Here is a 72,089-nt window from a genome sequence, read left to right as displayed (position 1 = left end):
TAAATAACTTAATTCTACGCGTCATGCCAAAGCTGACTTAGAATTAGGTGAAATATGGATCTTAGCCCACTAAAATATTATTATTATTTTGAGGGTTGTATTTTAGTGGGAGATTATTATCACCTCAATATTAATTTACTAAATTGATTATGTTTGCATATTTTTGTAGATAATTATGGCTACTAATAACAATTCCACCTTATCACTGCGATCTATCCTTGAGAAGGATAAACTGAAAGATAATGGGCCTGACGGACGAGGCAAGCCTAAATGGCAATCCAAGGCAAAAGTTCCTAAGGAAATAGTTTCTAAGGAAGGAATCTGCTTCCATTGCAAGGAACCAAGGCATTAGAAGAGAAATTGCAAACTCTATTTGGATGAGTGCAAGAAGAAGAAGAGTAGTGAGACTACGACTTCAGGTATTTATGTTATAGATATTAATTTATCTATTTCTACTTCATGGGTATTAGATACCGGATGTGGTTCTCACATTTGTACAAATGTGAAGGGTCTAAAAAGGAGTAGAAAACTGAAAAAGGGCGATGTGGACCTACATGTAGGCAATGGAGCAAGAGTTGCTGCCATATCTGTAGGGACATATGAACATGTGTTGTTCAATGGGCTTTTGTTAGTTCTGAACAATTGCTTTTATGTTCCTACTTTGAGTAGGAATATTATTTCAGTTTCTGTTTTGGACGATGAAGGTTTTTCATTTCTTATTAAGAATAAGATGTAATACCCGGCTAGACTCCGGTATCGAAATTCCTACCGTCCGGTGGAAACTCGGATGTCGGAGACCTCTAGAAGGGTAAAACCATGTTTTCATGACATGTTTTAATGTTTTGACGATTTTAAGTAAAGAGGAAATGAGTTTTTGAATAAAAACAACCTTGGAGGAAAGCTCAGGTTCGGCCGCCGAAACTTAAAGTTCGGCCGCTGAACATGCATGCATTTCGGGTGTGCCTTAGGCCTCCGAAGGCGTAAGTGAGGGAAGTCCAGGTTCGGCCGCCGAACCTCAAGTTCGGCCGCCGAACCTCAAGTTCGGCCGCCGAACATGGCATGCATGCAGAGGCACATTCGACCCCCGAACGGGGCCTGGACAGCCACTATAAAAGGGTCCCTTAGCCAAAAACGGGCGAGCTTTTTCCCCATTTTCGGCCAAGGTGAGCTCTCCGCCGTCCCTCACCGATCTTTGATGTTTTTCCTCTAGATCTTTCAAGTTTTTCATTTGTTTTGACTTTGTTTTGAAGATTTGAGCTTTTGAGCAAAGTTTTGGAGCTTGGAGGTTCAAGAACCCAATCTCTCCCACCTCCGAGTTTTAGGTCGTCTCTCTCTCGATCTTCAAGAGGTAAGAGCCGATCTTAAGCTCATTGTATGTTTTAAGTAAGTTTTAAGTAGATCTATGGGGGTAGAATGCATGTTTAGGTTATAGTTATGTTTATGGGTATAAATGTATGCTCATGAACAATGTGGATGCTTGATGTGTTGTAGATGGGGTTTATGATGATTGTGGCCCCTAGGAACATGTATGCTTGTGTTTGTGTGTTGTAGAATAGGTTTGATGCATGTTTGGAAGGTTTGGAGGCGAAATGTGCAAAAGGAGCCAAGTTTCTGCCCTTTGGCAGAAACCAGGTTCGGCAGCCGAAGGACTTTCGGCCGCCGAACATGGCTGGGGAGGCAAGCCTTTCGGCTGCCGAAGCCTGCCCCCGAAAGGAGACTTTCATCTCTGTCTGGCAGTTTCGACCGCCGAAAGTGCCGCCGAACATGCATGAGTTTCGTCTCTGTCTAGGAGTTTCGGCCGCCGAAGGTGCCGCCGAACCTGCCTGACTTTCGGCTCTGGAGGGACTTTCGGCCGCCGAACCTGCCGCCGAAAGTGCCCTGTCCAGGCCTCCTTTGCATGTTCTTCTATGGTTGTTTCATGATGTTTTAGGGGGTTTTTGGGGGATGTTTTTAGAGTTATGTTCTAGTTGTTTGGTCCCTCATTTGAGTCCACCTGTGTAGGTTCGGACCCGAAGAACCGAGGACCCCAGCAGTGAGTCAGTTGCTTCAGTCAGTGTCAGAGCTAGCCAGAGGTGAGTAGAATAACTCTTTATGTTTCAAGTAAATAAATCAGTTTTGAGCATGTTCATGCATCACGAATGCCATGTGATATTTTAGGTTGTTTGCATTAGAGATCACGAATATGTTGCATTGCATAATATGTTGTTGATGTGGATGAATGTTGAATGATCCATTAGCCCTCATATGTCATGACGTGATGATATGATATGGAAGTCCAGGTGTGGCCTGCACTATGCCCCTGGCACTATGTAAGAGAAAGACCGGACGTGGCCTGCACTACGCCCCCGGCACTATGGATTATGTATGTTATGTTATGTATAAGAGAAAGACCAGGTGTGGCCTGCACTACGCCCCTGGCATGATTGGAATATGTAGAGGGCTAAATGGTGACAAGTTCATCCTTGATATGATTAATTGTGATGTGATACATTCCATGATAGCATGTGTTTTAAATGCTTTATGATTCTGCTCACTGGGCTCTAGTAGTTCACCCCTCTCCCAAATTCCCCAGGTTTGCAGGTACGGGATAGATAGAGAAGTCAAGAAGAGTAATGAAGTCTTATGTATGTAATAGTTAGAATGTGGACATGACAGATTGTATAATGATGTATAGATACATAATGTAATGATATTAAGGTTAGAAGTGTGCTTGACCATAGTATATTGTAATCCCTTTTTATACATGATCTTAATGTTTATTGATGACTATGTTTAGCCAACTCAACACTTGTCATGCCACCCATTGGGGGGGGGGGCATTGATGAGATCCCACAGAGGGGTCAAGTTTATGATTATGGCTATGTTCAGTGCATGCACAGGTTGAGTTTGGTTTATGATAGAATGTATGAAAGAAAAGTTTTAAATTTTTATGTATGATTGTTGATCATGTATGGGATTAAACAGGTTTACAGGTTACATGTAAGGCTTGCTACGGGTCCCGGCAGCCTTAAGCCGATCTGGATCCTAGCGCCGGTAGCGGTCCGATTTTCGGGTCGTTACAGAATGGTATCAGAGCCCTAGGTTCATATGGTCGGACCTAGAGTGTCGGGCTCATAGATGTTATAGAAGGTCAAGCACAATAGGAAGATCATGTCCACTAGGATAGGATGTGGAGTCTTGTCTTACATGATGATGTGAAATGCCATTATTATATGCATGTGCATTAATGATATGCTATGATGTGTGATGCGGGTTCATGTGTGCCCACATGAACCATATGATGCTAATGCTTATGTGATGTGTACTATTTTTCAGAAAACAGGATGAGAGGAACTCGTCGATCAGCAAGATTGACTGGAGTACCACCTGAGGATGAGGGCACGAGTGCCCGTCCTCCAGCATTGCCTAGGGCAATGTCTAGTAGGTCTAGCAGAGAAAGAGCAGTAAGAGACCCTAGAAGGTCTTTGGATCTGGGTAGAAGCAGATCAGTCAGAGGAACAGTTCAGGGAGGAGCGTCAGAGGACATGGGGGATGATATGGATGTAGAGCAGAGGAGGGATGGCAGTCTGGGAGTTAGCATGTCAGAAGAGGGAATGGGAGAATCCCAAGGAGGCACTCAGGCCTCGGGATTTGTTCAGCCACCTTACTACCCACCCTTCTCACAGAACCCTGGGTATTCGATGGGAGGCACATCGAACTACCATAGTTTTAGCCCTTATCCCACACAGATGCCATACCCACCTTATTATCCACCATACCCACAGTACCCAATGTATCCACCTCCACCTTACTATCCAAATCCAGCAAACCCTACCTCAGAAAATGTTGCACCACCTCCACCACCTACAGGACCAGCAGCCCCAGTTGCTCAACCTTCTAGACCTAACTCAGCCAGTGGGAGCAAGGTCAAGATGACCGACTACATGAAGTTGGGTGCTCCCCAGTATGAAAAAGGGGATGACCCGTTTGTGTATCTTGAGAGGGTCAAGGTGATCACAGATGAGATTGGGGTTGATGATAGTAGAGCCATTCAAATGGCTGGGTTCACACTTAAGTGCAAGAAGGCACGATAGTGGTTCAAGAATTACGTGAACCCGAAAGTGGATAGCATGTCTTGGGAGGAGTTTGCAAATGAGTTTGCAGGATGGGCTTTCCCAGATAGTTCAAGGGAGCTGAAGATGTTAGAGTTTGAGCAGTTGAGGCAGACTGATGAGATGGGTGTAGAGGAGTTCACAGACAAATTTTTGGAGTTGTTGCCATTTGCAGGGCAAAACCTTGATTCAGACCAGAAAAGGTTAAGGAGGTATATCATGAAACTCCACTCCAGATATTCCTCCTTGATCCAGTCAGCAGATAGGGAGAGCTTCCATGCCATAGTGGATATGGCCCGGAAAATGGAGGCCAGTGCCATCGTTCAGGGGACAGTTAAACAGTCAGTGGCACAGCCTTCTGGTTCTAAGACCCCAGGCTCTTCTTCAATGAGTGCAGCAGCTTCAGGTAGCAAGAAGTGGGACAGAGGTCCCAGGAAGTCTAAGAAGAACAAGTACCCTTTGCCAAGGATCGACGATCTATTCGACCAGCTAGCAGGAGCGGGTTGTTTCTCCAAAATAGATCTTAGATCTGGGTACCATCAGCTGAGGATCAGAGATGAGGATGTGCCAAAGACGGCTTTCAGGACCAGATATGGGCATTTTGAGTTCCTTGTGATGTCGTTCGGGTTAAGTAACGCCCCTACAGCATTCATGGACCTCATGAACAGAGTGTTTAGCCAGTACCTGGATCACTTTATTATTGTCTTCATAGATGATATCTTGGTGTATTCCAGGAATGCAGAGGAGCATGCCCATCATCTGCGGTTGGTTTTGCAGAACTTGAGGGAACATGGCTTGTATGCCAAGTTCTCTAAGTATGAGTTCTGGCTGAGGAGCATTTCGTTCTTGGGGCATGTAGTGTCAGAGAATGGGATAGAGGTGGACCCCAAGTAGACAGAAACTGTGGCTAATTGGCCTAGACCCACTTCAGTGACGGAGATTAGGAGTTTCTTGGGTTTGGCAGGTTACTACAGGAGGTTCATTCAGGACTTCTCGAAAATAGCAGCTCCTCTGACCAGACTAACCAGGAAGAATCAGAAGTTTCTGTGGACCGACCAGTGCGAAGAGAGTTTTGAAGAGCTTAAGAAGAGGTTGACTTCAGCACCAGTTTTAGCTCTGCCATCTAGTGATGAGGACTTTACAGTCTTTTGTGATGCGTCCCGTGTGGGACTGGTTGTGTACTGATGCAGAATGAGAGGGTGATTGCTTATGCTTCTAGGCAGCTAAAGAAGCATGAGTTGAATTACCCCACACATGATCTTGAGATGGCAGTAGTAATCTTTGCACTCAAGATGTGGAGGCACTACCTCTATGGGGTAAAATGTGAGATCTTCACAGATCATAAAAACCTGCAGTACATCCTGAGTCAAAGAGATTTGAACTTGAGACAGAGGAGATGGGTGGAGCTGCTGAGTGACTATGATTGCAAGATTCAGTATCATCCGGGTAAGGCGAATGTCATCGCAGACGCCCTAAGCCGGAAGTCACTAGGCAGCCTATCCCACGTCACGGCAGAGAGGAGACCAGTGGTGAAGGAGTTTTACAAGCTCATTGATGAAGGTCTACAGTTGGAGTTGTCTGGTACCGGTGCTTTAGTGGCCCAGATGAGAGTGACACCTGTGTTTCTGGAGCAAGTGGCTCAGAAACAGCATGAGGACCCAGAGTTAGTGAAGATTGCCAGGACTGTTCAGTCAGGCAAAGACAGTGAGTTCAGATTTGACAGTAAGGGGATCCTCCGCTATGGGTGTCGATTGTGTGTACCAGATGACATAGGGCTAAAAGGAGACATTATGAGGGAGGCTCATAATGCAAGATACAGCGTTCACCCCGGAGCCACCAAGATGTATCAAGACTTGAAGAAAGTTTATTGGTGGCCAGCGATGAAGAAAGAAGTGGCACAGTTTGTGTCAGCCTGCGAAGTGTGTCAGAGGGTGAAGCTGGAACATCAGAAGCCGGCTGGAATGCTTAACCCGCTACCTATTCCAGAGTGGAAATGGGAAAATATAGCTATGGACTTCGTAGTGGGGTTACCGGCGGTGTCCAACAGATTGGACTCCATATGGGTGATTGTGGACAGACTCACCAAATCTGCTCACTTCATCCCTGTCAGGAGTGGCTACTCTGTGGACAAGTTGGCGCAGGTATATGTGGATGAGATCGTCAGGCTGCATGGGGTTCCTGTTTCGATAGTGTCGGATAGAGGGCCCCAGTTCACCTCCAGGTTTTGGCGGAGTCTGCAGAATGCCATGGGTACTAGATTGGACTTCAGTACTGCCTTCCACCCTAGACAGACAGACAGTCCAAAAGGACCATCCAGACTATTGAGGATATGCTTAGAATGTGTGTGCTGGACTTTGGCGGTTCTTGGAGGCAGCATCTACCTTTGGTGGAGTTTGCCTACAATAACAGCCATCATGCTAGCATCGGGATGGCTCCATATGAAGCTTTATATGGGAGGAAGTGCAGGTCACCTGTTTGCTGGGAGGAAGTTGGAGAAAAGGCCTTAGCAGGGCCTGAGCTAGTAGAGATCACCAGCAGGGTGGTACCCATAATCAGAGAGAGAATCAAGACTGCTGCAAGCAGACAGAAGAGTTATGCAGACGTCCGCAGAAGATAGGTAGAGTTTCAGGAGGGGGATCTGGTATTGCTCAAGGTGTCTCCAATGAAAGGAGTGGTTCGCTTTGGGAAGAAGGGTAAACTAGCCCCACGATACATCGGACCCTTTGAAGTCTTGCAGAAGATTGGCAATGTGTCGTACAAGCTAGATTTGCCTGCTTCAATGGAAAGAATCCATCCGGTTTTCCATGTTTCAATGTTGAGAAAGTTTGTGTCAGATCCGGGCAAGGTTCTTAGTGAGCCTGATGTGGAGATCCAAAAGGATCTCACCTATGTTGAGCAGTCAGTGCGGATCATAGACACCCAGATCAGAAAGCTGAGAAACAAGGAAATCCAGATGGTGAAAGTCTTGTGGAACCACCACAATATGGAAGAGTGCACCTGGGAGACACGGGAGTCCATGATCCAGCAATACCCTTATCTTTTCTAAGGTTAGTTCCCTGTGAGTTTTATGTGCTTTGCATGTATGTTATGTGTATGCCATGCTATGTGTTAGTTGAGGAACATTCGGGGACGAATGTTCTTAAGGGGGGGAGAATGTAATACCCGGCTAGACTCCGGTATCGGAATTCCTACCGTCCGGTGGAATCTCGGATGTTGAAGACCTCTAGAAGGGTAAAACCATGTTTTCATGAAATGTTTTAATGTTTTGACGCTTTTAAGTAAAGAGGAAATGAGTTTTTGAATAAAAACAACCTTGGAGGAAAGCTCAGGTTCGGCCGCCGAAACTCAAAGTTCGGCCGCCGAACATGCATGCATTTCGGGTGTGCCTTAGGCCCCCGAAGGCGTAAGTGAGGGAAGTCCAGGTTCGGTCGCCGAACCTCAAGTTCGGCCGCCGAACATGGCATGCATGCGGAGGCACATTCGGCCCCCGAACGTGGCCTGGACAGCCACTATAAAAGGGTCTCTTAGCCGAAAACGGGCGAGCTTTTTCCCCATTTTCGGCCAAGGTGAGCTCTCCGCCGTCCCTCACCGATCTTTGATGTTTTTCCTCTAGATCTTTCAAGTTTTTCATTTGTTTTGACTTTGTTTTGAAGATTTGAGCTTTTGAGCAAAGTTTTGGAGCTTGGAGGTTCAAGAACCCAATCTCTCCCACCTCCGAGTTTTATGTCGTCTCTCTCTCGATCTTCAAGAGGTAAGAGCCGATCTTAAGCTCATTGTATGTTTTAAGTAAGTTTTAAGTAGATCTATGGGGGTAGAATGCATGTTTAGGTTATAGTTATGTTTATGGGTATAAATGTATGCTCATGAACAATGTGGATGCTTGATGTGTTGTGGATGCTTGATGGGGTTTATGATGATTGTGGCCCCTAGGAACATGTATGCTTGTGTTTGTGTGTTGTAGAATAGGTTTGATGCATGTTTGGAAGGTTTGGAGGCGAAATGTGCAAAAGGAGCCAAGTTTCTGCCCTTTGGCAGAAACCAGGTTCGGCAGCCGAAGGACTTTCGGCCACCGAACATGGCTGGGGAGGCAAGCCTTTCGGCTGCCGAACCCTGCCCCCGAAAGGAGACTTTCATCTCTGTCTGGCAGTTTTGGCCGCCGAAAGTGCCGCCGAACATGCATGTGTTTCGTCTCTGTCTGGGAGTTTCGGCCGCCGAAGGTGCCGCCGAACCTGCCTGACTTTCAGCTCTGGAGGGACTTTCGGCCGCCGAACCTGCCGCCGAAAGTGCCCTGTCCGGGCCTCCTTTGCATGTTCTTCTATGGTTGTTTCATGATGTTTTAGGGGGTTTTTGGGGGATGTTTTTAGAGTTATGTTCTAGTTGTTTGGTCCCTCATTTGAGTCCACCTGTGTAGGTTCGGACCCGAAGAACCGAGGACCCCAGCAGTGAGTCAGTTGCTTCAGTCAGTGTCAGAGCTAGCCAGAGGTGAGTAGAATAACTCTTTATGTTTCAAGTAAATAAATCAGTTTTGAGCATGTTCATGCATCACGGATGCCATGTGATATTTTAGGTTGTTTGCATTAGAGATCACGAATATGTTGCATTGCATAATATGTTGTTGATGTGGATGAATGTTGAATGATCCATTAGCCCTCCTATGTCATGACGTGATGATATGATATGGAAGTCCAGGTGTGGCCTGCACTACGCCCCTGGCACTATGTAAGAGAAAGACCGGACGTGGCCTGCACTACGCCCCCGGCACCATGGATTATGTATGTTATGTTATGTATAAGAGAAAGACCAGGTGTGGCCTGCACTACGCCCCTGGCATGATTGGAATATGTAGAGGGCTAAATGGTGACAAGTTCATCCTTGATATGATTAATTGTGATGTGATGCATTCCATGATAGCATGTGTTTTAAATGCTTTATGATTCTGCTCACTGGGCTCTAGTAGCTCACCCCTCTCCCAAATTCCCCAGGTTTGCAGGTACGGGATAGATAGAGAAGTCAAGAAGAGTAATGAAGTCTTGTGTATGTAATAGTTAGAATGTGGACATGACAGATTGTATAATGATGTATAGATACGTAATGTAATGATATTAAGGTTAGAAGTGTGCATGACCATAGTATATTGTAATCCCTTTTTATACATGATCTTAATGTTTATTGATGACTATGTTTAGCCAACTCAACACTTGTCATGCCACCCATTGGGGGGGGGGGCATTGATGAGATCCCACAGAGGGGTCAAGTTTATGATTATGGCTATGTTCAGTGCATGCACAGGTTGAGTTTGGTGTATGATAGAATGTATGAAAGAAAAGTTTTAAATTTTTATGCATGATTGTTGATCATGTATGGGATTAAATAGGTTTACAGGTTACATGTAAGGCTTGCTACGGGTCCCGGCGGCCTTAAGCCGATCTGGATCCTAGCGCCGGTAGCGGTCCGATTTTCGGGTCGTTACATAAGAAATGCTCCATTAATAAAGATGATTTGCTTTATTGTATTGCAAATTCATATGATGGCCTTTATGTCCTTTATATAGATGATTCTAGAGACAACAATATCTATAATATAACTTCTAAGAAAACTAAGCCAAATGAGTTAAACCCAATATATTTATGGCACTGTCGTCTTAGCCATATGAATGAGAATCGCATATCTAAGCTCTATAAAGATGGTTTATTAGATTCATTTGATTTTGAATCATTTGAAAATTGTGAATCTTGTTTGCTTGGTAAGATGACAAAGGACCCTTTTACTGGACAAGGTCAAAGGGCTTCAGACTTATTGGGCTTAATACATACAGATGTATGTGGCCCACTAAGCATTAGTGCCAGGGGAGGTTATCAGTACTTCATTACATTCACTGATGATTTCAGTAGATATGACTATGCCTACCTAATGAAACATAAGCATGAATCTTTTGAAATGTTTAGAACTTTTCAAAATGAAGTACAAAATCAACTTGGTAGAACTATTAAAATGCTTCGATCTGATCGAGGTGGTGAATATTTGAGCCAAGAGTTTGATGAACATCTTAAAAACTGTGGAATTATTTCACAATTAACTCCATCAGGAACTCCACAATGGAATGGTGTTTCTGAAAGGAGAAATCAAACTTTATTAGATATGGTTCAATCTATGATGAGTCAAACAAATCTCCCTTTATCATTTTGGGGTTATGCCTTGGAAACAGCTGCATTTATTCTAAACAGAGTACCATCAAAAGCGGTTGAAAAGACACCATATGAGTTATGAACTGGAAAAATGCCCAGTTTGTCTTTCCTTAAGATTTGGGGTTGTGAGGCTTATGTGAAACGCCCAATTTCATATAAGCTAGCTCCAAAATCTATCAAGTGCAATTTTGTGGGGTATCCGAAGGAAACCAAAGGATACTATTTCTATATTCCCTCAGAGAACAAAGTGTTTGTTGCTTGAAATGGTACCTTTTTAGAAAAGGAATTTATCTCTCAGAGATTCAGTGGGAGTACAGTGCGATTTGAGGAAACTCAAGAATCACAAGAGAGCATTGAACCACTGGTAGAACCACTTCCAGAACCACAAACAGTTGTGGAAACTGAAATGGTGACACAAGTCCCATGCAGATATGATAGGACACGTCATCAGCCTGAGAGATATGGATTTCTCATGACTGATAGTCGTGATCTTTTGCTCATTGACCAAGATGAGCCTACTACCTATCAAGAGGCTGTGGCAGGTCCAGATTCCGAGAAATGGCTTTTTGCCATGAAATCTGAAATGCAATCCATGTATGACAATCAAGTTTGGTCATTAATTGATCCCCCTGAGGGTGTTAAGACTATTGGTTGCAAATGGGTTTTCAAGAAGAAAACTGACATGGATGGAAATGTGCATACTTACAAAGCAAGGCTTGTTGCAAAAGGTTTCAAGCAAACTCATGGTATAGACTATCATGAGACCTTTTCGCTAGTAGCAATGCTTAAGTCAGTTAGAATTCTCATTGCCATTGCTGCGTTCTATGATTACGAAATATGGCAAATGGATGTCAAAACAGCTTTCCTTAATGGAAACTTGCTCGAGGATGTGTACATGACACAACCTGAGGGTTTTGTAATCCCTGAGAATTCTGGAAAGATTTGCAAGCTTCAGAGATCCATTTATGGATTGAAGCAAGCTTCTCGGAGCTGGAATCTTCGTTTTGATGAGACTGTAATACCCGGCTAGACTCCGGTATTAGAATTCCTACCGTCCGGTGGAATCTCGGATGTCGGAAACCTCTAGAAGGGTAAAATCATGTTTTTATAAAATGTTTTAGTGTATTTTATGGTTTGAAGCAAGAAAGAAATTAAGTTTTGAATGAAAATAGTCTTGAGAGGAAGACTCAAGTTCGGCCGCCGAACCTCAAGTTTGGCCGCCGAACATGCATGCGCTTCGGGAGCGCTTTAGGCCCCCGAAGGCATAAGTGAGGGAAGTCCAGGTTCGGCTGCCGAACCTTAAGTTTGGCCACCGAACATGGCATGCATGCGGAGGCACGTTAGGCCCCCGAAAGTGTCCTGGCCAGCCACCTATAAATGGGTCCCTTGTCCGAAATACGCGAGCTTTTCTCCCCATTTTCGGCCAAGGTGAGCTCTCCGCCGTCCCTTGTTTATTTTAAGCTTCTTCCTTCGAGTTTTCATGATTTCTTATGGATTTTAACTTGGTTTTTGAAGATTTCGAGCTTAGATCGAAGTTGTGAAGCTTGGAGACCTCAGGAACCCATCTTCCCCAAATCTCCAAGTTAGGTCACACTCTCTCTCGATCTTCAAGAGGTAAGGGTCGATCTTGAGCTCATTATATGTTTAAGCAAGTTTTAAGTTGATTCATGGGGTAGAAATGCATGTATAGTTTTATGTTGAGTTTAAGGGTTTATGTTGAGTTTAAGGGTTTATGTTGAGTCCTTGTGCAATGTGGGTTGTTTATGTGTGTTTGATGTGTTGTAGTTGGGGTTTAGGATAGTTTGAAGCCCCTAGGAGCTATTGTATGTGTTTATACATGTTTTGGTTGAGTTGTGAAGTTTGGGAGGCATTTGTGCATGTTAGAGGCTAAGTTTCTACCCTTTGGAAAGAACTCAGGTTCGGCAGCCGAAGGGACTTTCGGCCGCCGAACCTGCCTGTGGAGGCCAACTTTCGGCTGCTAAACCCTGCCCCCGAAAGTGGACTTTCAGCTCTGGAAGGGAGTTTCGGCCGCCGAAGGTGCCGCCGAACATGCATGAGTTTCGTCTCTGGAGGGAACCTTCGGCCGCCGAAAGTGCCGCCGAAGGTGCATGACTTTCGACTCTGGAGAGACTTTCGGCCTCCGAACCTGCCGCCGAAAGTGCCCTGTGCAGCCTTCCTTTGCATGATTTTTGTGATTGTTTTAAGGTGTTTTAGGGGGGGTTTTTGGGGAGTATTTTAGAGTCATGTTCATGTATGTTTGGTCCCTCATTTGAGTCCACCTGTGTAGGTTCAGACCCGAGGAACCGAGGACCCCAGCAGTGAGTCAGCTGCTTCAGTGTCTTATCAGAGCTAGCCAAAGGTGAGTGGAATAACTCTCTATGTTTTCAAAGTGAATAATGAAAGTTTAGCATGATTCACGCATGATGAATGCCATGAGTTATATAGGGTGCTTGCATTAGAATTCACGAATATGTTGCATTGCATATTATGTTGTTGATGTGGATGAATGTTGAATGATCCATTAGCCCTCACACGTTATGACATGATGTTATGATATGGAAGTCCAGGCGTGCCTGCACTATGCCCCTAGCACTATGTAAGAGAAAATCCGGGCGAGCCTGCACTACGCCCCCGGCACTATTGGATATGTATGTTATGCTATGGAAGTCCAGGCGTGCCTGCACTACGCCCCTGGCATGATTAGACTGTATGGAGGGTTAAATGGTGACAAGTTCATCCTTGATGTGATTTGTTTGTGCTGTGATGCATTCCATGTTATCATATGTTTTAAATACTATGTTTTATTATTCTGCTCACTGGGCTCTAGTAGCTCACCCCACTCCCTTATTTCCCCAGGTTTGCAAGTACGAGTTAGGCCAGGAGGTCAGCTAGAGTAAAGTTGTGGTCATATAGTAGCTAGTTGTGGACATGATAATTGTTGAAATATAATGAATAGTATTGAATAATCATGTAATGTAATGATGTTATTGAGGATTAGAGTGGTGCTTGACCCTAGTATGTGGTTTATCCCTTTTAATACATAATCTTTCAAATGTAATGGTTTAATGATATTTTATGAAAACCAAACTTAATGTATGAATGAATGTTTCCCATTGGAGCATTGTTGAGGACTCCAATGAGGGGAATGATGTTTATGAGTTGTGCATGCACAGGTTGAGTTTGGTAATTGAATGATAAAAGTTCAAATTTTTATGTATGTGTTGATCATGTATGGGATTTATCAAGTTTACAGGTTTTATGTTGGGCTTGCTACGGGTCCCGGCAGCCTTAAGCCGACCCGGATCCTAGCGCCGGTAGCGGTCCGATTTTTGGGTCGTTACAGAGACAGTCAAGGACTTTGGATTCATCAAGAATGAAGATGAACCTTGTGTTTACAAGATGGTTAGTGGGAGTGCAGTTGTATTTCTAGTCCTATTACTCATTGGAAATGATATCCCTACCTTGCAAAAGGTTAAGACTTGGTTAGGAAATTCTTTTTCAATGAAGGACTTAGGTGAGGCCGCATATATCCTTGGTATTAAGATCTATAGGGATAGATCCAAGAGGATAATCGGTCTGAGTCAAAGTACTTATATTGACAAGGTGCTGAAAAGGTTCAGTGACTGTGCGGTTGTCGAAGCCGGTAAAAAATAACCTTCTTGGTTATCAACAATTTACAACTGCAGATAGTGGTGAAGGATCGAATACACAGAGAATTGATTACCTATTTATTTTTCTCAATCAATACCAAGAGAACCAATTGAAAACACAATTGAAAGCAAGTTATTGAAAGTTGAATGAAAGTAAAGTGCAATAAAAGTAAAAAGGGGGGTTTTGAGATTGATTTGTCTAATAACTATTGAAAGCAATTAAAACATCAAGTAATCAAAATAAAAGAGGAAATCAATATGAGAAAAGTCTAGTTGAAGATATGGATCCACTTTGGTTGCTTAGGTTGATCATTGAAACTTAGGTTTTCTTGATTGATTCAATAGATTAGTTATGGGGATGGAAGACGCTTCTCACCACCATGTCTCTCCTTATGATTAAATTAATTAGGGAACGTCCTCTAATCAATTACTAATTAACAAATTGCCAAGGAACGTCCTTGGGCCTTAGGCATCAAAACAATTGTCAATTGCATAAAGAATGAGAGAGATCTAACCCTAGCTACTCAAACGCATGAGATGTTGCTAGATCATGCAATTCTCTAGTTTTTACACCAAGTGTTCTTAGGTCAGAATATTTCCAGCAATTACGGACTAACAAATATCCCAACTAACAATCAATTAACTTTGCAATCAAGAATCAAGTGGCCAATTTGATCAAAACAACAAAGCAATCTTAGAATTAAGCACAATTGCATGAATATTGAATAAATCAAAAGCAAACACTTTATGTTCAGATCTCACAACCTTTTAAACAACCTTAGTTTCAACCAAACTTCAACTAGAATAAGGGTTTCAGCCACTCATGGCTGAACCAAAACAGAAAATAAAAGAAAAGAAAGCAAGAAGATGAAGAACTAAGGGAAAGAACCCTTGGAGAAGCCTTGCTAATTCCTTGGAGGAGAGGTGTATGAAATCTGCCTCTTCATGTCTTTTTGAGGCCTTTAAATAGATGTTGAGAGGCTGCCTAGGGTTTCTTGGGTGTCCATGCATCTTTGTAGAGATTGCCCAAAGTGCCCTTGAGTCTTCTATGTGTATGTGTGGAGTTGCAAGCCCTTTTTGGTCTTTTGATTGATGCCCAAGTGTGTTCAAGAAGCCTTCTTCACATTATTCATGCACTAAAGAGGAAGGTGGAGCCTTGATTTGAATTTTGAATGTGCATGACACTAAGTGGGAAACATGTGATCTTCAAGATTTGGCTTCTTAAATAAGGAGGAGACTGTTCGGGGGCACTTTCGGCTCTGGACGCAAGGTTCAGCGGCCGAAGGTGCCGCCGAAGGTGGGTGACTTTCGCCTCTGAACTGGACTTTCGGCTTCCGAAAGTGCTTCCGAAAGTGGGTGACTTTCGGATTCCGAAAGTGCTTCCGAAGGTGCTTCCGAAGGTGGTTGAGTTTCGGCTTCCGAAAGTGCTTCCGAAGGTGGTTGAGTTTCGGCTTCCGAAAGTGCTTCCGAAGGTGCTTCCGAAGGTGGTTGAGTTTTTGGCACTTTTTGGCAGTTTTAAGAGCATTTTCTCCAAATTGTTCCTTTACACCTAATATCTATAAAACATGATTAAAACCACAAAATTAGGTAGAATAGGTGCAAATAAACATCAATAAGATCATGATAATATGGACTAAAATATGCTCTATCATTCAGCATGCAAGATTCCAAAAGAGAATTCTTGCCCATGTCTCATGGTATTCATCTCAGCAAGAATCAATGTCCTATGACATCTGATGAGCGAGAAAGAATGAATAAGATCCCTTATGCTTCTGCTATTGGTTCTATCATGTATGCCATGTTATGTACTAGACCAGACATCTCATATGCCTTGAGCACAACAAGCAGATATCAGGCAGATCCCGGTGAAAGTCACTGGATAGCTGTTAAGAATATCCTAAAGTACCTTAGAAGGACTAAGGATGCATTCCTAGTTTATGGAGGATTGGAAGACGAGCTAGTTGTAAGTGGTTACACAGATGCTAGTTTCCAAACCGACATAGATGACTTCAGATCGCAGTCAGGATTCGTATTCACTTTAAATGGTGGAGTTGTTAGTTGGAAGAGTTCCAAGCAAAGCACTATAGCAGATTCTACAATAGAAGCTGAGTATATAGCAGCATTAGATGCAGCTAAAAGGGTAGTCTGGTTGAAGGAATTCATCTCAGAGTTGGGAATGGTTCCCAGCATTGCAAATCCTATGGACCTTTATTATGGTAATAACGGTGCCATAGCACAGGCAAAGAAGCCCAGATCTTACCAGAGATCTAAATATATACTCAGGCGATATCACCTTATTCATGAGATCATTGATAGAGGAGATATCAAAATATGCAAAGTAGACACAAATGACAACATTGTAAATCCACTTACCAAGCCTCTTTCACAAGTCAAGCATGATCAGCACACTAGGTCTATGGGTATTAGATACTTATATGATTAGGTCTAGTGCAAGTGGGAGATTGTTAGTGTATATGCCCTAGGCCATTATCTTAGGCCTTTTTGTATATCGTTTTGGTTATTAATAAAAGAGGTTTTTATCATTATTATTTGTTTGCATGTTACATAATAATGATTATCATCCCTGGTTACTTATTATTATGTTGATAATAATAAAATATAACTGGTATGATTATTGATTGATAATCATGAGATGATTATGTATATGTTGATATAATTCAATAATCATAAATACTTGTTAGAGAACAAAGTATTGGATGGACCTGCATTGAGATCACTACATGGGTCGTTGTCATAAGTGAATCTCAAAGTAGTTATGTCTTAATCCTTTGACTTGAGATTGTCATAGTTTCCAACATAAGGACTATTATGTTTTGACATAACCAAACGTTGTCTTTAATCGGACAATCATAAAGGTTATGATTGAGCATAATAGAAATTATATAGAGGATAATGAACAATCAAGATAGGATTTGTCCCTCTCTATGAGAGAGATATCTTTTAGGCCCCTCGATAAGTGAGACTGAGAAATGCATGGTCATGCTCAAATGAATTGATAGTGTGATCAATATCATTTGAATTTATCAGTCTACTTAGAGATCGAGAAATCATAAGTTTGAACATTATAAGTTTGACATTGACCATGACTTATGTTCAAACTAGATATCGTGTGACAAAGGGATTAATACATGTTCTATTTAATAGGTTTTATCGGACTATTGATCCTCATATTAGTTGGGTAGCTATAATGTCTTGCTAGAGGCCACTTATGACTTATAGGCTTTGTTGGACTGGGCCTATTGCCAATTAATGTGAGCCTATTGGGTCACACATAAAAGAACGTTGTTGATGTGCTATGTAATATTAATGGGCTAAAAGCCAAAGCCCATTAATATAATTAATAATAATAAGTGTTATTATTATTAATCATTAATATATTTAATAATAATAAAGTGTTATTATTATTAATCATTAATATATTTAATAATAATAAAGTGTTATTATTATTATTATTAGTAATTATTAATATAATTAATAATAATAAGTGTTATAATTATTAATATTAATTATTAATATAATTAATAATAATAAAGTGTTATTATTATTAATCATTTATTATTATGAGGTAATAATACTTAAAAGATCTGCAGTCTATCTGTAACTGTTACAGATAAAGGATTCTATCACATAAGATATTTGAGTATCTGCAAGATTGTGATAGTGGAATATGAACAAAACTCCTTTTAGGAAAATGAGTTGTGGGATAAACACAACTCCTTTTAGGAAAAGGAGTTGTGGGAAAAATACAACTCCTTTTAGGAAAAGGATTTGTGTGAAAACAAAAGACTGAAACATATAAATACCCCTTCTACGAATTGTGGAAGGGACGTGTTTCTGAGAAAACTCAGTCTAAAAGATTGCAGATTGTGGAGCACATAATCTATCCATCTTTGAGAGAGCTAGCACTCTAGAAGGATAGAAGACGTTCGTGTGGATACCATTGAGGGTGTTCGTTTGAAAAGGCAGCACCATCAGTCCGGCATTGTTTCTTCTTGACGAGATTAACAGGTTAGTCTCATATCCATCTTATTAATTAAACGAAGCACTCGGATTCTGGAAAAGAAAATCAACAGAGATTTTATTTTTTCGCTGCGCAACTGGGTTGCAATAATCTCAGGATTTCCCAACAAGCAGGAGGTGGCTTAGGGACAGCTTTATCAAGCACGTAGGACTTTTTCTCTTGCTTGAAAACAATTCTCAAGTTTCTAAACCAGTCAACAAAATTAGTCTCATTTTATTTCAGTTTATCCTTCTCAAGGATGGATCGCAGTGATAAGGTGGAACTTTTATTAGCAGCCATAATTATCTACAAAATATGCAAATATAATCAATTTAGTAAATTAATATTGAGGTGATAATAGTCTCCCACTAAAATATAACCCTAAAAAAAAAAAAATATTTTAGTGGGCTAAGATCCATATTTCACCTAATTCTAAGTCAGCTTTGGCATGACGCTTAGAATTAAGTTATTTAGGTAGGTAACCCCTTACCAATTACATCTAATGTAACTCTTAGATTATGAGGTGTTGACATCATATGTCAAATGCATGTTATACCCCATCTAATGCCTTAGGCCCAAAACCGTTTTGATAGCCTAATTAAGCTCAACCAAAATTAAATAAATGAGTAACTATTACTCATCCTATCTTACTAGGATAACCTAAGCAATTTGCTTTGACAAAACCTCCATTTTGGTGATCTTAGCCTTGATAGGTATTTAATATATGGGTGGCATTAAAACTTAAAATTTTAGAGTGAGGGTTCAACTTTTAATTTTAATTATTTTGTCTTGCATATATATATTATAGCATCCTATATGCATACATAATATAGACAATAATGCATAGTATCTCATACTAATATATGACAAAATAATAAAACTATTTTACATAATCATTTAAATCTGATTTAAAGACTAAAAGAAAATAAGTTTAAAATTTATTTTCCCATAAAAAGGATTAGTTTGCAAATTTTCAAAACTTACAGGGATTAATCTGTAATTTAGTTAAGAGTCTCATCTTCCTCGGGAGGAAGACCTAGCTGCTGCATGCCCATTGCGGCACAGCTCGTTGCCAGCACTAGCCGTCACCAGCGTGTTCATCAAGAACACGATTTGCAATAATAATTTTTTTATTTTATTTTTTATATTAATTTAATTTTCAACAAAAATTAAAATTATTTAAATGATCCAATCATTCATCCATACAAAATTTTCATAATAATCATGCCATTCAAATAAGCATATATCACATATATCATATTAATCATGGCGTAATTAATTTAAATAAAAAGTACAGGCGGGCTCTGATATCACTGTTGGGAAATCCCGAGATTATTGCTAGAGGCCACTTTATTATTATTATTTATATTAATGGGCTTTGGGCTTTTAGCTCATTAATATGAAGCCCATTAATATGTTATAGCACATCAACAACGTTCTTTTGTGTGTGACCCATTAGGCTCACTTTAATTGGCAATAGGCTTAGTCCCACAAGACCCATAAGTCATAAGTGGCCTCTAGCAAGACATTATGACTACCCAACTAATATGAGGATCAATAGTCCGATAAAGCCTAATAAATAGAAAATGAATTAATCACTTTGTCACACGATATCTAGTTTGAACATAAGTCATGGTTAATGTCAAACTTATAATGTTCAAACTTATGATTTCTCGATCTCTAAGTAGACTGATAAAAATTAAATGATATTGATCACACTATCAATTCATTTGAGCACGACCATGCATTTCTCAGTCTCACTTATCGAGGGGTTCAGAAGATATCTCTCTCAAAGAGAGGGACAAATCCTATCTTGATTGTTCATTATCCTCTACATAATTTCTATCATGCTCAATCATAACCTTTATGATTGTCCGATTAAAGACAACGTTTGGTTATGTCAAAACATAACAATCCTTATGTTGGAAACTATGACAATCTCATGTCAAAGGATTAAGACATAAGTACTTTGAGATTCACTTATGACAATGACCCATGTAGTGATCTCAATGCGGGTCCATCCAATACTTTGTTCTCTAACAAGTATCTATGATTATTGAATTATATCAACATATACATAATCATCTCATGATTATCAATCAATAATCATACTAGCTATATTTTATTATTATCAACATAATAATAAGTAACCAGAGATGATAATCATTATTATGTAACATGCAATCAAATACTAATGATAAAAACTTCTTTTATTAATAACCAAAATGACATACAAAAAGGTTCAAGATAATGGCCTAGGATGTATACACTAACAGTTTGGCCAAAATTGATTTGTGCTTCTGGGCGTTTTCTAGCCTTGACATGCTTATGGGCATTCTCTAGCCCAGTTCATGTTAGGAAACCCACAGATTTACTGCATCCCAAACACGCAGCGAAAAAAATAAAATCTCTGATTTTCTTCCCTGGATCCGTGTGCTTCGTTTAATTCGAAAGGAAGGATAAGCTACTAACTTGTTAGAGTCAACGAGAAGATACAGTTCCGGACTCATGATGCTACTTTTTCAAGAAACACCCGCTATGGTATCCACACGAACGTCTCTTATCCTTCTAGAGTGCTAGATCTCTCAAAGATGGATAGATTATGTGCTCCACAATCTACAACAGTTAGATTGAAATTTATAAAAACGTTAATTCCACAATTTGTAGAAGGAGTTTTTATATGTTTCAGTCTTTTGTTTTCCCACAACTCTTTTCGTAAAAGAGTTGTGTTCAGAACCCACTATCACGATCTCACAGATACTCAAATATCTTATGTGATAGAGTTGTGTTCACAACCAACTACCACAATCTCGCAGATACTCAAATATCTTATGTGATAGAGTTTTTTATCTGTAATAGTTATAGATAGACTGCAGATCTTTTTAAATATTATTGTAACGATCCCAAAATCGGACCGCTACCGGCGCTAGGATCCAGATCGGCTTAAGGCCGCCGGGACCCGTAGCAAGCCAAACATTCATCCTGAGAACCTGTTTAATCTTGTAATACCCGGCTAGACTCCGGTATCGGAATTCCTACCGTCCGGTGAAATCTCGGATGTCGGAAGCCTCTAGTAGGGTAGAAACATGTTTTCTTAAAATGTTTTAATGTATTTCATGATTTTAAGTAAAAAGGAAATGAGTTTTTGCATGAAAACAACCTTGGAGGAAAACCCAGGTTCGGCTGCCGAACCTCAAGTTCGGCCGCCGAACATGCAGGCATTTCGGGTGTGCCTTAGGCCCCCGAAGGCATAAGTGAGGGAAGTCCAGGTTCGGCCGCCGAACCTCAAGTTCAGCCGCCGAACCTCAAGTTCAGCCGCCGAACATGGCATGCATACGGAGGCACGTTCGGCCCTCGAACGTGGCCTGGCCAGCCACTATAAAAGGGTCCCTTAGCCGAAAACGGGCGAGCTTTTCTCCCCATTTTCGGCCAAGGTGAGCTCTCCGCCGTCCCTCACCAATCTTTGAGTTCTTCCTTCAAATCTTTCACGATTTTCACAAGTTTTCATCTTGTTTTGAAGATTTTCAAGTTTTGAGCAAGTTTTGAGCTTGGAGACCCAAGGAAGTTGAAAATCTCCCATCTCCAGGATTAGGTCGTCTCTCTCTCGATCTTCAAGAGGTAAGAGCCGATCTTAAGCTCATTGCATGTTTTAAGTAAGTTTTAAGTAGATCTATGGGGTAGAAGGCATGTTTAGCTTATGGTTAGGTTTATGAGTTTATGATGTGTTTTTGAACAATGTGGCTTGCAAATGCATGATTGATGTGTTGTAGATGGGGTTTTAGATAGTTTGAAGCCCCTAGGAGGTTGTATGCTTGTGTATGTGTGTTGTAGAATAGGTTTATGCATGTTTGGATGGAATGGGAGGCGTATATGCATAGAAGAGCTGAGTTTCTGCCACTAAGGGAGAAACCAGGTTCGGCAGCCGAAGGAACTTTCGGCCGCCGAACATGCTTGTGGAAGCAGCTTTCGGCTGCCGAAGCTTGCCCTCGAAAGGAGACTTTCGTCTCTGTCTGGGAGTTTCGGCCGCCGAAAGTGCCGCCGAACATGCATGAGTTTCGCCTCGGTCTGGGAGTTTCGACCGCCGAAGGTGCCGCCGAACCTACTTGACTTTCGGCTCTGGAGGGACTTTCGGCCGCCGAACCTACCGCCGAAAGTGCCCTGTCCAGCCTTCCTTTGCATGTTCTTGCATGGATGTTTTGAGGTGTTTTAGAGGGTTTTTGGGGGATGTTTTCAGAGTCATGTTATAGTATGTTGGTCCCTCATTTGAGTCCACCTGTGTAGATTCGGACCCGAGGAACAGAGGACCTCAGCAGTGAGTCAGCTGCTTTAGTCAGTGTCAGAGCTAGCCAGAGGTGAGTAGAATAACTCTTTATGTTTCAAGTAAATAAATCAGTTTTGAGCATGTTCATGCATCACGGATGCCATGTGATATTTTAGGTTGTTTGCATTAGAAATCACGAATATGTCGCATTGCATAATATGTTGTTGATGTGGATGAATGTTGAATGATCCATTAGCCCTCATATGTTATGACATGATGATATGATATGGAAGTCCAGGTATGGCCTGCACTACGCCCCTGGCACTATGTAAGAGAAAGACCGGATGTGGCCTGCACTACGCCCCCGGCACCATTGGTTATGTATGTTATGTTATGTATAAGAGAAAGACCAGGTGTGGCCTGCACTACGCCCCTGGCATGATTGGAATATGTAGAGGGCTAAATGGTGACAAATTCATCCTTGATATGATTAGTTGTGATGTGATGCATTTCATGATAGCATGTGTTTTAAATGTTTTATTATTCTGCGCACTGGGCTCTAGTAGCTCACCCCTCTTCCCAAATTCTCCAGGTTTGCAGGTACAGGGTAGACCAGGAGGTTAGCAAGAGTATTGAAGTCATTTGTATGTAATAGATAGAATGTGGACATGATAAAATGTAAAGTTATGAATAGTTATGTAATATAATGATATTGAGGATTAGAGGTTGTGCTTGACCTATGTGTAAGGTATCCCTTTTAATGCATGATCCTAGATCTTTTATGATGTTTATGTAAACCAACTCAACACATGTTGTATTTGCCCATTGAGGCATTGATGAGATCCCACAGAGGGGTCGATGTTTATGATTATGTCTATGTTCAGTGCATGCACAGGTTGAGTTTGGTGTTTGAATGAAAGAAAAGTTTTAATTTTTACGTATGTTGTTGATCATGTATGGGATTAAACAGGTTTACAGGTTGCATGTCAGGCTTGCTATCGGTCCCGGCGGCCTTAAGCCGACCTGGATCCTAGCGCCGGTAGCGGTCCGATTTTCGGGTCATTACAGAGTGGTATCAGAGCCCTAGGTTCATATGGTCGGACCTAGAGTGTCGGGCTCATAGATGTTATAGAAGGTCAAGCACAATAGGAAAGATCATGTCCACTAGGATAGGATGTGGAGTCCTGTCTTGTATAATGATGTGAAATGCCATGATTATATACGTGTGCATTAATGCTATGATATGAAGGATATGTATGTGATGAGGGTTCATGTGTGCCCACATGAACCATATGATGCTAATGTTTATGTGATATGTACTGTTTTTCAAAAAACAGGATGAGAGGAACTCGTCGATCTGCACGATTGACTGGAGTGCCACCTGAGGATGAGGGCACGAGCGCCCGTCCTCCTACATTGCCTAGGGCAATGTCTAGTAGGTCTAACAGAGAAAGAGCAGTAAGAGACCCTAGAAGGTCTCTGGATCTGGGTAGAAGCAGATCAGTGAGGGGAACAATTCAGGGAGGAATGTCAGAAGACATGGGGGATGATATGGATGTAGAGCAGAGGAGGGATGGCAGTCTTGGAGTTAGCATGTCAAAAGAGGGAATGAGAGAGTCCCAAGGAGGCACTTAGGCCTCGGGATTTGTTCAGCCACCCCACTACCCACACTTCTCACAAAATCCCGGGTATTCGATAGGAGGTACATCGGATTACCCTAGCTTTACCCCTTATCCCACACAGATGCCATACCCACCCTACTACCCACCATATTCACAATACCCAATGTATCCACCCCCACCTTACTATCCAAATCCAGCAAACCCTACCTCAGAAAATGTTGCACCTCCTCCACCATCAGCAGAACCCACAGTTCCAGCAACCCATATGCCTAAGCCTAGCTCATCTAGTGGGAGCAAGGTCAAGATGACCGACTATATGAAGTTGGGTGCTCCCCAGTTTGAAACCGGAGATGACTCGTTTGTGTACCTTGAGAGGGTCAAAACAATTATAGATGAGATAGGGGCAGATGACAGTAGAGCCATTCAGATGGCTGGGTTCACATTAAAATGTAAAAAGGCCCGTGAGTGGTTTAAGAACTATGTGAGCCCGAGGTTGAACAGCCTATCGTGGGAGGAGTTTGCAAATGAATTTGTAGGATGGGCTTTTCCTAACAGTTCAAGAGAATTGAAGATGATTGAGTTTGAACAGTTAAGGCAGACAGAGGAAATGAGTGTAGAGGAGTACACCGACAGGTTCTTAGAGCTGTTGTCGTTTGCAGGGCAAACTCTTGACACAGACCAAAAGAAGTTAAGGAGGTATATCATGAAACTTCACTCCAGGTATTCCTCCTTGATCCAGTCCGCAGATAGGGAGAGCTTCCATGCCATAGTGGATATGGCTAGGAGGATGGAGGCTAGTGCTATCATCGAAGGGAAAGTCAAGCAGTCAGTGGCGCAGCCTTCTGGTTCTAAGACCCCAGGCTCTTCTTCGCTGAGTGCAGCAGCTTCAGGTAGTAAAAAGTGGGACAGAGGCCCTAGGAAGTCGAAGAAGAACAAGTTCTGGAACAAGGTTAAGTCCAGTCTGGGATTTGGAGGTGGCTCAAGCTCTAGTGCGGATAATGCAGTTTGTGCAAGGTGTAGTAAGCCACACAGGGGAGTATGTCGGTTTGGGACGACAGCCTGTTACAGATATGGTCAGGAGGGGCATATGTCTCAAGAATGTCCAAGAGCAGCCCCGGTGGCACAGTCCCAGCAGACAGCTTCAGGTAGTGTAGCGCAGCCAGCAGCTCCAGCCACGACTCAGGCCAGTGGCAGAGGTAGAGGGAGAGGGGCAGCCTCTTCTTCAGAGGGTTTCAGAGGTGAAGGTCCATCAGCTCCAGCACGGATCTTCACAATGACACAGCAGGAGGCAGATGCATCTAACACCGTGGTGGCAGGTAACTTAGTCATTGGTTGTTCAGATGTGTATGCCTTGATGGACCCTGGTGCATCTCATTCTTTTATTGCTCCTAGAGCCGTTGAGAGGTTGGGGTTGATGATCTCTGGGTTAGAGTGTCCTCTCTGGGTCAGTGGACCCAAGTGTGATCCATCAGTGGCAGAGTCAGTCTGCCAGTGTAGTCCTGTGTTTGTTGAGGGAAGATGCTTGTCCGCCGACCTTGTGGTTCTAGACTTGACAAATTTCGACGTCATTCTAGGGATGGACTGGTTATCTACCCATGGTGCTACCTTGGACTGCAGGGACAAGGTAGTCAGGTTCAGAGGTCAGGATGGGTCAGAGGTAGTCTTCAGAGGAGACAGGAGGGGTACACCTAGAGGTCTGATATCAGCTCTTCAGGCTCGTAGGTTGCTTAGGAAGGGATGTCAAGGGTATTTGGCTCTTGTGAGAGAGCTTAGCAGTCAGGTTAGAGAGCCCGCCTCGGTGCCGGTGGTCAGAGAGTTTTTGGATGTGTTCCCAGACGAACTGCCAGGTTTACCACCTGCTAGGGAGATAGAGTTCGAGATAGAACTGATGCCTGGAACTCGACCGATCTCTATCCATCCTTACAGGATGGCACCAGCAGAGTTGAAGGAATTGAAAGAACAGTTGCAAGAGCTGATAGACAAGGGCTTCATCCGACCGAGTACCTCACCCTGGGGTGCTCCAGTCTTGTTTGTCAGAAAGAAAGATGGATCCCTTAGACTTTGTATCGACTACAGGCAGTTGAACAAAGTCACTACCAAGAATAGGTACCCTTTGCCAAGGATCGATGATCTATTCGACCAGCTAGCAGGAGCGAGTTATTTCTCCAAAATAGATCTGAGGTCCGGGTATCATCAGCTGAGGATCAGAGAGGAAGATGTGCCAAAGACAGCTTTCAGGACCAGATATGGGCATTTTGAGTTCCTTGTAATGCCGTTCGGGTTAACCAACGCCCCTGCAGCATTCATGGATCTCATGAACAGAGTGTTTAACCAGTACCTGGATCACTTCGTTATTGTCTTCATAAATGATATCTTAGTGTATTCTAGGAATGCAGAGGAGCATGCCCATCATCTGAGGTTGGTTCTACAGACCTTGAGGGAGCATGGCTTGTATGCCAAGTTCTCCAAGTGTGAGTTCTGGCTGAGGAGCATTTCATTCTTGGGGCATGTTGTGACAGAAAATGGGATAGAGGTGGACCCCAAGAAGGTAGAAGCTGTGGCTAACTGGCCTAGACCCACTTCAGTGATAGAGATTAGAAGTTTATTGGGTTTGGCAGGTTACTACAGGAGGTTCGTTCAGAACTTCTCAAAGATTGCAGCTCCTCTGACCAGACTAACCAGGAAAAATCAGAAGTTTGTGTGGACCGACCAGTGCGAAGAGAGTTTTGAAGAGCTTAAGAAGAGGTTAACATCGGCACCAGTGTTAGCTTTGCCAGCTAACAATGAGGGTTTCACAGTTTTCTATGATGCGTCCCGTGTGGGACTAGGTTGTGTGTTAATGCAAAATGAAAGGGTGATTGCTTATGCTTCTAGACAGTTGAAGAAGCATGAGTTGAATTACCCCACACATGACCTGTAGATGGCAGCAGTAATCTTTGCACTCAAGATGTGGAGGCACTACCTTTATGGGATTAAATGTGAGATCTTCACGGATCATAAGAGCCTACAGTACATCTTGAGTCAAAGAGATTTGAACTTGAGACAGAGAAGATGGGTAGAGCTGCTGAGTGACTATGATTGTAAGATTCAGTACCATCCGGGTAAGGCAAATGTTGTGGCAGACGCCTTAAGCCGGAAATCACTCGGCAGTTTATCCCACATATCGGCAGAGAGGAGGCCAGTGGTGAAGGAGTTTTACAAACTCATTGAGGAAGGTCTACAGTTGGAGTTGTCTGGTACAGGTGCTTTGGTAGCCCAGATGAGAGTGGCACCCGTGTTTCTGGAGCAGGTGACTCAGAAACAGCATGAGGACCCAGAGTTAGTGAAGATTGCTAGGACTGTTCAGTCAGGCAAAGATAGTGAGTTCAGATTCGACAGCAAAGGGATCCTCCGCTATGGGAGCAGACTATGTGTACCAGATGACATAGGGCTAAAAGGAGACATTATGAGAGAGGCTCATAATGCAAGATACAGCGTTCACCCCGGAGCCACTAAGATGTATCAAGATCTAAAGAAGGTTTATTGGTGGCCAGCTATGAAGAAAGAAGTGGCACAGTTTGTGTCAGCCTGCGAAGTGTGTCAGAGGGTGAAGCTGGAACATCAGAAGCCGGCTGGAATGCTTAACCCGCTACCTATTCCAGAGTGGAAATGGGAGAATGTAGCTATGGACTTCGTAGTGGGGTTACCGGCAACGTCCAACAGATTGGACTCCATATGGGTGATTGTGGACAGACTCACCAAATCTGCTCACTTCATCCCTGTCAGAAGTGGCTATTCTGTGGACAAGTTGGCGCAGGTATATGTTGATGAGATCGTCAGGCTGCATGGGGTTCCTGTTTCAATAGTGTCCGATAGAGGGCCCCAGTTCAACTCCAGATTTTGGCGGAGTCTGCAGAACGCCATGGGTACCAGGTTGGATTTTAGCACTGCTTTCCATCCACAGACGGACGGACAATCAGAAAGGACCATCCAGACCATAGAGGATATGCTTAGAATGTGTGTGCTGGACTTTGGCGGTTCTTGGAGGCAGCATCTACCTTTGGTAGAGTTTGCCTACAATAACAGCCATCATGCTAGCATCGGGATGGCTCCATATGAAGCTTTGTATGGGAGGAAGTGCAGATCACCTGTTTGCTGGGAAGAGGTTGGAGAAAAGGCCTTGGCAGGGCCTGAGCTAGTAGAGATCACCAGCAGGGTGGTACCCATAATCAGAGAAAGAATCAAGACTGCTGCAAGCAGACAGAAGAGTTATGCAGACATCCGCAGAAGACAGGTAGAGTTTCAGGAGGGGGATCTGGTATTGCTCAAGGTGTCTCCAATGAAAGGAGTGGTTCGGTTCGGAAAGAAAGGTAAATTGGCTCCACGATACATCGGACCCTTTGAAGTCTTGCAAAAGATTGGGAATGTGTCGTACAAGCTGGATTTACCTGCTTCAATGGAAAGAATCCATCCGGTTTTCCATGTTTCAATGTTGAGGAAGTTTGTGTCAGATCCGAGCAAGGTTCTTAGTAAGCCTGATGTGGAGGTCCAAGAGGATCTCACCTATGTTGAACAGCCAGTACGGATCATAGACACCCAGATCAGAAAGCTAAGAAACAAGGAAATCCCGATGGTGAAAGTCCTGTGGAACCACCATAATTTGGAAGAGTGCACTTGGGAGACACGGGAGTCCATGCTCCAGCAATACCCTTATCTTTTCTAAGGTTAGTTCTTATATGTTTCATGTGTTTTATGTGTATGATATGTTGTATGCCTTGCATGTGCTAGTTGAGTAACATTCGGGGACGAATGTTTTTAAGGGGGGGAGAATGTAATACCCGGCTAGACTCCGGTATCGGAATTCCTACCGTCCGGTGGAATCTCGGATGTCGGAAGCCTCTAGTAGGGTAGAAACATGTTTTCTTAAAATGTTTTAATGTATTTCATGATTTTAAGTAAAAAGGAAATGAGTTTTTGCATGAAAACAACCTTGGAGGAAAACCCAGGTTCGGCCGCCGTACCTCAAGTTCGGCCGCCGAACCTCAGGTTCGGCCGCCGAACCTCAAGTTCGGCCGCCGAACATGCAGGCATTTCGAGTGTGCCTTAAGCCCCCGAAGGCATAAGTGAGGGAAGTCCAGGTAACATGGCATGCATGCGGAGGCACGTTCGGCCCCCGAACGTGGCCTGGCCAGCCATTATAAAAGGGTCCCTTAGCCGAAAACGGGCGAGCTTTTCTCCCCATTTTCGGCCAAGGTGAGCTCTCCGCCGTCCCTCACCAATCTTTGAGTTCTTCCTTCAAATCTTTCACGATTTTCACAAGTTTTCATCTTGTTTTGAAGATTTTCAAGTTTTGAGCAAGTTTTGAGCTTGGAGACCCAAGGAAGTTGAAAATCTCCCATCTCCAGGATTAGGTCGTCTCTCTCTCGATCTTCAAGAGGTAAGAGCCGATCTTAAGCTCATTGCATGTTTTAAGTAAGTTTTAAGTAGATCTATGGGGTAGAAGGCATGTTTAGCTTATGGTTAGGTTTATGAGTTTATGATGTGTTTTTGAACAATGTGGCTTGCAAATGCATGATTGATGTGTTGTAGATGGGGTTTTAGATAGTTTGAAGCCCCTAGGAGCTTGTATGCTTGTGTATGTGTGTTGTAGAATAGGTTTATGCATGTTTGGATGGAATGAGAGGCGTATATGCATAGAAGAGCTGAGTTTCTGCCACTAAGGGAGAAACCAGGTTCGGCAGCCGAAGGAACTTTCGGCCGCCGAACATGCTTGTGGAAGCAGCTTTCGGCTGCCGAAGCTTGTCCTCGAAAGGAGACTTTCATCTCTGTCTGGGAGTTTCGGCCGCCGAAAGTGCCGCCGAACATGCATGAGTTTCTCCTCTGTCTGGGAGTTTCGACCGCCGAAGGTGCCGCCGAACCTGCCTGACTTTCGGCTCTGGAGGGACTTTCGGCCGCCGAACCTGCCGCCGAAAGTGCCCTGTCCAGCCTTCCTTTGCATGTTCTTGCATGGATGTTTTGAGGTGTTTTAGAGGGTTTTCGGGGGATGTTTTCAGAGTCATGTTATAGTATGTTGGTCCCTCATTTGAGTCCACCTGTGTAGGTTCGGACCCGAGGAACCGAGGACCTCAGCAGTGAGTCAGCTGCTTCAGTCAGTGTCAGAGCTAGCCAGAGGTGAGTAGAATAACTCTTTATGTTTCAAGTAAATAAATCAGTTTTGAGCATGTTCAAGCATATCTTCCCCTTTGAAGATCAAAATTCGTGCATCCTTCCTATTCAGAAACAATCTGCGCGCTTTCCTCTTCTGAGAGCCATCGGCGCGCCACCTTCCTTTTCTGCAACAACTTGGGCAGCAAGTTGTACATGGGCAGCGCCTTGGGCAGCCTCTACACTAATTAGGAAGTAAGATCAGCATCTAAACTTATTTAGGAAGCATAATCTGCGCCTCCTTCCCTTTCTGAGACCAAACCGCGCGCACCAACTTCCTTCCGCAGTGCATTTTCGCGCAGCCTTCCTTCTGAAGCCGAAAAGCGCGATTCTTTCCTTTTCAGACACATCTTGGGCAGAAAATACCTCTTGGGCAGTAAGTATGACCTAGGGCAACACTTTTCAACTATAAAAAGCCACATAGGAAGCCTCTACATGGTCTTTAAGCTCCCCTTGGGAGACACCTACGAAATTCACATCTCTTCTTCTACCTTTCTTCTTTTCTTTTATTTTTAGTTTTGTTTCAGCCATGAGAGGCTGAAATCTTTTATTCTAGTTGAAGATTAGGTGATACTTTGGTTGTTTTATGGATTGGGAGACTTGATCAAACATTGTTTAACTTTTGGTTGTTCAATATTTATGCAATGTCAAGCTTGATTTCAATATTGCTTTGTTGTTTAGATCTACGTTGATTCTTGATTGCAAAGTAATAATATGTTAGTTTGGATAATTTAAGTCCGTAATTGCTTAGATTATTCTTACATAAGAACACTTGGGATAAAACCCAAGGAAATTGTATGATCTAGCGTTATCTCCATACGTTTGGGTAGCTAGGATTGGATCTCTCTATTTCTTAATGCAATTGACAATTGTTTTGATGCCTAAGGCCTAAGGACGTTCCTTGGCAATTTGTTAATTAGTAATTAATTAGAGGACGTTCCCTAATTGGTTTAATAATAAGTAGAGATAATGGTGGTGAGAAGCGTCTTCCATCTCCATAACTAATCTGTTGAATCAACCCAAAGGAAACTAAGTGTCAATGATCAATTCCAACAACTAAAGTGGATCCAATTCTTCAACTAGATCTTTCTTATTATTTATTTCTCTTTATTTTTATTATTTGCCTTATTTTTATTGCTTTCAGTTTTAGATTAATTAAATCAATCTCAAAACCCTTCCATTTTACTTACAGTTTAGTTGGTTTCAGTTTTATCTCGTTTTAGTTTATTTTGCTTTCCGTTTATTTCTCTTTCAGTTTTATCTCATTTCAGTTTTATCTCGTTTCAGTTTATCTCGTTTTCAGTTTTCTTCTTTTGCAGTTTATTTTTGTTTCAGTTTATTTTATTGGTCTTGATAAGGAAAATAGGTAAGTCTTCAATTCCCTGTAGATTCGATCCTTTCACCACTATCTGCAGTTGTAAATTGTTGATAACCAGAAAGGTTATTTTTGACCGGCTTCGACAACCGCGAGTCACGGATGCCATGTGATATTTTAGGTTGTTTGCATTAGAAATCACGAATATGTCGCATTGCATAATATGTTGTTGATGTGGATGAATGTTGAATGAATGTTGAATGATCCATTAGCCCTCATATGTTATGACGTGATGATATGATATGGAAGTCCAGGTGTGGCCTGCACTACGCCCCTGGCACTATGTCAGAGAAAGACCGGATGTGGCATGCACTACGCCCCCGGCACCATTGGTTATGTATGTTATGTTATGTATAAGAGAAAGACCAGGTGTGGCCTGTACTATGCCCCTGGCATGATTGGAATATGTAGAGGGCTAAATGGTGACAAGTTCATCCTTGATATGATTAGTTGTGATGTGATGCATTTCATGATAGCATGTGTTTTAAATGTTTTATTATTCTGCTCACTAGGCTCTAGTAGCTCACCCCTCTCCCCAAATTCCCCAGGTTTGCAGGTACAGGGTAGACCAGGAGGTCAGCAAGAGTATTGAAGTCATTTGTATGTAATAGATAGAATGTGGACATGATAAAATGTAAAGTTATGAATAGTTATGTAATATAATGATATTGAGGATTAGAGGTTGTGCTTGACCTATGTGTAAGGTATCCCTTTTAATGCATGATCCTAGATCTTTTATGATGTTTATGTAGACCAACTCAACACATGTTGTATTTGCCCATTGAGGCATTGATGAGATCCCACAGAGGGGTCGATGTTTATGATTATGTCTATGTTCAGTGCATGCACAGGTTGAGTTTGGTGTTTGAATGAAAGAAAAGTTTTAATTTTTACGTATGTTGTTGATCATGTATGGGATTAAACAGGTTTACAGGTTGCATGTCAGGCTTGCTACGGGTCCTGGCGGCCTTAAGCCGATCTGGATCCTAGCGCCGGTAGCGGTCCGATTTTCGGGTCGTTACAAATCCCATACATGATCAACAACATACATAAAAATTTTGAACTTTTCTTTCCATTCATTCACCAAACTCAACCTGCATGCACTATATATAAACATAAACATTAACCCCACCTTGGAGTCCTCATCAATGCTCCAATGGGGTGACATAACATAAATTAAGTTTGGTTTACAATAATCATCATTTAACATTAAGATCATGTACTAGAAAGGGATTAACAACATACTATAGTCAAGCACAGCTCTAAACTTCCATAAACATTATTACATAAAATTTCAATACTTTACTTTTACATTACAACATATTCATGTCCACATCTAGCTATTACATAAAACAAGACTCTACTCCTGCTGACCTCCTGGTCTACCCTGTACCTGCAAACCTGGGGGGTTAAGGGAGAGGGGTGAGCTATAAAGCCCAGTGAGCAGAATAATAACATATTCAATTTATATTTCATGCTTTCATGAAATGCAACACATCACAAACAAATCACATCAAGGATGGACTTGTTACCAATAGTCCTCAACATAGTCCAATCGTGCCAGGGGTGTAGAATGGGCCTCACTGGTCTTTCTCTTACCATAGCATAACATAACATAACATTCCAAGGTGCCAGGGGCGTAGAATGGGCCTCACTGGTCTTCCGTACCGTATCATCATCATACCATAACATACGAGGACTAAAGGATCATTCAACATCCATCCACATCATCATCAAGTTATGCAATGCAACATATTTGTGAATTCTAATGCAAACAACCTAATATATCTCATGGCATACGTGATGCATGTATCATGCTCAAAATTTATTTATTTATTTGCTTGAAATGTAATAAGTTATTCCACTCACCTCTGGCTGAAGCTCTAATGACTTTGAAGCAGCTATCTCACTGCTGAGGTCCTCGGTTCCTCGGGTCCGAACCTACACAGGTGGACTCAAATGAGGGACCAAACATCCATGAACATGACTCTAAAATACTCCCCAAAAACTCCCTAAAACACCTTAAAACAATCACATAAATCATGCAAAGGAGGGTTGAACAGGGCACTTTCGGCGGCAGGTTCGGCGGCCGAAAGGCCCTCCAGAGCCGAAAGTCATGCACCTTCGGCGGCACTTTCGGCGGCCGAAAGTTCCCTCCAGAGACAAAACTTATGCATGTTCGGCGGCACCTTCGGTGGCTGAAACTCCCTTCTAGAGCCGAAAGTCCACTTTCGGGGGCAGGGTTCGGCAGCCGATACATGCTACCAAAGGCAGGTTCGGCGGCCGAAAGAGCCTTCGGCTGCCGAACCTGAGTTCTTCCCAAAAGGGCAGAAACTCAGCTCAACATGCATAAACGCCTCCCAACTCATTCAATCATGCATTTTCCTATTCTACAACATGCATACTCAAGCATACAAGCTCCTAGGGGCTTCAAACTATCCTAAACCCCATCTACAACACATCAAACATGCATATCCAACATACATTGTTCATAAACGCACAGTAAACCCATAAACTCCACATAAACCTACATATGTATTTCTACCCCAAGAAATTTCATAAAACTTACTTAAAACATTAAAGGAACTATAGATCTACTCTTACCTCTTGAAGAACGAGAGGAGAGACGATCCAACTTGGAGATGGGAGAGATCTCAACTCTTTGGTCTCCAAGCTTCCAAAACTCGCTCTTTTGTTCAAATATCTTCAAATCAACATAAAGCTTGTTAAAACATGGAAGATCGAAGGAAAAACATCTAAAATGAACCATGGGAGAGCAAGAACTCACCGTGCCCGAAAATGGGGAGAAAACTCGCCCGTTTCGGCCATGGAGCTCTTATATAGGGGCTGGCAGACCACCTTTCGGCAGCCTAAAGTGCCTCCAAAAATCATGCAAGTTCGGCGGCCGAACCTTTGAAACTTTCGGAAGCCTAACTTGCCCCCCTAAACCATCCAATGTTCGGCGGCCGAACCTAGAAATGCCTCATTGGTCTTTTTCATTCAAAACTCAATTTCCTTTTTGCTTAAAACCATAAGATACATTAAAACATTTTATAAAAACATGCTTTTACCCTTCTAGAGGTTTTCGACATCCGAGATTCCACCGGGCGGTAGGAATTCCGATACCGGAGTTTAGCCGGGTATTACATATTATTATCTTATAATAATAAATAATTAATATTAATAATAATAACACTTTATTATTATTAATTATACTAAAGGGCTTTTAGTCCATTAATATAGCACATCAACAACGTTCTTATGTGTGACCCAATAGGCTCATATTAATTAGCAATAGGCCCAGTCCCACAAGGCCCATAAATCATAAGCGGCCTCTAGCAAGATATTATGACTATCCAACTAATATGAGGATCGATAGTCCGATAAATCCTAATAAATAGAACATGTATTAATCCCTTTGTCACACAATATTTAGTTTGAACATAAGTCATGGTCAATGTCAAACTTATAATATTCAAACTTATGATTTCTCGATCTCTAAGTAGACTAATAAATTCAAATGATATTGATCACACTATCAATTCATTTGAGTACGACCATGCATTTCTCAGTCTCATTTATCAAGGGGTCCAGAAGATATCTCTCTCAAAGAGAGGGACAAATTCTATCTTGATTGTTCAATATCCTCTACATAATTTCTATTATGCTCAATCATAACCTTCACTACAAAAAAACTATGAAATTGCGACCAAAATTAGCGACCATATTTTTTGGTTGCTATGTAGCTACCAATCAGCGACCATTTTGCGACTAAATGAATGAAATAATATATTTATTTAACAAAAAGCTTAGCAACCAATTTTTGGTCGTTAATTGGTCGCTATTTAGCGACCAAATATAAAATGGTCGCTAAATTTAGTGGGAATTAATGGCGCGAGTTATTTGCGACCATATTTAGCGACTAAAATAATTAGTCGCTAAATAGCGACCAATCAGCGACCATTTTATTTTTAAAATTTTAATTTAATTTTTAATTAAATTTTATTTTATTTAAAATTTTAAATTAAGTGATTTCAAAACGACGTCGTTTTGACAATTTAAGGAACAATCTAACCTAATTCCTAATCCTAATCCCTGATATCTATTAGGGGTGAGCATTTGGTCGGTTCGGTTTAAAACCGAACCGAAAATCGAAATTTTAGTGTTTAAAAAAATCGAACCGAACCGATTTTGATCAGAAACCAAATCGAACCGAACCGGTCTTATTCAGTTCGATTCGGTTCGGTTTGATCGGTTTCGATTTTTAATAATTTTTTTATTTTTTACACTTTATTTTTAGTATTTTAAAATTTAATTAAAATATTTTAATCTTCATATGATTTAATTTCTCTATATTATTGAAAAAACATATTATTATCATTAATCCGTTCGGTTCGGTTTTTTTGTTTTTTTTTTATGAAAACCGAACCGAACCGAAATAATTAAAATTTTTAAAATTAAAAACCGAACCGAACCAAAATGTATAAAAAACCGAACCAAATTTTCAAATCAATTCGGTTCGATCGGTTTTTTCGGTTTGAACCGAATTCTGCTCACCCCTAATATCTAATACCTAATTAATCCCTAATCCCTAATAAAATTAACCTTAATTCCTAATAACTAATCTGTAATCTCTTACCCTAATTCCTAATTAATCCCTAATTCCTAACAAAATTAATCGTAATCTCTAACCCTAATCCCTCATTCCTAATCCCTAATCACTAATTAGCTATACTAACAAAACTAACCCTAATCCCTCTTCTATTTTCCCATTTTGCTCGTGTCAAACTTCCCTCTCTCCGTCCGCGCCTCTCTCCCCCGATTCCCTTCCCAATCAACGCCTCTCTCTCCCACTTCACTGAAGAGTGCCGGCAGCCTAGTCGGCAGCGGCGACGTCTCCTATCTCCACCCAGTCGACAACGGCGAAATCTCCTTTGACTGGAACTCTCTTCAGGTTTGCTCAGTTTTTGTCTCTGTCTTCTCTTTACTCAGTTTCTCCTCTATTATCTGTTTATGGCTTCTCCTCAATTTTCATTTGTTTATTTATTTCAAACTTTTTTAATTTTTTGCTTTCTTTTCTTATTTTCCCCCTCTTTGTTTGTTCGGTGGGGTTTTAGCTTAGGATGCAATTTTGGAAATTTTCGGGTGAAGGAGGTTTAAGTGACTAGTCCTATATAGATCTGTGAAACTTGTCTTTGCTTTTTCGTAGCTGAAACAATTCTTGATGCTAGCAATCACATTGAGAGAATTTTCAAATAGTTCAATAAGTGGGTCACCTAATCAGTATTATTTCATTTTTTTTGCATGATGCAACCATGGAACTCCACATTAATATTGGTATCTCATGGCTGTTTGGAAGTGAACTTAATTACTTGCAGTATTTATAATTTATTTTTAAAATTTTCATTCTATATATTTTTTTTATTCATCATAAGACAATGGATATTAGTAATAGGTGAGTTCTGCATCAGTCAAAATGGTAAATTTTTCTGTTTTGCTATTCTAACTGCTTTGCAATCTTAGACTTCATAAGTCAGTCAACTACCTTGGCTGTATAGATTTGCTTGTGCATTGTTTCTCTCTTTTTGTTGGAGCAGCTTATGATTGCGTATCAAGGGTCACAATTTGTATGTATTTGTGTTGAAGAACTGGTCTCAAATAAAGCTAAATGGTGAACAGGATCCATATGAATGACTCCAACTAGTTTGGGATAAAGGCTTAGTTGTTGTTGTTGGATCTAGAACACTTCTCTTGATTTTGCTAAGCTTGTGTACAAGATTGTTAATTCGTGGCATGTTACTAATATCTTGCAACTTGCCACTTATTATTGTTTTGACTTGTATCTTTACCTTTAGGCTGCATCTGGGACTAAGGGTGGTTCAAGTGGTTCCCCAGTGATTGATTGGCAAGGCAGGGCTGTGGCCTTGAATGCTGGCAGCAAGTCTTCTAGTGCTTCTGCATTTTTCTTACCTTTAGAACGAGTGAGTGTCTTTATTATTAATGTTCTAATTTTGTTTGCTTAACCTCTATGAATGCTTTGATTATTAAATGCTTAGCATTTTAAGTTTGGATATTATCCTCTCTCCCATAAAAGTGTGAAAGGATGGATTCTCAGTCTCACAATTGACTATGAGTTATGGCTTATTAGTTATCAGCATTTTCATTTACTATTTGGGTTGTTTGGTTTAATTGCTTTAAATTGGCCTTACTGTATAGAGTTTTGTGCTTTTATAAATTTGCTCCCTCTCAATTAATTCTCATTGTCCCCACTTAGCCATTTAAATTGCCACCACCATTTACAGTTAGTGATTTATTCTAAGTTTTTATTTTTAAGCATATGTAATTATTTCTATTTATATAAATCTCAAGTACTTCTCTGTCTCCACTTTGTGGAGTGAGTGATTTATTCATAATTTTATTTATATGCATATGTGATTTTTTTTATTTATACAAATATTTATGTGTGTTTTGTGCATTGTCTGCACTGACCAAAATTTTCAGGATCTGCCACTGACTTCCCATATTAGGTCCATGTGTCATTTTTCGTGTAAATCCATTTATATGGATTTTAGTTTCAGTATTTATTGGAATGAGCAGAGTGCACAAGAAAGCTAGCTCTGCAATTAGTTCTGGAAAGATGAGAATTAATCCTTTGATAACAAGGAAGACATGAATGCCCATGCCCAAAGCCTTCAAGTTCATAATTTATTTAACTTCCTTCTTTGGTACTTGACATGCCAAAGTTACAATCTGAACTAAACATAAGCAAATTGCACATAAGATGGTCCTAAGACACCTGACTGCCCATTGCCATCATCAAAAATTGATGTACTTAACTCTCAATCTAACGCAACAGCATAGAAGATAAAAGGGAAATAGTTTAGCTATATAAATCAATCTGAAATTAAGAAGAATGAAAGACCCATTGGCCAAGGATTGTCAGAGTTGGCTGCTAATATCTGTGCAAAATTGACTACAGCTTCCTACCTCTCTAGCAACCTGTACAAGGTTGAGAGAAGTAATGACAGAGGTCACAGAGCTAGCTTTCTTGTAAATTCCCATGTCTTAATTAAATAATACAACTTAATGCTGTTGTAATTTATCTTAAAAAAAGAATTGGAGTTGGGTTATCTGTGAATACCTCACTCTTGTACCTTTGATGCCTTCTTCGAGGATTTTAGACTTCCCCCAACTTAAACCTACATGCATGTGAGCGATTCTGTGTTGTCATTTATAAATATATAAATGGACTGTTGTGTCCTTATCTTTTTCTGAAATCGCTGTTCCCTTCCTTTAACCCTTATTTCAAGTGTAAACAACACCCTTGTCCTACTTGTAGCTATGAACTGAAGGTGTTCATGAAACTTCTTTTGGTTTGTGATGTGTAATCTCTACTCCTTTAACATGTCAGGTTATGTTAGTCCGTGGAACGTGTTAGTGCAGCAGTCGGGATGTGACATTAAGATAATTTTATGATGTTTCCTAAAGCATGGACTGTTGTGGTTTATCAAATGGGAAACGTCGCACTCTCTGATACTTGTATGATGGGATTAGCTTCTCCTGTACACTGCTTATTAGTTCAAATATGAGCCAGTATAGTTCTGAGATATCTTCCATCTAGCTTATGATCATCAATAATAGTCATTTCAACTGTTTTAAGTTCTATTCTAATTTGCCATATTTTATTTTAATCACAGTAAATAACTGTCTAAAATTGAATCAATTGAATTGCATTTATCTTGTCATACTATTGTGTACTTATGTTAGTGACTTGGTGCTTTCCCTTTTTTCGCTGCCACACTATGATTGTCTTTATTTTGTTAGATTGCATATGGATTGTGAAAGTTGCTCATCTTCCTTTACATGTCCACAAGGTGTGTTGACATTCTCCAGTGGAAATGTTTGCAAATGCACATCTCATGACAAAAGTTGTACAGTAAATAATTTTTGGTCTAAGTTTGACCTGGAGTCATAATTAGTCGAGTCTACTTTGGTAGATAAAAGTTGTTAAGCATTTGAACTGGATGCTATTACAGATGACATGTTATTGAATGCTATCTGAAGGTTAATTTTGTATCTTTCTCTAATGTCCTGTCACTCTAGAATTTTTTAAAGGGTTTATGCACAATTTTGAATCTTTCTTCCTTTCACAAAATGTACTGGTGTGAAAAAACAAATACTCCACTTTGGCCATAGCTTAATTTAACCATCAAACTGTTCATATTAGAAGCTGCTTTCGGAACCTAAATCTCAATTCTGAACTTGGTTTAATGTCTAAATATTTTCAACCTTCATTAGTGCCCTATGATCCAACACATATTTCAAATTTGAATATGTCCTACTGTTGATACTTTTCACTTTTGATATGGATCATTAAAACCAGCGTGAGCATTATTCCCATGGTGCTATAGCACATGCTTAAACAATTTGGCAGTATGTTCATATTCTTTTTAGGTTTGAAGAATTTAGGCTATAGAGGTTGACAAAGTGGCTCGCTCTTTATCAATAAATAGGCCTTAAAAATCTTTTTTTAATGTCTTATATATGTTTGTTCCCAGGATGTAGACTTAGGTCATGTTTGCATTGAGTTTTATGGTCAAAGGAGTGTTTTTTCAGGAAAAGAATTATTTTAATTGTTGTTTTGATGGATATCAGCTATTTAATGCATTCTAATGGCAAAGACAGTGGATCATCTTTTATTGCATTGCACACTTGGTTATCTTTCTTCAGTATCACTCTGATGTTATTTCATTGTTATTTTCTTTAGTATTCCTGTGATGAAAACATATAAAAAAAATATTTTTAATCAATTTTTAATATTCTCTAGTTAATATATGTAAGGAAGTTCTTTTCTCAATAGTATTGCCAACCCTTAGGACATTTTTTATAAGCTCCTACTGATTCAGATTGCTGGAATTTTCTGGTAGCAGAGAAATCAAATTCAGCAGTAAAGTGGCTATGTACTTAGGTCATTTTTGCATGAGGAAACCTTAATTAATGAGAAAAGGAATACTTCATAATCTTTGACAGGAAATGTTTGCAAGAATATTTTCCAAGTGCATAAAGTCAATGGATTTTCAAGGTTGTTATTACAGAATTGGTGCTGACTCTATACTGTGGTTTCAGTCCTAATCTTCAAGTAGATATACTTAATCAGTGCCTCTATAATTTCAAAGGAATATTAGTTCTTCGATGATTATCCAAATATAAATTCACTAATCTCTTAAATCTCATCTTGAAGGTTGCATACATTTTTTGGCTAAAGTTTAGAATTTTTTACTCCTAATATTGCATTCCTTCCTCAAGAATTAGAAGGTAATAATTTTCTTTCGCTTGTTTTTATTTACTAATTGAAGTTTCCAGTATTCTCTTAGACTTGTTGACCAAGTGCTTAATCTGTAAAAGAAGTAAAATGACACTTAAATTAGGTCAGTCATAGCTTGATGAACTGTTTACTAAGTGAGACCTAAGGCATATTCATTTTAACTACTTGATTGCCTTCGAGTTGTTTGAGATTCAAGCTATAGTCTCATTATGATAAGCAAATGGGAAGGGCTTAACCTTGGGCTTTTGTCAATTTATAACACTGAAATTATATAGAGTCAGTAATATTTTTAGTTTAAATATTAATAATAAAATATATTAAATATTAATATATAAAATACATATTAATATTTAGATAAAATAAAATTATACTGTTAATTATTTTATCATGCAATTAAATTAATTAATCAATTTATTTCTCTTTGATAAATTATACTGTTAATTAATTTATTTCTCTTTTATAAAATATGATAATTATCTATAATTGATTTTAGTAATTTGTATAGTTATAAAACAATATTATTATGTGACTAAAAAATTACTAATACTATTTAATCACAAATATTATAAAAATAATATAATATAATTTTTTTATTATAATATATTAATAATTAAAAAAATAAATACATTGCGCCACTCTAAGCTATTATTTATTTTTTTCATTATTTATTTTTTTATTTTATTTGTAAGAGGTGAGGCCATGATTTAATTTTTTATTATTAAAATATTATAATTATATTAAAGAGGAGTATTTATATATCTCATTTCTATGAATTTAATTTATATATTTTTACTACATATATCTTGTGTAGGAAAATGAATGTCAATCGACAGTGGATGTATAATAGGCTCAAGGATGGGTTGTTGAATACTGATTTTTTAAACGGTTTAGAGGAGTTCATACAATTTGCTTCAACCCATCCTGAATGTATGGATGGTATGAATATAAGATGTCCTTGTAGTATGAGAAGGTGTTCGAATCGGAGGTTCCTCTGTGTGGACGATGTACGTTATCATCTGATGAAAAATGGTTTCGTCCCTAATTACTACAGGTGGACAGCACATGGTGAATGTTGGGATGATCAAGGAACCTCTAGTGTGCTATTGTCTGAAACTATCATGGAAAACGATTTTCAAACTGGGGCTAATGGCCGATACCATGAAATGGTACTTGAAGGGTTTGGTTTACCGCCTCAAATTGAATTCATGGAAGAGGCACCTAATGCCGAGGCACAAAGGTTGTATGAAATATTACAAGCAGCAAGTGAAGAGTTATGGCCAGGATGCAATAAGCACACAAAACTGTATGTTGTGGCACGTTTGATGAACATGAAATCGGAGCATCATTTCTCTGTAAAATGTTTTGATCAGATTGTCGAGTTTTTGAAAGAAGTTCTACCCGAAGATAATGTGCTTCCTGATAATTTTTACAAAACGAAAAAGTTAATTGAGGGTTTGGGTCTACCAGTGGAAAAGATTGATTGTTGCAGAAATAATTGCATGATATATTGGTCTGGTGACGCTGAGTTACAAGAATGCAAGTTTTGCCAGCTTCCTAGATATAAACGCACGGTAAACAGCTTGACAAAGCAAGTTGTTCAGAAGCCATATAAGAAGATGTATTACTTTCCTCTCACTCCAAGGTTACAACGGCTTTATGCATCAGACGCAACAGCACCCCATATGAGATGGCATGCTGAACATGAATATGAGGAAGGGGTCATGCATCATCCATCTGATTCTCCTGCATGGAAACACTTTAATGCATGTTATCCATCATTTGGATCAGAGATAAGGAATGTGATGCTTGGATTGTCTACTGACGGATTCCAACCATTTGGACAATCTGGCCAACAATACTCATCTTGGCCCATCATTCTGACACCGTATAATCTTCCGCCATGGCTGTGTATGAAGTCAGAATATATGTTTCTCACTGTTATAGTTCCGGGCCCAAATAATCCTAAATTTAAAATTGATATATTCTTACAACCCTTAATCGAAGAACTAAAATAATTATGGAACATGGGGGTTGAGACATATGGTGTGGATAAGAAGCAAAATTTTCTCATGCGGGTTGCTTTGCTATGGACCATTAGTGACTTTCCTGCTTATGCCATGCTTTCTGGTTGGAGCACTGCAGGAAGGCTTGCATGCCCATATTGTATGAATAACACTGATGCATTTACTTTGCCAAGAGGTGGCAAACAATGTTGGTTTGACAATCATCGCAAATTTTTGAACCATAACCATCCATGGCAGAAGAATAAATCATGGTTTAGAAAAAACAAAGTTGTAACTGAACATCCACCTCTAGTAAGGACTGGAGAGGAAATTTTGCATGAGATAGAGAGTCTTGGATTAATGAGAGTGACAGATCCAGGTTCAGATGTTGTTAATGCTGTTATTAGTAAGACATGTGGATGGAGGAAACGCAGCATATTCTGGGATTTACCTTATTGGAGTTCCTTGCTTATTAGACACAACCTTGATGTAATGCATATTGAAAAGAATTTTTTTGATAACTTGTTCAATACCATTATGAATATAGAGGGTAAAACAAAAGATAATGCAAAAGCAAGAGAAGATATGAGGGAAATATGTCGGCGGCCTGAGTTGGAGGTTAATGCAGAAACTGGCAGGTATCCAAAAGCAATATATGCATTGGACAAACCGGCAAAACAAGTTATTTGTGAATGGATGAAGGGACTCAGATTTCCTGATGGTTATGTGTCTAACATGGCTCGATGTGTCGACATGAACAAGTACAGATTATTTGGAATGAAAAGTCATGATTGTCATATTTTCATGCAAAGGTTGTTGCCTATTGCTTTTCGTGAATTATTACCAATGAGAGTGTGGGAAGCAATTACCGAGCTAAGTATTTTCTTTAAGCAACTAACGAGTACGATCTTACGGGAGGAAGATATGCAAAGGCTTGAAGAGGACATTCCGGTTATACTATGCAAATTGGAGCGAATATTTCCTCCGGGTTTCTTCGACTCGATGGAACATCTTCGAGTTCATCTTGCATATGAAGCTCGCATTGGGGGTCCAGTGCAATATCGTTGGATGTATCCTTATGAGCGGTAATAATTAATCACTGCTGCTTTTTCAAAATATCAACAATTTAATATGCTTAATTTGTATGCTAATTAATTATGTAATACAGGTACAATGGAATTTTAAAGAAGAATATTAAAAATAAAGCCAAAGTTGAAGGATCAATTGCTAATGCATACTTGGTAGAAGAAGCATCTTCTTTTTGTGCTTACTATTTTGAGTCACATGTTTCTACAAGGCATCGACGGGTTCCACGTAATGATGATGGTTGCGTAGTGGAAGATCAGGAGATTGAAGGAAATTTATCAATATTCAAATATCCGGGTAGACCCATAGGTCAATCAAAGAAAAGGATATTGACAAAGGATGAAAGAAATGCAGCTCATTTATATATCTTACTAAATTGTGAAGAAGTTTCGCCATTTATCAAGTAAGTGAAATTCACCGCCAAATTATAAATTTAATAGTCTTCTAAAATGCATATATATTCATGGAAATAACCAAAGTTGTATAATTTCTCCTAATGCAAGAATATATATTGAGAAACTACGGAGGATATCACCTAACATTACCGATGGGGAGGTAGACATCACATTGGAGAAAAACTTTCCCACATGGATCAAAGCATACGTAAGCTTTATAATACTCGCAATACTACGCTGAATTTGGTGAATGAATCAAAATTAATTTTATATGTTCACTTGTTGTAATAGGTACATGAACCAACCAACACAGTGAACAATCCTCTCATCCAAGATTTAGCCAAAGGACCTCTAAATACAGTGAATGTGTACACAGGATACTATGTAAATGGATACAAATTTCACACTGAGGGACGAAGTGCTAATCGAATGACGGTGAATTATGGTGTATGCATTAAAGGAACGAACTATAGTGATCAATCAAGTGATTACTATGGTAAATTGATAGAGGTTCTTGAAGTAGAGTACCCGGCTTTACCTATGAAGCGGACAGTTCTATTCCACTGTGAATGGTTTGATCCTACCCCAAATGTTGGAGTGAAAATTCATTTAATGTATAATATTGTGGATGTAAATCAAAGAAGGAGATTTCATAAGTATGAGCCATTTGTTTTGGCTAGCCAGGCACAACAAGTTTATTACATTCCTTATCCTTCTTTAAGACGAGCAAGGTCTGATTGGCAATCTGTGATAAAAATTAAAGCCAGGCCAGTGATTGAATTACCAAATGTTGTTGTACCTTCGACAGCGTCAACAAAAGATGCATATCAAGAAGATACTGTAACTTTGCAGCCTTTAGTCTTAAATGAAGAAGGACTACCTGAGACATTAAATGATCCAGCGGTGGTGAAGTGTTGATTTCGGAATTAGTTGAAGATGAAGAAGAAGAAGATGAAACATATCATTATTCAACTTCAGACAATGATGAATATTACTTAGATTAGTCAACTCTAAGCTGTATAGTAAACTTTTTTGCTCTAATTATCTTTTTTATTATTGTTGATTATTTTTACTTTTACAACATACTAATCTCCTGTTGGATTTTTTTTGTGCAGATATGGCCAGGGGTAAAGGTAAAGAAGATGCACGTAATGCTGATCGTGGTGTTTTAACGGGTACAGGTAGAGGCCGAGGCCGAGGTGATCCAGAAATTATTCGTGGTCGAGGCATTATAACCACTGCACCTTCTTCAGTTGACTTTAGAGCCCCAGCACTTACTCCAACAACCCCTGTATCATACTCAGCCCCTGCAGCCCCTCCACTTACTCCAGTTGCCCCCACTGCCCCAACTTCTTCAAGTTCTATTCCGGGATCGAGTGCTAGTCGATCTGCATCCTCATCCTCATCACATGCTACTAGGACCTACTGTTATGTGCATGCAAGTGGAAAGTAAGTATAATGTATAACATTACTTATCATTGTATTACATATCTTTGTTATTAGTTTTCATTTTGGTTAATTATTTACAAATAATTATATTGGATATTTATAAATTATGCTCACATTATTAAACTATTACAGTCTTATGCCTTCTGAGAAGACATCTGGTGCCTGCACAAAGATCTTTCAAAAGTACAATGTGGAGGAGGGTTCTTCCTGGAAGAATATCCCACAATCCACAAAAGATTTTTATTTTAGAGAGTTTGAGGTACGCAATATATTATGCATTCTAACAAAGATATAATGTCTTATAATCTATGTTGTATTATACATGTGTTTTTTAAATTAATTTACATAAAGAATTTCATTGGGATGAGGGAAGTGCTGCAATAGTGAGGAAGGCATGGAATAAAAAAGCAGCTACCCGATACAAAGACTTTCTGACAAATGAAAAGAAGAAAAAAAAGAGGAGTGCTTATATATCAATTGAAGTTTGGGATAAATGGAATTTAGATTGGAGTACTCCAGAGTATGTAGCAAAGTCAACGAAGTACTCAAAGAACCGCCTAACAGAGAAGGGAGGTGAAGGAGCTAGTCCTTCTAAACATACAGGTGGGTCCATAACACATGAGGAGCATGCTAGACGCATACAAAATGCTAAGACAGACAAAGCTCCTCCAACAGCAGCTGAGTTGTTTCTCCACACCCATACAAAGAAGAGTGATCGCAACAAATTTGTTGATAAACGAGCTGAAATTGTTTATGTAAGTTTCTATATAAACAAGTTGTCTTTCTAAGTAATATCTTGCAAGTATGATTTTGATGTCTATGTGATTGATTTTGATTTATTGATTGATTTTGAGTTGTGATTGATTTTCAGTTGCAAGTATGATTCTGATATCTCAGTTGTGTAATTGATTTTGAGTAGTTGATTGATTTTGAGTCGTGTGATTGATTTTCAATTGCAAGTATGATTCTGATATCTAGGTGATTCTCACAAGGAAATTGTTTATGATTCTCAGTTATGTGATTGATTTTGAGTTGTTTGATTGATTTTCAGTTTAAAGTATGATTGTGATATCTAGGTGATTCTCACAAGGAAATTGTTTATGATTCTCATTTGTGTGATTGATTTTGAGTTGTTGATTGATTTTGAGTTGTTTGATTGATTTTCAGTTGCAAGTATGATTCTGATATCTGGGTCATTCTCACAAGGAAATTGTTTATGATTCTCAGTTGTGTGATTGATTTTGAGTTGTTGATTGATTTTGAGTTGTTTGATTGATTTTCAGTTGCAAGTATGATTTTTATATCTAGGTGATTCTCACAAGGAAATTGGTTATGATTCTCAGTTGTTTGATTGATTTTGAGTTGTTGATTGATCTTGAGTTGTGTGATTGATTTTCAGTTGCAAGTATGATTGTGATATCTAGGTGATTCTCTCAACGAAATTGTTTATGATTCTCAGTTGTGTGATTGATTTTTCTATTATGATATCTTGCAAGTATTGTAAATGTGATATCTTGCAGGTATTATAATTGTCATATCTTTTATGTCTTAGCATTTTTCCTTACTTTAGTATTCAAATTGAACTGTTATTATGTGATTTTGTAGGAAAATTATCTGAAGCTAAAAGAACAACATTCAAGCCAGTATGTGGGATCAGATCATGTGGAAGGAGATGGAGGAACTATTAATGAGGATCAATTGTTCATTACTGCAACAGGAGGATGGCAAGGAAGTCGAGTTTATGGTTTAGGTAGTGCTGCCTCTTCTGCCTTCTCTCAAACAGGAACTGGGGGAACATCAACAAATGTTCCATCATCCCAATCACCAGAATGGAAGAAGGAAATTGAAGCAAAGTTTGAAGAGAAGTATAATAGTTTGCAAAAACTTGTAGAAGACCAAAATCAGGTGATAGCTCAAATGCGTGAAGAACTACAGACAACGAAGATGGGACAGCAGTCTTCCTCATTGATGCCATCATCGTCTGATATTCCTCCAGCTCGTAGATCCCTTGGTGATTCACATATGGATTAGCATGATGTCATTTCTCACGTACTTAAACACTTATATATTATGATATGAATTTGAAACTATTTGGATCCATTATATATTTTGAGATATTTTAAGTTTCTTAGTATTGAACTATAGTAATGTTTTGAACTTTTAGATTGCAGAATCATGAAATGAAAATTATGAGTATATATTGTCTTTGATATTTTATGTATTGGAATGTGTGTGTACATATTGATATTATAGTAGGTTTATGAATTAATCTCAAAAATAATATGAATCAGATTTAAATACATTTATTAGTGACTAATCAGCCACAAAAATAAATTAAATAATAAATATTTTTTTAATTTTACTATTAATTTCCGACTAAATAGCGACGAAATAGCGACTAATTGCTTCTCTGATGTGATCAAATAGCGACTAAATAGCGACCAAATTAGCGACCATTTAACGACCAAAATTTAACGACCAATTTACTTCCACACAGCGACCAAATGCTCTTCCCTGATGCGATCAAATAGCGACTAAATAGTGACCAAATTAGCGACCAAAATAGCGACCATTTAACGACCAAAATTTAACGACCAATTTACTTCCACTCAGCGACCAAATGCTCTTCCCTGAGGCGATCAAATAGCAACCAAATAGCGACCCAATTAGCGACCAAAACAGCGACCATTTAACGACCAATTTACTTCCACACAGCGACCAAATGCTCTTATCTGAGGCGACCAAATAACAACGAAATAGCGACCAAATTAGCGACCAAAACAGCGACATTCAGCGATCAAAATTTAACGACAAAATAGCGACCATTTAGCGACTAATATTTCTAATACCTAATTTGACACGACACCAAATTAGCGACCAAAAAATGGTCGCTAATTGGTCGGTATTTTAGCGACCAATTTCCAGATTGTCACAAAAACTTTAGCGACTGGCCAAACACCGACCATTTCATTTTGGTCGCTAAATGGTCGCTATTTCATAATAGCAACCAAATTCTGCCTTTTAGCGACCAAAATTTCGGTCGCTAAATCACTATTTTTTTGTAGTGCTTTATGATTGTCCGATTAAAGATAATGTTTGGTTATGTCAAAACATAACAGTCCTTATGTTGGAAACTATGACAATCTCAAGTCAAAAGATTAAGACATAACTACTTTGAGATCCACTTATGACAATAACCCATGTAGTAGATCAGTGCGGGTCCATCCAATACTTTGTTCTTTAACAAGTATTTATGATTATTGAATTATATCAACATATACATAATCATCTCATGATTATCAATTAATAACCATACTAGTTATATTTTATTATTATCAACATAATAATAAGTAACCAGGGATGTTAATCATTATTATGTAACATCCAAATAAATAATAATGATAGTAAAACCTCTTTTATTAATAACCAAAACGACATACAAAAAGGTCCAAAATAATGGCCTAAGGCAAATACACTAACAGTTCATGCTTCCGAGCTTTCGAGCACTTTCCCATCCTGTTGAGCTTCCGAGCTCTTTGCAGGCTTATCATACTTTCGGGAATTTTTCAACCCTTATAAGCTTTTTCCGAGCTCCTTGGCTTTTTCTAGCGTTTGCGAGATTCTAGACATTTTTCTTACCGTTGCGAGTTCCTTGGCCTTATATAGCCATTACAGGCATCCTGGCCTTTTACAGGCCTAACGAGCTTTTGGCACCAAATGCCTTTGTGAGTTTCTAGACATTTTTCTAACCCTTACGAGCTCATTGGCCTTATACAGCCTTGATGGGAGTCTGCGCATTCCTAGTCCTGACCTTCTTTCGAGCATTTTCTTGTTATAATGGCCTTGCCTTGCCTAGCTTCCGAGTGTTTTCTTGCCTTGTTGGGCTTTTGGTTGTTGTTTAGCCCTAATTAGTCTTCCAAACATTTTTTGCCTATCAAGCATCTTTTAGCCCTGACTAGCTTTTGATCATTTTTTGCACGTCTTTTGGGCTTTTTGCCTAGGACTTTAGTCCGAGTTCTTTTTGCTCCCTTTCATCTTCCCGACTTATAGTTCTGATTTTCATCCATGCACTTTTGCTCTTGCGTATCTTCTGGACTCTTTTGGCCTTGAGTATATTCGGAGCATTTTTTTACCATCTCCTAAGCTCTTTTGCCCTTAAGTATCTTCTCAGCATTTTTGCTTTTGTGTATCTCTTTTTACTCAAACTTCTAGGAAATTTTCCAGCCCTTGTAGCCCATCGTCAAATGACTTAAAAACTTCTTGTGACACGGGACCAACACCCAGTTGGTCGGCTTGGCATATACCCACATTGCGGCCTGGCACGAAATGCCTTTGAAACTTTTTTATGAAGTGGGACTAACACTCGATTGGTCAGCCTGACATATCTGCCTTATGGCCTTAGCCTCAAATGCCTTAAAAAGTCTTGTTTATCGATACTAACACCCGGTCTTCTAGTCTGTTGGATTCCCGTCTTATGGCCGTGATTTTGTTGGACTAACACTCGAGTATTAAATGCCTTCTTATACAGAACCAGCCCCTGGATGGCCTTGTGGCCTTTATGAATGTTTGTTTCCATGGACAAATGCCCAGAATATGTATGGGACCCCTGCCCAGATGTGGGACCCACGCCCGAATGGCCTTATGGCCTTTATGAATTTGTTTCCCTAGACCGACACCCAGATGGCCTTGCAATTGCCTTATGGCCTTGATTAGGGGGACCAACGCTCAAGTAGTCTGGCGAAGACTACCTTGTGACCTACCCTGGCGAAAACTAACTTATGGCATTGATTAGTGGGACCCATGCCCGGATGGCTTAGTAATTACCTTGTGGCCTTTATGGATTTATTTTTATGGACCGACGCCCAGATGGCCTGGCAATTGCCTTATGGCCTCAATTAATGGGGCCCACGCCCGAGTGGTCTGGCGAAGGCTGCCTTGTGACCTGGCCTAGTGAAAACTGTCTTATAGCTTTGATTAGTGGGACCTATGCCCGGATGGCCTTGCAATTGCCTTATGACCTTTTATGAATTTATCTCTGCAGACCGATGCCCGAATGGCCTGAAAATTGCGTTATCGCCTTGATTAGTGGGACTAATGTTTGACTGGTCTAGCAAAGACTGCCTTGTGACCTAACCTGGCGAAAACTGCCTTATGGCCTTGATTAGTGGGAATCATGCCTGGATAGCCTGACAATTCCGTTGTGGCCTTTTATGAATTTGTCTCCGCGAACCAATACCTAGATGGCCTGGCAATTGCCTTATGGCCTTTGTTCTTGTCTCTATGCTTTAATCCATCCAACGATTCTGATTTTCATATCAGGGAAGCTTGAAGAATGCATATTAGATTTATAGTATTTCCATAAATCGCAAATATTTTTCTAAAGTTGAAATAAAAAACTCGGTCATCTAACTTGACCACTTTCAAAGCTTAGAGTTGGATTCAGGAGTTGAACATCTATGATATTTTCCTTATTGTCTCCCCTATTAAAAGCCAATCCTCCTGGAATCACATGAATAACCCCTATAGATTTACTATCAAAGGTGACTTCGAGAATTGTTACCTTGAGCTCAAGTGTAATACCCGGCTAGACTCCGGTATCGGAATTCCTACCGTCCGGTGGAATCTCGGATGCCGGAGACCTCTAGAAGGGTAGAATCATGTTTTATAAAAATGTTTTAATGTGTTTTATGATTTTAAGTATGAAATTAAATGAGTTTTTGCATAAAAAGTCCTTGGAGGAAAACCCAGGTTCGGCCGCCGAAAGTCAAGTTCGGCCGCCGAACATGCATGCGTTTTGGAGGCACGTTAGGCCCCCGAAAGCATGAGTTAGGGAAGTCCAGTTTCGGCCGCCGAAAGTCAAGTTCGGCCGCCGAACATTGCATGGATGCGGAGGCACATTCGGCCCCCGAACGTGGCCTGGCCAGCCACCTATAAAAGGGGCACTTAGCCGAAATGGGCGAGTTTTCTCCCATTTTCGGCCACAGCAAGCTTCCGACCTTCCCTTTGCAACTCTTGTGTTCTTCCTCCAAATCTCTTCCATTTTTCTTGAGTTTTAAACTCACATTTGCAAGTTTTGAGCATTTAAACCAAGTTTTGGAGCTTTGGGAACTCAGGAGCTCATTTTCGTGGATCTCCAAGTTTAGGTCGTCTCCCTCTCGATCTTCAAGAGGTAAGAGCCGATCTTAAGCTCCTTATGTGTTTTTAAATAAGTTTTATGCAAGATCTATGGGTAGAAATGCATGTTAGGTTATATGTTGAGTTATGGGTTAATATTGATGTTTTGAACAATGTGTGTTGATTGTGTGTGTTTGAAGTGTTGTAGTTGGGTATATGACTGTTTGAGACCCCTAGGAACTTGTATGCATGTTTTGGTTGAGATTTATGCATGATTTGAGGTTTTGGGAGGCAAGGGGTTCATGTGAACCAAGTTTCTGCCCTTCTGGCAGAAACCAGGTTCGGCCGCCGAAGGGAGTTTCGGCCGCCGAACCCCCTTGGGGAGGCAGCATTCGGCTACCGAAGCTTGCCCCCAAAAGAAGACTTTCGGATCTGTCTGGGAGGTTTGGCCGCCGAAGGTGCCGCCGAACCTGCCTGACTTTCGGCTCTAGAGGGACTTTCGGCCGCCGAACCTGCCGCCGAAAGTGCCCTGTTCAGCCATTTCTTGCATGTTTTTATGTGATGTTTTCAGGATGTTTTAGGGGGTTTTTGGGGAGTATTTTAGAGTTATGTTCAAGTATGTTTGGTCCCTCATTTGAGTCCACCTGTGTAGGTTCGGACCCGAGGAACCGAGGACCCCAGCAGTGAGGTCAGCTGCTTCGGTGTTGTTAGATTCAGCCAGAGGTGAGTGGAACTAAACTAAATCTTTTAAATTAAATGTTTTATCATGTTTCATGCATCATGATTATGCTATAGGATGATTGCATTAGCTTCACGAATATGCCGCATTGCATCTATTGTTGTTGATGTGGGTGAATGTTGGATGACCCAATTAGTCCATGACAGGAAGACCAGGACCCCATTCTACGGCCTGGCACGGAAATGAAAGACCAGGACCCCATTCTACGGCCTGGCACGATTGTGGACTCGAAGACCAGGAGCCCAGAGGAGGCCCTGGAATAATGGTAAGTAATGTATGTATGACAGGAAGACCAGGACCCCATGCTATGGCCTGGCACCATGTTAGCTTGGACTAATTGGTGACAAGTTCACCCAACCCTTATGTGAATTGTCTGTGTTATGATGCATTTCATTAAAGCATAGTGTTAAAATGTTTTATAGTTCAGCTCACTGGGCTTTTAGCTCACCCCTCTCCCTTTACCCCCAGGCTTGCAGGTACAGTATAGTGCGGGAGTCCGGATAGAGTAAAGAAGTCATGCTTATGTAATAGCTAGCAATGGACATGATCAAATTGTAATGTAAAAGTACAGTATAGTTATGTAATGAGGTTTATGGATGTTAGTGTGTGCTTGACCATAGATTGTTGTATCCCTTCTAATACATGATCTTAGAGATTTTTACGATGTTTATGTAAACCAACTCAACGTATGTTATGTCACCCCTTGGGGGCACTGATGAGATCCCACAAAGGGATCAATGTTATGTTAATGTTTATGCACAGGTTGAGTTTGGTTGATGTTCATGTAAAGAAAAGTTTTAATTTTTATGTATGTTGTGGATCATGTATGGGATTATACAGGTTTACAGGTTATATGTCAGGCTTGCTACGGGTCCCGGCGGCCTTAAGCCGATCTGGATCCTAGCGCCGGTAGTGGTCCGATTTTCGGGTCGTTACAGAATGGTATCAGAGCCCTAGGTTCATATGGTCGGACCTAGAGTGTCGGGCTCATAGATGTCATAGAAGGTCAAGCACAATAGTGGGCATGAGCGCATGACTGGAGTACCACCTGAGGATGAGGGCATGAGCGCCCGTCCTCCAGCATTGCCTAGGGCAATGTCTAGTAGGTCTAACCGAGATAGAGCAGCAAGAGACCCTAGAAGGTCTCTGGATCTGGGTAGAAGCAGATCAGTCAGAGGAACAGTTCAGGGAGGAGCGTCAGAGGACGTGGGGGATGATATGGATGTAGAGCAGAGAAGGGATGGCAGTCTGGGAGTTGGCATGTCAGAAGAGGGAATGGGAGAGTCCCAAGGAGGCACTCAGGCCTCGGGATTTGTATAGCCACCTCACTACCCACACTTCTCACAACACCCCGGGTATTCGATGGGAGGTACATCGGATTACCCTAACTTTACCCCTTATCCCACACAGATGCCGTACCCACCTTACTACCCACCATACTCTCAGTACCCAATGTATCCACCTCCGCCCTACTATCCAAATCCAGCAAACCCTACCTCAGAAAATGTTGCACCACCTCCACCACCTACAGAACCAGCAGCCCCAGTTACTCAACCTTCTAGACCTAGCTCAGCCAGTGGGAGCAAGGTCAAGATGACTGACTACATGAAACTGGGTGCTCCTCAGTATGAAAAAGGGGATGACCCATTTGTGTATCTTGAAAGGGTTAAAGTAATCACAGATGAGATTGGGGCTGATGATAGTAGAGCCATTCAGATGGCTGGGTTCACGCTTAAGTGCAAGAAGGCACGAGAGTGGTTCAAGAATTATGTGAACCCGAGAGTGGACAACATGACTTGGGAAGAGTTTGCAAACGAGTTTGCAGGATGGGCTTTTCCCGATAGTTCAAGGGAGCTGAAGATGATAGAGTTTGAACAGTTGAGGCAGACGAATGAAATGAGTGTAGAGGAGTACACCGACAGATTCTTGGAGCTGTTGCCTTTTGCTGGGCAGAGTCTGGATACAGATTCAAAGAGGTCAAGGAGGTATGTCATGAAACTCCATTCCAGGTATTCCTCCTTGATTCAGTCCGTGGACAGGGAGAGCTTCCATGCCATAGTAGATATGGCTAGGAAAATGGAGGCCAGTGCCATCATTCAGGGGACAGTTAAGTAGACAGTGGCACAGCCTTCTGGTTCTAAAACTCCGGGTGGGGGAAGATTAGATCCTTCTACCCTGAGTGCAGCAGCTTCAGGCAGTAAGAGATGGGGTAAGTCCAAGGGTAAGAAGAATAAGTTCTGGAACAAGGTTAAGTCCAGTCTAGGATTTGGGAGTGGCTCAAGCTCTGGTGCGGATAATGCAGTTTGTGCGAGGTGTGGTAAGCCACACAGGGGAGTATGTCGGTTTGGGACGAACACCTGTTTCAGATGTGGTCAAGAGCGGCATATGGCTCGAGATTGTCCAAGAGCAGTCCCGATGGCTCAGTCCCAGCAGACAGCTTCAGGCAGTGTAGCGCAACCAGCAGCTCCAGCCATGACTCAGGCCAGTGGCAGAGGCAGAGGGAGAGGGGCAGCCTCTTCCTCAGCGGGTTTCAGAGGTGAAGGTCCATCAGCTCCAGCACGGATCTTCACAATGACTCAGCAGGAGGCAGATGCATCTAACACCGTGGTGGCAGGTAACTTAATCATTGGTTGTTCAGATGTGTATGCCTTGATGGACCCTGGTGCATCTCATTCTTTTATTGCTCCGAGAGCCGTGGGGAGGTTAGGTCTGATGACTTCTGGGTTAGAGTGTCCTCTCTGGGTCAGTGGACCCAAGTGTGATCCATCAGTGGCAGAGTCAGTCTGCCAGTGTAGTCCGGTGTTTGTTGAGGGAAGATGCTTGTCCGCCGACCTAGTGGTTCTAGATTTGACAGATTTTGACGTCATTCTAGGGATGGACTGGTTATCTACCCATGGTGCTACCTTGGACTGCAGGGACAAGGTAGTCAGGTTCAAAGGTCAGGATGGGTCTGAGGTTGTCTTCAGAGGAGACAGGAGGGGTACACCTAGAGGTCTGATATCAGCTCTTCAGGCTCGTAGGTTGCTTAGGAAGGGATGTCAGGGGTATTTGGCTCATGTGAGAGAGCTTAGCAGTCAGGTTAGAGAGCCCGCCTCGGTGCCAGTGGTGAGAGAGTTCTTAGATGTGTTCCCAGACGAACTGCCAGGTTTACCACCTGCTAGGGAGATAGAGTTCGAGATAGAACTGATGCCTGGAACCCGACCGATCTCTATCCCTCCCTACAGGATGGCGCCAGCAGAATTGAAAGAGTTGAAGGAGCAGTTGCAGGAGCTGGTAGACAAGGGCTTCATCCGACCGAGTACCTCACCCTGGGGTGCTCCCGTTTTGTTTGTGAGAAAGAAGGATGGATCCCTTAGACTTTGTATCGACTACAGACAGTTGAACAAAGTCACTACCAAGAACAAGTACCCATTGCCAAGGATCGACGATCTGTTCGACCAGCTAGCAGGAGCGGGTTGTTTCTCCAAAATAGATCTGAGATCTGGGTACCATCAGCTGAGGATCAGAGAAGAAGATGTGCCAAAGACAGCTTTCAGGACCAGATATGGGCATTTTGAGTTCCTTGTGATGCCATTCGGGTTAACCAACGCCCCTGCAGCATTCATGGACCTCATGAATAGAGTGTTTAGTCAGTTCCTGGATCACTTCGTTATTGTCTTTATAGATGATATCTTGGTGTATTCCGGGAATGCAGAGGAGCATGCCCATCATCTGAGGATGGTTCTACAGACCTTGAGGGAACATGGCTTGTATGCCAAGTTCTCTAAGTGTGAGTTCTGGCTGAGGAGCATTTCATTCTTGGGGCATGTGGTGTCATAAAATGGTATTGAGGTAGACCTCAAGAAGATAGAAGCTGTGGCTAACTGGCCTAGACCCACTTCAGTGACGGAGATCAGGAGTTTCTTGGGTTTAGCAGGTTACTACAGGAGGTTCGTTCAGGACTTCTCGAAAATTGCAGCTCCTCTGACCAGACTGACCAGGAAGAATCAGAAGTTTGTGTGGACCGACCAGTGCGAAGAGAGTTTCGAAGAGCTTAAGAAGAGGTTGACTTCAGCACCAGTTTTAGCTCTGCCATCTAGTGATGAGGACTTTACCGTCTTTTGTGACGCGTCCCGAGTGGGACTAGGTTGTGTACTGATGCAAAATGAGAGGGTGATTGCTTATGCTTCTAGACAGCTAAAGAAGCATGAGTTGAATTACCCCACACATGACCTAGAGATGGCAGCAGTGATTTTTGCGCTCAAGATGTGGAGGCACTACCTCTATGGGGTAAAATGTGAGATCTTCACAGATCATAAAAGCTTGCAGTACATCTTGAGTCAGAGGGATTTGAACTTGAGGCAGAGGAGATGGGTGGAGCTGCTAAGTGACTATGATTGCAAGATTCAGTATCATCCGGGTAAGGCGAATGTCGTGGCAGACGCCCGAAGCCGGAAGTCACCAGGCAGTCTATCCCACATCACGGCAGAGAGGAGACCAGTGGTGAAGGAGTTTTACAAGCTCATTGAGGAAGGTCTACAGTTGGAGTTGTCTGGTACAGGTGCCTTGGTCGCTCAGATGAAAGTGACACCCGTGTTTCTGGAGCAGGTGGCTCAGAAACAGCATGAGGACCCAGAATTAGTGAAGATTGCCAGGACTGTTCAGTCAGGCAAGGACAGTGAGTTCAGATTCGACCATAAGGGGATCCTCCGCTATGGGAGTCGATTGTGTGTACCAGATGACATTGGGCTAAAAGGAGACATTATGAGAGAGGCTCATAATGCAAGATACAGCATTCACCCCGGGGCCACCAAAATGTATCAGGATCTGAAGAAAGTTTATTGGTGGCCAGCTATGAAGAGAGAAGTGGCACAGTTTGTGTCAGCCTGCGAAGTTTGTCAGAGGGTGAAGCTGGAACATCAGAAGCCGGCTGGAATGCTTAACCCGCTACCTATTCCAGAGTGGAAATGGGAGAATATAGCTATGGACTTCGCAGTGGGGTTACCGGCAGCGTCCAACAGATTGGACTCCATATGGGTGATTGTGGACAGACTCACCAAATCTGCTCACTTCATCCCTGTCAGGAGTGGCTACTCTGTGGACAAGTTGGCGCAGGTGTATGTAGATGAGATAGTCAGACTGCATGGGGTTCCTGTTTCTATAGTGTCAGATAGAGGGCCCCAGTTCACCTCCAGGTTTTGGCAGAGTCTGCAGAATGCCATGGGTACTAGGTTGGATTTCAGCACTGCCTTCCACCCCCAAACGGACGGACAGTCGGAGAGGACCATCCAGACCATAGAAGATATGCTAAGAATGTGTGTGCTGGACTTTGGCGGTTCTTGGAGGCAGCATCTACCTTTAGTGGAGTTTGCCTACAATAACAGCCATCATGCTAGCATTGGGATGGCTCCATATGAAGCTTTATATGGAAGGAAGTGCAGGTCACCTGTTTGCTGGGAAGAAGTTGGAGAAAAGGCCTTGGCAGGGCCTGAGCTAGTAGAGATCACCAGCAGGGTGGTACCCTTAATCAGAGAAAGAATCAAGATTGCTGCAAGCAGACAGAAGAGTTATGTAGACATCCGCAGAAGACTAGTAGAGTTTCAGGAGGGGGATCTGGTATTGCTCAAGGTGTCTCCAATGAAAGGAGTGGTTCGGTTCGGGAGGAAGGGTAAGCTGGCTCCGCGGTACATCGGACCCTTTGAAGTCTTGCAAAAGATTGGGAATGTATCGTACAAGCTAGATTTGCCTGCTTCAATGGAGAGAATCCATCCGGTTTTCCATGTTTCTATGTTGAGAAAGTTCGTGTCAGATCCGGGCAAGGTTCTTAGTGAGCCTGATGTGGAGATCCAATAGGATCTCACCTATGTTGAGCAGCCAGTACGGATCATAGACACCCAGATCAGAAAGCTAAGGAACAAGGAAATCCCGATGGTGAAAGTCCTTTGGAACCACCACAATTTGGAAGAATGTACTTGGGAGACACGGGAGTCTATGCTCCGGCAATATCCTCATCTCTTTTAAGGTTAGTCTCTATGTATTTCATGTATGTATGCTATGTTGTTTGCTATGTATGCACTAGTTGAGGAACATTCGGGGACGAATGTTCTTAAGGGGGGGAGAATGTAATACCCGGCTAAACTCCGGTATCGGAATTCCTACCGTCCGGTGGAATCTCGGATGCCGGAGACCTCTAGAAGGGTAGAATCATGTTTTATAAAAATGTTTTAATGTGTTTTATGATTTTAAGTATGAAATTAAATGAGTTTTTGCATAAAAAGTCCTTGGAGGAAAACCCAGGTTCGGCCGCCGAAAGTCAAGTTCGGCCGCCGAACATGCATGCGTTTTGGAGGCACGTTAGGCCCCCGAAAGCATGAGTTAGGGAAGTCCAGTTTCGGCCACCGAAAGTCAAGTTCGGCCGCCGAACATTGCATGGATGCGGAGGCACATTTGGCCCCCGAACGTGGCCTGGCCAGCCACCTATAAAAGGGGCACTTAGCCAAAATGGGCGAGTTTTCTCCCATTTTCGGCCACAGCAAGCTTCCGACCTTCCCTTTGCAACTCTTGTGTTCTTCCTCCAAATCTCTTCCATTTTTCTTGAGTTTTAAACTCACATTTGCAAGTTTTGAGCATTTAAACCAAGTTTTGGAGCTTTGGGAACTCAGGAGCTCATTTTCGTGGATCTCCAAGTTTAGGTCGTCTCCCTCTCGATCTTCAAGAGGTAAGAGCCGATCTTAAGCTCCTTATGTGTTTTTAAATAAGTTTTATGCAAGATCTATGGGTAGAAATGCATGTTAGGTTATATGTTGAGTTATGGGTTAATATTGATGTTTTGAACAATGTGTGTTGATTGTGTGTGTTTGAAGTGTTGTAGTTGGGGTATATGACTGTTTGAGACCCCTAGGAACTTGTATGCATGTTTTGGTTGAGATTTATGCATGATTTGAGGTTTTGGGAGGCAAGGGGTTCATGTGAACCAAGTTTCTGCCCTTCTGGCAGAAACCAGGTTCGGCCGCCGAAGGGAGTTTCGGCCGCCGAACCCCCTTGGGGAGGCAGCATTCGGCTACCGAAGCTTGCCCCCGAAAGAAGACTTTCGAATCTGTCTGGGAGGTTCTGCCGCCGAAGGTGCCGCCGAACCTGCCTGACTTTCGGCTCTGGAGGGACTTTCGGCCGCCGAACCTGCCGCCGAAAGTGCCCTGTTCAGCCATTTCTTGCATGTTTTTATGTGATGTTTTCAGGATGTTTTAGGGGGTTTTTGGGGAGTATTTTAGAGTTATGTTCAAGTATGTTTGGTCCCTCATTTGAGTCCACCTGTGTAGGTTCAGACCCGAGGAACCGAGGACCCCAGCAGTGAGGTCAGCTGCTTCGGTGTTGTCAGAGTCAGCCAGAGGTGAGTGGAACTAAACTAAATCTTTTAAATTAAATGTTTTATCATGTTTCATGCATCATGATTATGCTATAGGATGATTGCATTAGCTTCACGAATATGCCGCATTGCATCTATTGTTGTTGATGTGGGTGAATATTGGATGACCCAATTAGTCCATGACAGGAAGACCAGGACCCCATTCTACGGCCTGGCACGGAAATGAAAGACCAGGACCCCATTCTACGGCCTGGCACGATTGTGGACTCGAAGACCAGGAGCCCAGAGGAGGCCCTGGAATAATGGTAAGTAATGTATGTATGACAGGAAGACCAGGACCCCATGCTACGGCCTGGCACCATGTTAGCTTGGACTAATTGGTGACAAGTTCACCCAACCCTTATGTGAATTGTCTGTGTTATGATGCATTTCATTAAAGCATAGTGTTAAAATGTTTTATAGTTCAGCTCACTGGGCTTTTAGCTCACCCCTCTCCCTTTACCCCCAGGCTTGCAGGTACAGTATAGTGCGGGAGTCCGGATAGAGTAAAGAAGTCATGCTTATGTAATAGCTAGCAATGGACATGATCAAATTGTAATGTAAAAGTACAGTATAGTTATGTAATGAGGTTTATGGATGTTAGTGTGTGCTTGACCATAGATTGTTGTATCCCTTCTAATACATGATCTTAGAGATTTTTACGATGTTTATGTAAACCAACTCAACGTATGTTATGTCACCCCTTGGGGGCACTGATGAGATCCCACAGAGGGATCAATGTTATGTTAATGTTTATGCACAGGTTGAGTTTGGTTGATGTTCATGTAAAGAAAAGTTTTAATTTTTATGTATGTTGTGGATCATGTATGGGATTATACAGGTTTACAGGTTATATGTCAGGCTTGCTACGGGTCCCGGCGGCCTTAAGCCGATCTGGATCCTAGCGCCGGTAGCGGTCCGATTTTCGGGTCGTTACATCAAGCCTCCTATCTTTTCTTTTTCCGACGAACTTTCAAAGTGCTTCGTTCCTTACTAATCTTTTGTTCTCATCTTTCAATTACTGACACTCCTCCATTATATATCTGTGGTCTACATGAAAATAGCAGTACTTGATCCTGCCTAATTTTTCAGCTTTCTTAGGATTGAGTTTGAGAGGCCACCTAATCTTCTTGTCATTTTTCCTAAACCACATTAGAATATGTGTTCGTGAGTCATTTAATGGAGTGTAATTCTTATACTTACCTTGGTTATTCCTTCCTCAGAAGACTGGGTAACTTTTGTGTTTTCCCCTTATCCTTGCTTCCTCGGCTTTTGATCTTGCTTTTGGCTCATTCTTTTGTCTTCTTCCTATCCTTCAAAGTACCTTGGAGTAGCCTATACTGGCTTCCAATCGACGTCCCTCGGAGCATCGTCTGATGACTTCTTTTTCTCGATCTTGTCCTTCCCTTTGTAGCGCATCCAAACTGCCCCAGTCTCAGGTCTTGGGGTATCAACCGGGACATCCTCCCTTTCTCAGGGAGCCCTAAGCAATGCCTCCTCCCGAGTTTTGCATTACTCGAAAGTAACCTGTAACCTTCTAATGTGCTGGAGCATCTGCTCAATGCTTAGATTGTTGAGATCTACTTCATTGACCATTGAGGGCACGTTTTGTCCACTGCCAGGGATGGAAGAAATGATGGCATACTTATTGGTAACACCCTCAGCAGCAGCCTACGAAATTTCAGCCATGTCGAAAAAGAAAGGTGAGATTTTTTTTAAGAGAAAAGGGGGTAAGAGACTGGTTTTAATCCAAATGAATAGAGAGAATTCAATGGATATCCCAACAACGACACCAATGATGTTGCTGGAACTAAAATGATGATGTGGCCAGACTAGAGCTAAGCTATAATTGGCTAGACCTACAAGAAGGAGAAAGTGAGGTGGTTGGTGTCTACGGCAGTCACTCCGACACTCAAGTCAATGAACTCAAGAATCAAGGCGGGAGCAAGGAATTGCTTGGAATTTAGAGTATTAGTATGAGAGAATAGCGTACATTTGTCTCTATGATCATTCCCTTTTTATACTGTAAGAAGGTAGAGATAAATACATCATTTTCTGATAATCTAGCGATGATGTGATCAGCCTGTGGATAAGGGATCTTCTCTAGCTAATTGGTCGAGAATCCCGTCATCATAGGCATAAAGGGAATCTTTTGGATTGTAGCTGTTTAATGGTAACTTCCTTATAGAGACTGGCTTTAACATTTGAGAGGGCGAGTCTGTTCGACTTGGAGCCAACCTGTCCTGAGGCCGGATATTTACTCTTGGTTTCGAGCATAGTGGTTGTCTGAATATTGATTAGGAGCCGGTCGTCCGAGTCTTCCTTTCTATGGGTGGGACCTCTTATTAGTTTATTAACCTTGCCACGTGGCCCTATCATATGGTGACAGCTTATGGCTTGCTTTGGCAAATTCTTATGTAGCATTAGAGGTCCCTCTTGCTGGTCTTCAATTCTTTAGATTCGAAGGTGATAGGTATTTTCATAGTTTGGGCCATGTGGCTTATTTGTTCTGATTGAGCGCACGATGTCTTTGCTTTCTTCTTTCATGCCCTGCTGACCTGTCAAGTCTAAGACCTTGTCTGGCAAAAATTGATTTGTGCTTCTGGGCATTTTCTAGCCCTGACATGCTTATAGGCATTCTTTAGCCCTGTCCATACTTCCAAGCTCTTAAGCACTTTCTCATCGTGTCGAGCTTTCGGGCTCTTTGCAGGCTTATTGTACTTCTAGGCATTTTTCAGCCCTTACGAGCTTCTAGACATTTTTCAAGCTCCTTGGCTTTTTCTAATCTTTGTGAACTTTCAAGCATTTTTATAACCCTTGCGAGCTCCTTGGCCTTATACAGCCCATACAGGCTTCCTAGCCTTTTACAAGCTTGATGAGCTTTTGGCATCAAATGCCTTTTGCAAACTTTTGGGTATTTTTCTAACCTTGTTATAATGGCCCTAGTGATTTTTCGGGCATTTTTCAGCATTCCCTAGCTTCCGAGCATTTTTTTGCCCTGTCGGGCTTTCAGTCGTTGTCTAGCGCTGATTATTCTTTCGAATATTTTTTACCCTGTCGAGCTACCGGGCATTTTTTTAGCCCTAACAAGCTTATGATCATTTTTTCATGTGTCTTCTGGGATTTTTGCCCTAGACTTTAGTTCAAGTTCTTTTCAATCCCTGTCATCTTCTGGGCTCATAGTCCTAATTTTCTAGCCCTTGCAGCCCATCATCAAATGACTTAGAAACTTCTTGTGACAGGGGACCAACATCTAGTTGGTCGGCCTGGCGTATACCTGCCTTGCAGCCTGGCATGAAATGCCTTAAAAACTTTTTTATGAAGAGGGATTAACACCCAATTGGTTGTCCTGGCATACCCGCCTTATGGCCTTGGCTTCAAATGCCTTAAAAACTCTTGTTCATCGGGACTAACACCCGGTCTTTTGGTTTATCGGATTCTCGTCTTATGGCCGTGCTTTTGTGGCACTAACACCCAGTTATTAAATGCCTTCTTATATGGGACCAGCACCCAGATGGCCTTATGGCCTTTATCAATGTTTAATTCCGTGGAGCAACGCCCGGAATATGTACGGTACCCCTGCCCGAATGCGGGACCCATGCCCAGATGGCCTGGCAACTGTCCTGTGGCCCTAATTAGTGGGACCAATGCCTGTGTAACAGCCCGGAAACCGGTACACCTCTTGTAACGGCCCCAAACTGCTCGGCACTAGGATCCAGATCGGCTTAAGGCCGCCGGGACCCGTAGTAAGCCTCTAGACATCCTGAACTCTAGGTATAATCCCATACATGATCAGCATTTTCATAAAAACTTAAGCTTTTTCAGAAAGCCTTTAAACTTTTCTTTATTTCAGCTTGACCTATGTATAGAAACATAGACTTCATACTAGATGAGTCATCAAGCTAGCTGTAAAAACATATCCGCTTTGGGTCAAGGGATTGAGACCCTTTCTTCCCTCACGGCCATACATACTTCAAACCATTAAAACATTTCATATAACTTGAAAACATTCTTAAAACATTTCTTTAACTTCCATATTGATCATGCAAAACCAAGGGATTTACCAACACTAGGCAAAGCACAACTCTATATTATACATCTCACATACTTTTCTTAGCTTGGCTCTATCTCTTATAACATACTCATTACTCTTTCCATTCATCATATTCTTTATATACATAAGGACCATACATCAAGTCCATCTATCATGTCCATATATCGTCATTATCATCATGTCCACTACTAAGCTAAACAAGCATACAAAACATACATAGCATTACATAACATATCATCTCTTTAATAACTTCCTTACATAACATCCACTATAACCATAAACATACACATCAAGCCTTACTCAAACATAAACAAAACATAGCTAAGCTATTACAACCAAACATGGCAACCCATGCTTGAACCTCTTCTTTCCCATAGCTCTATCTGACTTACTCTGGCTTACTTACTCTGGCCTTGCAAAACTGGGGTTAAGGGAATGGGGTGAGCTACAAGAGCCTAGTGAGTAGAAACAGAGAAAACAGTTCATTAATTATGATTTCATTTTATTATTCATTATTTATTGTATTTCATATTATTTTATTTTATTTTTCTTTTATTTCATTCTTTCTTTTATTTCATGCTTTCATGAAATGCGTCATATCACAACGAATACACATCAAACATTTCATCCCCGCTTGAGTTCACGCTAGCAATCTCTTCCTCTTGCGGGTGATTTTAGAGGGTTCTAGAAACGTCCTTCCCCTCAGGGTTAGACATGACCCCAACATTCCCTCTGTCAAACCTTGGCCCCGAAGGAGCTCTCATAGGGCTTTCCTACATGTACTTGCCCGACTGACAAAGACTCATTGACAGACTTGTGGGCTATTGAGGGTCGCCTTGGTCCACCCATCACATCATATACACAGCAATTTATGCAATGCGTCATATTCGTGAAACTAGTGCAATCATCCTATTACATATAAACATGATGCATGCATATGCTTTAGGCAATTGGATTCCTTAAAATAAAAGATGCATTAGACATTTGATTTCTTAAAAATAAAAGATTTAGTTAGTTCTACTCACCTCCTGGCAAACGCTGACAGACTCTGCAACTGCTAGCACTACTGGCCTCCTCGGTCCCTCGGGTCCGATCCTACACAGGTGGACTCAAATGAGGTGCCAAACATACTCTAAACAACTCATAAACATACCCCCAAAAACCCCTCTAAACATCACTAAAACATGCATAGGAAACACCCAAGAAACGGCTGGACAGGGCACTTTCGGCGGCACCTTCGGCGGCCGAAAGTCCCTTCCAGAGACGAAACTCGGGTAAGTTCGGCGGCAGGTTCGGCGGCCGAAACCCCTGGACAGAAACGAAAGTCCCTCCTTCGGGGGCACGTTCGGCAGCCTAAAGACTGCCTCCCATGCAGGTTCGGCGGCCGAAACTCCTTTCGGCGGCCGAACCTGGTCCCCTCTGGACGACAGGTCCGATTCTGCCAAGCCAAAAACCAAACTCAAATATACCCAAACCCTCACATACTCTCTCCTGAACATGCATACTCACTCCCACATGCATCAACTAGCTTAAACCTTCAACAATACATCCTAAAAGCATACATATAACATACATTGGCACAAAAACCCACATAATCCTTAAACATGCATTTCTACCCAAACTCAAACATCAAACTCTATAAAACTTACTTAAAACTTCATGAAACATAAGGGAAACAAGGATCTACACTAACCTCTTGGAGATCGAGGGTTGGTGTGACCCGAACCTTGGAGATGTGGAGGAAACTAGCTCCGGGGTCTCCAAGCTCCAAATCCTTGATCCAAGCTTAAAACTCTTCAAAACCAAGAATGAAACTCATAAAAACCATAGAAGATTGAAGGAAAACGTGAAATCGACCAAGGGAGGACATGAACTCACCTGGGCACGAGAATGGGGAGAAAACTCTCCCATTTTCGGTCTGAGGCCTTTTTATAGGCGACCGGCTGAGCCACATTCGACGGCCAAACCAGCACCCTAAAGTCCCCCATGTTCGGCGGCCGAACTTGAGGTTCGGCTGCCGAACCTGGTTTCTGCCCAACTCAACTTTCGGAAGCCAAAAGTCCATCCGAAACCATCTCATGTTCGGCAGCCGAACATCACCTTCGGCGGCCGAACCTGGGTTCTTCCTCCTTGGCCTTCTTCTCTTCAAAACTCAATTCATTTTCATTTAAAACCATGAAATCATGTGAAAACATTTTAGAAAACACATTTTACCCCTCTAGAAACCTCTGGCATATTCAGAACTCTAGATTCCAACGGAGATTCCGCCGGAAGGTAGAGATTCCGATGCCGGAATCTAGCCGGGTATTACAGCCTGAGTGGTGTGACGAAGACTACTTTGTAATCTGACTTGGTGAAAACTGCCTTATGGCCTTAATTAGTGGACCCATGCATGGATGGCCTAACAGTTGCCTTATGGCCTTTATGGATTTGTGTCTGTGGAACGATGCCTGGATGGCTTGGCAATTGCCTTATGGCCTTGATTAGTGGGACCAATGCGTGAGTGGTCTAGCAAAGACTGCCTTGTGACCTGGCCTGGTGAAAACTGCAACTTTGATTAGTGGGACCCATGCCCGGATGGCCTGGCAATTGCCTTATGGCCTTTTATGAATTTATCTCTGCGGACTGACGCCCAGATGGCTTGTCAATTGCCTTTTGGCCTGGATTAGTGGGACCAACGATCAAGTGGTCTTACAAAGATTGCCTTGTGATCTGACTTGGTGAAAATTGCCTTATGGCCTTAATTAATGGGACCCATCCTCGGATGGCTTGGCAATTGCCTTGTGGCCTTTTATAAATTTGTCTCCAAGGACTAATATGCAATGGCCTGACAATTTTGATGTGGCCTTTGTTCTTGTCTCCATGCTTTAATCCATCCAACAATTCTAATTTTCCTGTCCAAAAAGCTTGTGAATGCATCTTATTTTTATAGTATTATTTTTCTATGGATAAAATAAAAAAACTCAGTCATTTAACTTGACCACATTTAAAGCTCGAAGTTGGATCCAGGAGTTGAATGTCTGCAACATTTTCCTTATTGTCTCCCCTATTAATAGCCAGTCCTCCTATAATCACATGGATAATCCCCATATGTTCATTTTCAAGGGTGGTTTCGGGAATTGTTATCGCAAGCTCAGGCCTCCTATCTTTTCTTTTTTTGATGAACATTCAAAGTGCATCATTCCTCACTGATCTTTTATTCTCGTCTTTCAATTATCAGCACTCTTCCATTATACGTCTGTGGTCTATATGAAAATGGTACTGCCTGATCCTGCCTCCTTTTCTAGCTTTCTTAGGATTGAGTTTGAGAGGCCACCTGATGTTCTTGTCATTTTTCCTAAACCATATTAGAATATGTGTTCGTGAGTCATATAATGGAGTGCACTTCTTCTACTTACCTTGGTCATTCCTTTCTCGGGAGACTAGGTAACTTTTGTGTTTTCTCCCATATCCTTACTTCCCTGGCTTTTGATCTTGCTTTTGAATCATTCTTTTGTCTTCTTCCTGTCCTTCTAAGTACCTTGGAGCAGCTTGTACTGGCTTCCAACCGACGTCCCTCAGAGCATCGTCTAATGACTTCTTTTTCTCGATCTTGTCCTTCCCTTCGGACTGCTTTTGAATTGCCCAAGTTTGAGGTCTTGGGGTATCAATGGAGACATCCTCCCTTCCTCCGGGAGCCTTAAGCGATGCCTCCTCCCGAGTTTTGCATTACTCAAAAGTAACCTGCAACCTTATAATGTGCTGGAGCATCTGTTCAATGCTCATATTGTTGAGATCTACTTTATTGACCATTGAAGGCGTGTTTTGTCCACTGCCAAGGATGGAAGAAATAATGGTGTCCTCATTGGTGACACCCGTAGCAGTAGCCTACAAAATTTTGGCCATATCGAAATAGAAAGGTGAGATTTATTTGTAAGAGAACAGGGGGTAAGAGGCCGGTTTTAATTCAAATAAACAGAGAGAATTCAATGGATTTCCCAACAACGGCACCAATTATGTTGCTGGAACTAAAATGATGATGTGGCCAAGCCGGAGTTGATCTATGATTGGCTAGACCTGTAAGAAGGAGAAAGTGAGGTAGTCGCCTACGACAGCCACTCTGACGCTCAAGTCAGTGAATTGAAGAATCAAGGCAGCAGTAAGGAATTGCTTAGAATTTAGAGTATTGGTGTGAGAGAATAGCATACATTTACCTTTGTGATCGTTCCCTTTTTATACTGTAAGAAGATAGAGATAAATATAACATTTTATGATAATCCTACGATGATGTGACCGACCTATGGGTAAGGGATCTTCCTCGTCTAATTGGTCGAGAATCACGTGATCATAGACGTAAAGAGAATCTTCTAGATTGTAGCTGTTTAACTGTAACTTTCTTATAGAGACTGGCCCTAACGTTTGAAAGGGCGAGTCTGTCCAACCTGGAGCTAACCTGTTCTGAGGCCTGATCTATTCTCTTGGTTCCGAGCATAGTAGTTGTTCGAGTCTTGATTAGGAGCCGGTCGTCTGAGTCTTCCTTTCTACGAGTGGGACTTCTTATCGGTTTACCAAACCTTACCACGTAGGCATATTATATGATGACCGCTCATGGCTTACTTTGAAAAAATTCTTATGTAGCATCAAAAACTAATAAAAACCTATGAGAGAATTTCTTTATTTCTCAATTATAGCATTGTTTAAATCCTATATTTGTGTAAGAAAATTAAATTTAAATTTTTAAATATATTTTTATTGGATTTGTCTAATTATCTACAAAAAAATATCAATAATTTCTTTTAATGATATTATGAAAGCTTTTTAAAGTTTGGTATTTGGTGTTTAATTGGTTAATTAGAAAAAAAACAACATATGAATTCATATATTTTGATTGAAATAAATGATATATTTTTAATAGATTTAAAATTAAATACTTATACAACATGGAATGTTGTCTTTTAACAAGATAACATGTTCTCGTTAAAAATTAGAATAGGATCATTCGTTATTTTTAAAAAAGTCCGGTGTCATGTAATTTTCAAAAACTCAATAATTAAAGTTTTTTAATGACAACATCATATATTAATTGTGAATAGTAATAATGATGATTACATATTTGGTCACTGAAGTTCGTAAAGATCAATTGAAATTTATAAAATGTTTAGAGGGGCAATATAGAAGTGAATATAAAAATAATGAGAGAAAGGAGCTATGAATGAAAAAAAAAAGATTCTATAGATTCAATGGTGAGCGTCTATTTTAGTGAGAAAAAGAAAGAAGGAAGCGTAAAAGAGAAGAGCTTAGCAGTCCAAGAGAAAAAATAAAAGTTGTTATGTGAAAAAAAATAATGACTATAAGTGAGGTTGAGTGCAAGAGTAAGAACAAGCATGAGATTGATTTTTCTGTTACTAACTCCAAACCATCCCGTAGTGTTTTTTTTTTTTTTTTTGTTTCATGATGTACTGTAAATGAAGATAGAACAAGGAAGAATTAAGGATCTTCAAGAGATGAAATGTGAAGTTGGTGACACACATTGCATATGCAAGAAAGGCAAGTGTTTTCCACATATTACTTATTTTTTTAGTCCTTCTTCTTCTATTATTCATGTTTTAGATTTGAAGATGAATCTTTTTAAAGAGAGAGAAACTTATACGAGCATGGGATGGGAACTTATTTCACACATTAATTCGTGCAAGAAAGTCTTAGCAAGTTTTAAAGTTGCAAATCATAGTACTCCAAGACATAGAAAATCAAGGTGTTATCCTAAATGGCAAGATATTCCAAGGAAGCATCATGATAAGAGAATTAAGAGTCAAGCAAAGGAGGAGGCATAAAAAATGGAAACAAGAAAGTGCAAGAGAATGAAGTGCAAGAGAAAAAAAAAGGGGCCAATCTATAATTTGTTGCATATAATTAGGCCAATTTGCAATTTGTTTAAATATTATTTTAGGCTTATTTAGGATTTATTATTTGGACTTATTTAAGATTTAGACCCATGACTCGCGGTTGTCGAGGCCGGTCAAAAATAACATTTTTGGTTATCAATAATTTTACAACTGTAGATAGTGGCAAAATGATCGAATCCACAGGGAATTGATACTACTTATTTTTCTTATAAGACCAAGGAAATAAAGAGACAATAAAAGTAAATTGGGGGTTTTGAGGTTTGGTGTCTAAACTAGAATTAAAAGCAATAATGTAAAGCAAATAATAAAATAAAGGGAAATCAATAATAAGAAAAGCCTAGTTGAAGAATTGGATCCACTTTAGTTGTTGGGATTGATCATTGACATAAAGGTTCTTTCATTAGATTCAATAAATTAGTTATGGAGGTGGAAGACGCTTCTCACCAACCAAATCCCTCCTTAAGCATAGATTAATTAGGGAACGTCCTCTAATCAATCACTAATTAACAAGTTGCCAAGGAACGTCCTTGGACCATAAGCAACAAACAACTGTCAATTGCATTAAGAAATAGAGAGACCTAATTCTAGCTACCCAAACGCATGGAGATATTGCTAGATTATGCAATTCCTTGGTTTTTACACCAAGTGTTCTTGTGTGTGAATAATTCCAGTAATTACGGACTAAAAATTATCCAAACTAACAAATAATTACTTTGCAATCAAGAATCAAGTGGCCAATTTGATCAAAACAACAAAGCAATAATAACTTTAAGCATAAAATTGCATAAATACTGATTAATAAAAGAAGAACATATAGGTTCAGATCTTCCAATCTATAAACAACCAAAGTTTCACCTTATTCTTCAACTAGAAAAAGGGTTTCAGCCACTCATGGCTAAAACTTAACACAAAAATAAAGAAAGAAAGCAAGAAAAGAAAGAAAGAAGGGGCTGGCGCAAGGGCGCAGCTACTGGAGTGCTTCTGCCGCAGGTGTGGTGATCCAAAGATGATCCAAGAATTTCCAGGATGCCTGGTCTGCTGGTTTGTATGCCCTTTTATAGCTGAAGAGGCTGCCTTAAGTTTCCTTTTTAGTTTGGGACTCTTTTTCCTATTTAGTCTTGAATTCTTGGAGGGCAATTGTGTCTTTTTGATTCTTGGCTTCCTAAATATGTAGGAGAGTGTGCTGAGGTGTAAGTAGGTGTTTCTGAGTTGTCCCACGTGTTTGGAGTGCGTGGAGATTTGTATTGACTTGGTCAGCAAGTTTGACAGATTCTGTTGATTTTCTGTCTGCTGGTGCTGTTTGTCCAGTGCTGTTTGGGCAAACAGGCTGTCAGGGATCACTGCTGTCTGCACTTGCTCTATTTCTGCCTTGCTCCGCGGTTTGCCCAAACAGTCTTGGGCAAACAGTCTAGTCAGTCAGCTATCAATTTTCCTCTTCATCTCAGCTTCACTTTGGTTTGGGCAAACAAGTTGGGCAAACCATGCTTGTGCAGTTTTGCTCTCTTTTGGGCAGATTTAAGGCCATTTTTGTCAAATTACCTTTTTACTCCATTTTCTGCAAAATAAGATCAAAACCACAAAATTAGGCAGAAAATGTGTAAATTAACATAAATAACAATATAGAAAATGGGTCTAAATTTGGCTCTATCAACCCATTAGAGTTATTTTGGATTAGCCCATAATTATATTTACTAGATCAATTAGGATTAGAACTAGTTTTTCCTTGTTTAAAAAGGATTACAGTTTTCTATTTTAACTAGGATTTTTTTTATAGTCTTATTCCATATAAGAAAAGGATTATTTTTTGCTATAAAGGCCATTGCATAAGGGATAGCATAGAATATCTTGTCATCAACATTATTTGAGTGATTTTTTAATACAATTGAGGAATATTATTCTTCCATTGTGTTTCATGGTGAATTCAATTCTTGTTTTTTTCTCCTGTACTTATATTCTTAGTTACAGATTAATTAAGGATGTAGTAGAAAAAACCTATTCTTTGATTTATTATAGTGTGTATTTTATGCCATTAGCGTGCGATAGGCCTTTTGATCACAAGTTGATCTTGGTAGATAGCGATAACGATGAATTAGATGTAATGACAATGATAACGATGAATTAGATGTAGATAATGAATAGAAGGTTTGACATAACAGATATCTAACTTTATTTTAAGTTGTTGAATATGTATTATTGACTGTAATTTGTTTACTATAAATTTCTACAGGATGAGAGGATGAGGACATGAATCTTCATCTAGTCAAGGTCGAGGA

At 41.0% G+C, this 72,089-nt stretch overlaps 3 protein-coding genes across 3 annotated transcripts; all 3 read left to right on the top strand.

Moving 5' to 3' along the window:
* Positions 1–37,210: 37,210 nt before the first annotated feature.
* Positions 37,211–46,401, top strand: LOC110603393. The gene is made up of 3 exons (XM_043951689.1): positions 37,211–37,369; positions 45,313–45,646; positions 45,779–46,401. The coding sequence occupies exons 2-3, from the start codon at positions 45,315–45,317 to the stop codon at positions 45,939–45,941; spliced, it is 495 nt and encodes a 164-aa protein (XP_043807624.1). The 5' UTR covers positions 37,211–37,369; positions 45,313–45,314; the 3' UTR covers positions 45,942–46,401.
* On the top strand, positions 42,738–44,655 carry LOC110603392. Its single transcript, XM_021741105.2, has 3 exons — positions 42,738–43,801; positions 43,885–44,405; positions 44,489–44,655. The coding sequence occupies exons 1-2, from the start codon at positions 42,738–42,740 to the stop codon at positions 44,207–44,209; spliced, it is 1,389 nt and encodes a 462-aa protein (XP_021596797.2). The 3' UTR covers positions 44,210–44,405; positions 44,489–44,655.
* Positions 45,941–47,677, top strand: LOC122722073. The gene is made up of 5 exons (XM_043951726.1): positions 45,941–45,959; positions 46,151–46,401; positions 46,518–46,523; positions 47,071–47,166; positions 47,252–47,677. The coding sequence occupies exons 1-5, from the start codon at positions 45,941–45,943 to the stop codon at positions 47,675–47,677; spliced, it is 798 nt and encodes a 265-aa protein (XP_043807661.1).
* The last annotated feature ends 24,412 nt before the right edge of the window (positions 47,678–72,089 follow it).

Source organism: Manihot esculenta, chromosome 16 (assembly GCF_001659605.2).
Source record: "Manihot esculenta cultivar AM560-2 chromosome 16, M.esculenta_v8, whole genome shotgun sequence".
NCBI lineage: Eukaryota > Viridiplantae > Streptophyta > Magnoliopsida > Malpighiales > Euphorbiaceae > Manihot > Manihot esculenta.
The sequence above is the reverse complement of the archived record's forward strand: the minus strand, read 5'-3'. Positions and strand labels throughout refer to the sequence as shown.

Coding starts and splice junctions, on each gene's coding strand:
- LOC110603392 (XM_021741105.2), top strand. CDS start 42,738: ATGGGGGTTGAGACATATGGTGTGGATAAGAAGCAAAATTTTCTCATG. Junction 43,802..43,884: donor TGGATGTATCCTTATGAGCG/GTAATAATTAAT, acceptor TATGTAATACAG/GTACAATGGAATTTTAAAGA.
- LOC110603393 (XM_043951689.1), top strand. CDS start 45,315: ATGGCCAGGGGTAAAGGTAAAGAAGATGCACGTAATGCTGATCGTGGT. Junction 45,647..45,778: donor TATGTGCATGCAAGTGGAAA/GTAAGTATAATG, acceptor AAACTATTACAG/TCTTATGCCTTCTGAGAAGA.
- LOC122722073 (XM_043951726.1), top strand. Junction 47,167..47,251: donor GTAAATGTGATATCTTGCAG/GTATTATAATTG, acceptor GTGATTTTGTAG/GAAAATTATCTGAAGCTAAA.